This window comes from Sminthopsis crassicaudata, chromosome 1, assembly GCF_048593235.1.
Source record: "Sminthopsis crassicaudata isolate SCR6 chromosome 1, ASM4859323v1, whole genome shotgun sequence".
Taxonomy (NCBI): Eukaryota; Metazoa; Chordata; class Mammalia; order Dasyuromorphia; family Dasyuridae; genus Sminthopsis; species Sminthopsis crassicaudata.
The window spans coordinates 737,392,290-737,463,881 of record NC_133617.1 but is presented as its reverse complement, the minus strand read 5'-3'; the positions used below and the strand labels follow the sequence as shown (position 1 = coordinate 737,463,881).

At 43.4% G+C, this 71,592-nt stretch overlaps 2 protein-coding genes across 4 annotated transcripts in view; both read right to left on the bottom strand.

Moving 5' to 3' along the window:
- Window positions 1-12,003, bottom strand: part of FAM107A (family with sequence similarity 107 member A) — a 132,805-nt gene extending 120,802 nt beyond the window's left edge. Inside the window, exon 1 of the mRNA XM_074284248.1 lies at window positions 11,493-12,003. Coding sequence (XP_074140349.1) covers window positions 11,493-11,516 — 24 coding nt within the window. The 5' untranslated portion in view covers window positions 11,517-12,003. The remainder of the gene's footprint in view (window positions 1-11,492) is intronic.
- An 8,629-nt stretch (window positions 12,004-20,632) lies between these two features.
- On the bottom strand, window positions 20,633-69,380 carry FAM3D (FAM3 metabolism regulating signaling molecule D). Of its 3 annotated transcripts, none has more exons than XM_074284243.1 (10): window positions 69,242-69,380; window positions 52,448-52,506; window positions 47,908-48,015; window positions 45,648-45,674; window positions 39,129-39,246; window positions 37,207-37,265; window positions 29,043-29,093; window positions 24,863-24,947; window positions 24,071-24,197; window positions 20,633-21,113 (listed from the first exon to the last, which is right to left on the bottom strand). In XM_074284243.1, exons 2-10 carry the CDS (start codon window positions 52,458-52,460, stop codon window positions 21,024-21,026), a joined length of 678 nt encoding a protein of 225 aa, XP_074140344.1. In that variant the 5' UTR covers window positions 52,461-52,506; window positions 69,242-69,380; the 3' UTR covers window positions 20,633-21,023. The 3 variants fall into 3 exon arrangements, with proteins under 3 accessions (XP_074140344.1, XP_074140346.1, XP_074140345.1); XM_074284245.1 differs by lacking the exon at window positions 69,242-69,380 and adding an exon at window positions 67,153-67,174; XM_074284244.1 differs by lacking the exon at window positions 69,242-69,380 and adding an exon at window positions 56,581-56,917.
- Window positions 69,381-71,592: the final 2,212 nt, after the last annotated feature.

The following is a 71,592-nucleotide window of genomic DNA, read 5'->3' as shown; positions in this document are numbered from 1 at the left end:
GAGGAGTAGTTACTTGTTGGCCAGAGGTCCCCACCCATCATCCCTGTTGAACTCATATACAGTTTGCAGAGATAAAGCAGTTTCATTCTTTATTTCTATTGGTTTTAGACCTTTCTATCTATCACCAATGTATCTACCCATCCATCTGTCCATCTATTTATTTATCCACCCATCCATCCATCTATCTATTTATCTATCTATCCATCTATCTATCTGTCTGTGTATCCATCTGTCTGTCTATGTATCTATCATCCATCCATCCATCTATCTATCTGTCTGTCTCTGTCTGTCCATCCATCTGTCCATCTGTCTCTCTATATATCTATTTATCCATCCACCCATCTATTTATCTATCTATATGTCTATCTATCTATCATCTACTTTCCTATAAAAATCTGTAGGAATATAATATATAATAATATAAAGTTACCTCAGCTCTATTTTGTATGCTATCATCTTCGTGTGTTTGGAATTGCATGTTTCTTCTTCAGAATTCAAGATCTTTGAAAAGATTTTGAAAAGAATTCGTGTCCTCTCGACTCCAGGGCCAATGCTCTATCTACTGTGCCCACCTGTGTGCCCAACTACTGGTTGTATTTAACAGTTTTAGGAACAAGGGCCCCAATTTTTTTTACCATCTTCCATATTTCTCATATGTTCTTCCCATGTCTTCCAAACCCAATGACATCATACAGACAGATAATGTTACCAAGTGCTTCACGTCACCCTTGCTCATCTGTCCATCATTACAAAAGGCTCCTCTGTACAAGGCCCCCTGTGTCCTATGTCCGGCTTCCCCAACCAACCTTCACACACTTTCCAAGCTAGCCTTTCTTACAACTGAACATGAGCACATCTGTCCTCTGCTCAGAATACTTCAAGGGCTCCCCAGAGCCCACAGAAAAAAATCCAGAAACACCGAAATTCTGTGAATTGGGCAAGAATTGCAGCAGTACAAATAGAAAGAACAAATAGAAAATCTGAACTGAGTGATAATAAAATTATTTCAATAATAGTAATTAACATTTATCAAGCATTTAAAGGTTATGTAAGATTGCTAGGTAGCACAGTAGATAGAGCACCAGCCTTGAATTCAGGAGGATCTGAGTTCAAATCTGGTCTCAGACACTTAATACTTCCTAGCTGTGTGACCCTGGGCAAGTCACTTAACCCCAGCCTCAGGGAAAAAAAAAGGTTATATAAGATTGATGTACTTTAATCTCATTTTATTCCCCCCCCCCAGAATTAGGTGCTATCATAATCCCAATTTTACAGATGAGTAAACCAAGGCAGAGAGATTCTGTGATTTATACAGGGTCACTTAGAAAGTGTCTGGAGCAGGATTTGAATTCATAACTCTCTTTCCTGTACCTCCTCACTGACTCAAGTTTGTTTCTTGAAAAAGAAAGATGAAAATGTATCCCTTTTCCTTCTTTGTGGGATAAGGAACATGGCATCGACTGACTGGCTCCATTGATGTGATGACTTGGATTTGCTGAACTTTAAAAAAAATTAATCTTTTTATCCTTCATTATAAAGGATGACTGCCTAGGTAGGAAAGAGGGCAGAATATACTGGGAAATGAAGGTGATATAAAAACAAAAGATATTAGATTCTCTTTGGCCCGACATTGAAGGTCTTGCCCACTCTTGCCCCATTGGGCTTTATTTGACACTTTCCCCTTTATGTATTTTGTATTCTGGTTCATCTGAAAAATTCAATTACTCCTTCCATTCAATACTCCATCGTCTACTTTCCTGTTTTCATATCGGCTTATTCCCTGAGCCTGGAATGCACTGTGTCCTTGTCTCTGACCATTAGATTCCTTAGCTTTCCTTAACTCTCAATTTAGTTGCCCCTCTTCCATGAAGTCTTCCTTGATTGAATTAAATAAAGGCATGCTCTTTCTTCTGAAATGTTGTTAGATTGTTGTGTTTGTGCCTCTCTTTTGCATCCCTTAAGCCCTACCTTGTCATAGATCTATTTGTATATAAATTCTATCCCTGTTTGGACTGTAACTTTGGTAAGGACATGAACTTTATCCCTTGAAAATTCTCAGTCCAGTGTTATACAGTGGGGAGGGGCAGATGTTTACCACTTGTTTCTTGATTTGAATTAAATCTTATAGAAATTAGTTCCAGGCAATGGGAGCAGTCATCTGGGTACTGACTGGTACAATGCCCACTCTGTGTTCTTAGAAGCCTTAGACATGACAGCAAAAATCTACTGTTTTGATGTGTTTGGGAATTTTAGAAGTGCCTGCAGTGAATGAAAAAGGGAGTCTTGGATTCTAGAAAGACTTAATGGATAATGGACTATGAATTGCTGGATGAATGGGCTCCATCCACTGGAGATGGCTGGACAAATCGCAGCACATGAGTGCAACAGAATATTGTGCAAAAAGAAGTGACCAGCATGAGAAATTCATAGAAACTTGGGAAAACCTCTATGAACTTGATGCAGAATGAAATGAGCAGAGCCAGGACTCAGCATACACAAGAGTCATGATAACATAAATGAAAAGAATGCAAGAAGAATGGCCAGAAGAAAACTGGCTCTAGAACCGGAGGTCCTGGACGCAAAACCCAATCCCATTTGAGTGAATTTGAGCAATTTACTTAACCTCCAAAGCCCTTAGTCTCCTCATCTGTGAAATGGAAGGCTGGACCAGATGCCTTCCAGTTCTAAGTTATGAGCTAATAAATTGTAATGATCAGCCTTGGTTCTGGAAGTCAGGTAATGGAGAGATGAGAGAGAATGAGGGGCAGAAGGCTGTACATGGTGTCAGATGAGGTCATTGGATGGCTTATTTTTTGGTTTGTTTGTTTTTCCTTATTATGAGGAAGGGTTCACTGCCAATGCGCTGGAGATGAGGCGCTACTCCTATGTCTGGAAATAATGATGCTGTAAAAACCAATGGCATCAATGGAGCTTATTATAGAAAAACAAACGGATGGTCCATTAGCGTCATTAAGATCAAATCAATGTTTGGCCTGGATGGAGACAGGCCATTCGCTCAGTTGTTTGTCCCTAGACGTCACAAAGAAATCAGTTTATGTTGCTGATTTTGGAAAGAACAGACGTCCAAAGGAGAAATTGAATTAAATTCAAGGACACAGGCTATTTCCCTCTGCCCTTTTAACTAGGCAATATAATGTTCTTCCAGGACAGATAAATCCTTAGGAAGTTTGGAGTCTGAAGACCTGGCTTGTGGCTATTGTTGTTCAGTTACTCTTCCTGACTTTTCCTGATCCCATTTGGGATTTTCTTTTTCTTTTCTTTTTTTTTTTTCTCCATTTGGGATTTTCTTGACAAAGGTATTAGAATGATTTGCTATTTCCTTCTCCAGTTCATTTTGCAGATGAGGAAACTGAGGCACACAGGGTAAAGTGACCAGCCCAGGGTTATATAGCTAGGAAGTGTCTAACGCCTCATGTGAACTCACAATTTGAACTTCCTGACTTTGGCTCCAGCTTTGTCATGAGCTTCTCTCCTTGCTCTGCTTAGCTGAATAACACCGGGAAAGTCACATAACTTCTGACTGTGCATCTTCATTTGGATCACTGGACATGAGCTGAAAGGACCCTCAGACATCATGTCATCCAACTTTCCCATTTTGCCAAGAAGGGGGGCGGAATCAAGTTTCAATGATTTTTCTCGAGGTTCCACCAGCGTTGAGTAGCAGACTTGCAATTTGGAATGCAAGCCTCCGAGCTCCAAATCTAGTCTTCCTAAAGCACAAGTCTGATGCTATCACTCCCCTACTCAACAAGTTACAGTGGCTCCCTAGTGCCTCTAGGATCAACTATAAAGTTCTCTCCTCAATATTTAAAGCCTCCCTAGTATAGCTCCAGTCTACCATTCCCATACTGTACAGGCTCATCCAAGAGTCTTAGTGCTTAAGGAAAGTAAAGCTGAAAACTTTCACCAAAACTCTGGCTATTCCAACAAAATTGGTTTCTCTCTTTTTCTTACTTGTTCACTCATTTCCTAACTTCTGGCTGTCCCCTATGACTGAGAGACACCTCCTTCTTCCTTCCTCCAAAACTCAACTGAAGTTCTGTGTTCCACATCTTTATTCCTTCTCCCTTGGCCCCAGCTGACAGTGTGTCCACCCCAGCTCCAATTCCCTTGCATTTGTTATATGTTTGCTTATTGAATGTAAGTTTCTTGAGGGCAAGTGTTTCTTTTGTCCCCATATTCCCATATTGGTGTCTCATACACTTAGGTGCTTCCTATAATACTTGTTGATTGCTTATTCTATCCCACTGCAGCCTCTGCTTTTTCTTTTATAGTATACAGATCCACTTTTTTTTTATTTCATCAATGTGGGGAAGGAGCTGTGTATAGGGGAGTTCCCAGTTTAATCTATTATTTAATAGACACATCCTAAAGAATCATCTGGGATTTCAAGAGGCATATTGCCATTGTGCGTTAGAAAGAAGATTTGAATCCAGTCTTCCTGGCTCTATTTCCAGCCTTCTATCCGTTATTGCCATTATATAACACTGCATTCATGCTAATATGTGAAATTGGTAAAAATTGTGAAACTGATAAAATATTTTAAATTAGTAAAATGTGAAATTGGTAAAATTGTGAAACTGGTCGAAATTGTGAAATTGATAAAAATTGTGGAATTGGTGAAAATTGTGACACCAATAAAATTGGGAAATTGGTAACAATTGTGAAACTGGTAAAACTGTGAAATTGGTCAAATTATGAAATTGGTCAAAATTATGAAACTGTTACCAATCCCTCTATTTTTTGTCCACCTGCATTTTTGATTTCCTTCACAGTTAATTGGCCACTATTTCAAAGTCTAGTTCTTTTTATACAGCAAAATAACTGTATGGACATGTATACATATACTGTATTTAACATATACTTTAACATATTTAACATGCATTGGTCAACTTGCCATCTGGGGGGAAGGAGGGGAAAAATTGGAATAAAAGGTTTTGCAATTGTCAATGCTGAAAAATTACCCATGCATATATCTTGTAAATAAAAAGCTATAATAAAATTATGAAATTGGTCAAAAATATGAAATTGATAAAATGTGGAATTGGTGAAAATTGTGAAACCAATAAAATTGGAAAATTGGTAATCAGTGAAACTGGTCAAATTGTGAAACTGGTCAAAATTGCGAAATTGGTCAAAACAATGAAATTGACAAAACTGTGAAATTGATAAAAATTGTGGAATTGGTGAAAATTGTGAAACCAATAAAATTGGGAAATTGGTAACAATTGTGAAACTGGTCAAAAGATGAAATTGATAAAAACCATGCTATTGATAAAAATTGTGGAATTGGTGAAAATTGTGAGACCAATAAAATTGGGAAATTGGTAACAATTGTGAAACTGGTCAAATTGTGAAACTGGTCAAAAAGATGAAATTGATAAAACTGCTATTGATAAAAATTGTGAAATTGGTCAAATTATGAAATTGACTGACATCTGCTTAGTACTTTGAGGTTCACAAACATTCTCATTTGCTCTTCATGATCTCTGTTTTATAGCAGCTGGGAAGTTACTGAGGAGGAGAAAGTGATTTGCCCAGGATGATACAGCTAGTCAGTGACTAAGCGTCTAGGTCTGCTATACTCACGTATCTCTCAGGGATGGGCTTTGGAAAGCATAAACCAGAAAATCCGAGGTAGGCTGTTTCAAGATTTGGGTGGTTCCCTCTCCCTTCCTAAGAAGTCACAAATTCTCTTAAATCTGCCCTTTAGAAAATGGTGTAGGGAGTCCCTGCCTACGACTTGCAGAATCCTGAGCTTTGCACATACATAGTCTGGCATTCCATAAACGCAGGCAATGGTCCATTGTTCCCAGTGGTGTGTCTCAGCAGTAGTGTGTCTAGTGAGTCTGGGGATTGGGAAGGATAAGTGGTTTTGAGACTGTTAATAGATCCAAAAGAAGAAAGGCATGCGGAATGTCTGATGGGGGAGAATGTCCCTGGCTAGTCATATTTCCTGGCAAAAAGCTTGCTGCCAGTAACTTGTTCAGGGTTTCCTTCATCATCTGCCCCACCCCACTCTAGCCTCCACTTCTCCAGCTGCTTGTTCTTTCCCCCCTCTCTCAATCGGTCTGGACATTTCTCTTTGAGAATGAGAATGGACATTAGGAGACATGGGGAATAGCTGGAGATGCTGCTTCAAGAGAATGTGAAAGAAGTAGTGCATTCAGCTTGGGGGGAAGCAGAAAAAGTCCATGGGGTTTTATCTAAGCAACAGCTCATTTCTATAAGCTCTTTAGAGTTTAGGATTATAGGTGAAACTAGAGTTAGAATGGACCTTCAAGGTTATTTCTTCAACCTACTTAGTTTACAGATGAGGAAACTGAGGACGAATGAAATGATTTATGCAAAGTCCCACATGGTAAATGACAGCTGCAAATGCATCGAACTCTGACCCAGATTCCCAGCTCTTCTCACCTGCACTTCAAAGCATCCCTTTGCACCTCACTTCCCTGTACAAAATCTTTTCCTCAAGGCAACTTGGAGGTATATATCAGAAGTGTTAGTCTTGCCCCCATTATACAGTTAAGGAGGCTAAGGCACAGTGGAATTGAGTTACTAGAGATCCTTTCAGACAGGCATAGTGCTCCCTCCACATGTTACTTCTCAAAGGTAAACATTTTCTTTTTGTGTTACCCCCTCCCACTTCTGATTGGATGACCACCCCAGATCCCAGTTAGAGAAATAATGTGGTAGATGGAGACAATGCTTTGGAGGCAAAAGATCTGGATTTGAATCTTTGCTCTGGAATAGCTGATAAATCTTTTTTTTTTTCATTTCAGTTTTAGGCTTCTGGGGTCTTAGGAAGTCACCTCACTTTCTGAGTCTCAGGTCTCTTTAAGACTCTCTTATTTGCTAAGTGGGAAGATTTCCCACAGCCAGGAAATTTCCTTCAAGAGATGCTGTGAGTTCCCAACAAGATGCAGTGAGATGAAAATCCTTTTGAAAGGATTCTCTTTAAAGGGAGATGTGATTTATTGGAAGGAGCAGTCCTGGATCTGGCGAGATCCTGAAGCATGGCCAGGACGAGCTGTTCTGACTTTGAACTTGGGCTTTGGATGGCTTCTCTCCCTTCTCCTTTGCCCTTACTGCCTGGTACATGAGACCTTCCGGGATGTAGCTGCAGCCTTTCTCTCCAGCCTTATCTTTCATTACCCCCTTCCCCACAGAGGTTTCCTTCCCACACTGGATTACAAGTAACTCCTTAAACTTGGCCCCTATCTCCAGCACTCCCTGTAGGCTGTGCTTTGGACTAGATATGCACCTCAGTCTTTTTAGCTTTCTTTTAGGCTCAGCTCAGGTGCTTTCTATAGGAAACGTTTCCATTTACTTTGGATTTCTCTCTTCTCAAATGACTAAGCCTTCACTTCTCTGTGTCTATGCTGTGACCATCAGGCTCCTTGGAGGCAGAAAACTCTTCTTCATTGGATATCCCCTCCAAACTGCCTTGTAGTCAATGTATATATTATACATATACCTTAATAGTACAAATTATCTTCTTTATCAGAATGTAAGCTTCTTGAGGGCAGAGACTGCCTCACTTTTGTCTCCATTTCCCATGTCTCCTTACTCAGTATTCTCTGAATTTGCAGATGGAATGGAGATGATCTAATGGCTTCCCTATGTGAAGAGGGATGCAGATGGTGCTTGGGGTGAAAAAGGAGACTTGGGTTAATGGTGGGGGGAGCCATGAAAGAAGATCATAGGATCTTAGTTTTAGAGATGGAAGGAAGCTTGGAGATAACTTAATGGATTTCACAAATTCTTTTTTTTACAGATGAGGAAACTGAGACATAGAGAAGTTAGTCCACCTTCCCAAGATCACAAGCCATTACCCAAGCCAGATATTGAGAGGAGATTAATTTTTTTCTCTCATTTCATTCACTTGAAGCTGTCTTGAGAATCTGGCTTGGGGCCACTGGGTGCCCTCATTTATTCTCCACAAGCCTGAATCCTTCAGGGAGACAGAGCCCAGAGAGTTTGACTTGAAAGGCTGAAAGTGTTCCCTGCGTGGGAGGGGGAAGTTTCTCCTCCCCACAGGAGGCCTTTTCACCCTTGAGTTGAAAAGGAAGCTGGAGGATGGGATGGCATGCAGGCCGGGGTCCCAGGAATTCCATTCTCTGGGCCAGCATGGCTGGCTCCTTGTTCCCTTCGCAGCATGAAACAGGAGGGACAGTGCCAGCAGCCCCAGGAGCCAGTAAGCTGGTGATCAGGGTTTAAGGAAGGAGCTGGCCTGAGGATTTCAGCAATAATCCCAAGTGTCTGCATTATCCCTGCCCCCTCTGCTTGCCCCTTTAGCCCAAGGACTGGCTCTCTGCTTGGATCCTTCAGCCTCCAGAACCTCAGGGGACAACCAACAATTGAGTCCTTAAAGTTAACTGCCCTTGACCCACCGTCAAGGTGAGAGTCTGGCCCTTCTGAGCAAACCCATGGAGCTCGTGGGCTAGAGGAACAGAAGGCTGGACCTGGAGGAGACCATCTGGTCCAGCTGCTTCACTTTCCAGAAGAGGAAAGTTTGTACCAGAAAAGGGTAAGTGACAGAAGTATCAGAGCAGGGACCAGAGGAAGTTCTGAACTTGGATGACTCAACATACTAGTTTTTTGTGACCTTGAACAAATTACTTAATCTCTCCCAGCCTTAATTTCTTTATCTGTAAAATGGGAATAATAATAGCATCTACTTCATAAAAGTGTCATGAGGAACTAATGAGTTAGCCTATATAAAGAATTTATAACCTTTAAAAATATATATTTGCTAATTATCACCTCCACAGTCATCATGGTTATCATCATCATCACCATCATCATCAATAATAATGATAAACTAGATTTTAAAAAACTTCTCATCCACTGTTTTTTCCATTGTGAGTGCCTTCCCTCTGAAATAATCCCCATTTACTGTGAATGTATACATGTCTATCTGTCTCTATCCATCTATCTATCCATCCTTCCACTTCCATCCATCCATTTATCTATTCATCTGTCCATATACCATCTGCCTATCCACCTCTCTCTCTCTCTCTCTCTGTCTGTCTCTGTCTCTCTGTCTCTCTTTCTCTCTCTCTCTCTCTCTCTCTCTCTCTCTCTCTCTCTCTCTCTCTCTCTCTCTCTGTCTCTCTCTGTCTCTCTCTCTCTCTCTCCATCTCTCTCTCTCTCTCTCTCTCTCTCTCTCTCTCTCTCTCTCTCTCTCTCTCTCTCTCTCTCTCTCTCCATCTCTGTCTCTCTATCTCTGTCTCTGTCTCTCCCTCTCTTCCTCCCCCCCTCTCTCTGTCTCTCTCTCCCTTTCTCCATCCATAGGTTCATATGTCTATTCATCAACCCATCCATCTATTCATCTATTTATCCAAATCTCTTTCCAATTGTCTAATTTGAACAACAAATAGGCTATTGGGCATGATGACAGAAAGACCTGAGCCTCAGATACTTACTAGATGTGTGATCTTAGGCAAGTCACTTAACCTCTATTTGCCTGTAAAATGGGATTAACAACACAATCAACCTTGCAGGATTGTTGTGAGGATCAAATGAGATAATATTTGTAAAGTACTTAGAACTGTATCTGGCACACAGTAGGTGCTAAATAAATGTTCTCTTTCTTATCCATCTCTATAGATAGATAATTTACATGCATATATATATATATATATGTATATGTAAATTGTCTCTCCCATTAGAGAGGGAAACTGAGGCATATAGAAGAAAGGGAAAGGAAGGGATAACATTTATATGGTGCCTACTAAATGCCAGGCTCTATGCTAAGTGCTTTTCACAAATATCTCGTTTGGTCCTCACAATAATCCCAGGAATTAGGTGCTATTAATCTCCCCATTTACAGTTGAGGAAACTGAGGCAAACAGAGGTATGATGAGAGTCACACTGTTAGTAGGTGTCTGAGGCCAAATTTGACCTCACATCTTTCTGTCTTTAAGTGTAGCCCCTGAAACAGCACACCATGTTGCTTCACTCTACCCTATCAAAAGAAGCTGCCCGGCATCTGCTTTGGATGCCAAGGAACAAAGCAGCTCCAAGCCTCTAATACTCCCAATAATAGCTAACATTTGTATGTGCCAGGCACTTACTATGTGCCAGGCACTGTGCTGAACATTCATTGCTCCTCACAACAATCCTGGGAATGAAGTGCTATAATTATCCCCAATTTACTGATATGGCAGAGGCTAAGGGACTTTTGCAAGTCACAGATGGTAAGTGTCTGAGGCTGGATTTGAATTCAGATCTTCTTGGCTCCCAGACCCAGCACTCTCTTCACTGTGTCACCTTCCTTTGCTTCCCGAGTCCCCAGCTAATTCATGGCAAGGCATTTCTGACAACATCAGCCCCACAGTGGTTTCCTCATCGACTCCAGACAATCTGGAGAAAGTTCTGGATGAGTACAAACAGAGGAAATTACTGATCCTGGACAGCCTCCCAATGTCCTGCCCATGGCTCCATATTATCAATTGCCTCCAGCATTCCCCCAGGTCGAGGCTAACTGAAAAGTGCCCAGGATAATAATGAGCATTTGTGTAGTGCTAGAAAGCTTTATGAATCACTTTGCATATGATCTTTACAACAATCCTCTGAGGTAGGTTTTAATATCATCCCCATTTTACAGATGGGACTAAGGTAGAAACAGGACAAGTGATTTTCACTGAAGAATACAACTAACGAGTATCTGAGCTGGAATTGGAACTCGGAACTTCTTGATCCAACACTCTTTATCTACTATACCAACCAGCTAAGAGGGGGAAAAGAAATCTGGGTCTCTTACCCAATATTTACAATAGCACATAATTACAATAATACAAAAATTACAATTTACATGGGACTTGAAGATTTGCACCTTGAATAGGTTATCTTATTGGATATCTTGGACATTACAAGTTTTATGGCGACCCTGATCAAATTACTTAATCTCTCCCAGCCTTAGTTTCTTTATCTGTAAAATGGGAATAATAATAGCATCTACTTGATATTAGAGTCCTCATTTTACAGATGTGGAAACTGAGACTTGGGGAAAGTTACAAACTGATAAATGTCTGAGTAGGAATTTGAATCTCCCTAATTCTGCATCCTCGTTGCTGACGTCCCTCCCTCCTGGGAGACCAGAAGGTCTATTCCAACATGTCCCTTATCCCCTCACCCCCCTCCCATCAAAACTCCCCAGATTTGGATCCTAAGACCAAAGGAGTCCTTTGCATGTTCCAAGGATTCAGAGACCCTCTGCTTCCACCCCCACTTTGTAAAGGAGAAAGCTGGTCAAGAGCTGAGAAATGACTCTGCCAGAATCACAGAGCCCGCTCCGGGATGGTTTCAATCACACAGTCAGGTGGTAGGGGAGTGGGGAGATGCGAGGGAGAGGGAGATGCGAGGGAGCAGGGAAATGAGAGGGAGAGGGAGATAAGAGGGAGGGGGAGATGAGAGGGAGAGGGAGATGCGAGGGAGAGGGAGATGCAAGGGAGCAGGCTGCCTACCTTTTTCCCATGAGTTGCTCCCATGGCATGGGGGCTGGCCCACCCGCGCACCGGCGTCCCCCCCAGGCTTCTCCTTCTGCTCCTGCGGGAGGAAGGGGGCTCCGGACGGGCCTCTGGCTGGAGGCAGCTGGGGTCCACTGGAGCCTTCGAGGCGGAGGCTGCATCCACGGCCAGGAGAGCCGGGTCCCGGGGACAGGCTGGCTGCCAGCCCTGACCTCCCGCAGCCAGGCTTTCAGAGGCGAGCAGCAGGAACTTTTCCTGGGATTGAGCTGACCACTGAACACTCGCTCATCTCCCTCTCCCCGGGTCCGCCTCCAATGGGGCTCAGCCTCGGCTCAGCCCAGACGCGGCTTTCCGAGATGCTCTAACCTTTAAGCCCATCTCCCCGCTGCGAAGGGACTTAGGATAATTGCTCTTGACAAAGCGGGACGCCAGAGGCGGCTGGGCCGGCCCCGGAGAAATCCCCCAAGCCGCCTCGGACCCTGAGCCGATTTCCGCCTCTGGAATGTCTTGGCTCAGGCCCAGCGGCATTCCTGGATGGGGAGTGGGGGGGGAGGAGGGAGGACTGTTAGCACTTGGTCTATTGAGGTTATTTCTCTGGTCCTAGAGAGGGCCCAGGATGAGCACCTGGGGGAAAACAAGTCAGCCCGGAGCCAGAAAGCTCAGGCTTTGGGCCGGTGACCTCAGAGACTGGCCAGCCCACAGACTTCTGGGCGGCCTCGTCACTGCCCAACAGACACCGTCCTGAACAATGAGGTTACATAACGGGCTGCTTGTGGTGGGGCTCCCACCGGGAACCAGCCCGCTCGGGAGGAGATGGGGAGGAGAAGGGAGGGGGGGAAGAAGAGGAGGAGGGGGGGGAGAAGAGAAAAGGGAGAAAGAGAAGGAGGAAGAAGAGGAGGAAAAGGAAGGGGGAACAGGAGGAGAAGAAAGAGAAAGAGGAGGGGGGAAGAGGAGGAAGGGGAGAAAGAGGAAGAGAAGGAGGAGGAGGGAAGAGGAGGAAGGGGGAGAAGAGGATGGGGGAGAAAAGAGGAGGAGGAGAAGGAAGGGGGAATAGGAGGAGGAGGAAGAAGAGATGGAGGAAGAGGAGGGGAAAAGAGGAAGAGGAAGAAGAGGAGCATGGGGAAGAAGAGGTGGGGGAGAAAGAGGAGGAAGAGAAGGAAGTGGGGCACAGGAGGAGGAGGAAGAAGAGAAAGAGGAGGGAGGAAGAGTAGGAGAGAGGAGAAAAAGGAAGAGGAAGAGAAGGAGAAGGAAGGGGGAATAGGAAGAGAGAAGCAAGAGGAGGGGGAAGAGGAAGAAGAGGGGGAAGAGGAGGAGGAGGAAGAGAAGGAGGAGAAAGAAAAGGGAAAAGGAGGAGGAGGAAAAGTGAAGAGGAGGAAGGAGGAAAGAGGAGGAGGGGGAGAGGGAGGGGGAGAAGAGCGACTGTTTAAGGCCTCTGGGGCAGCATGGCCATTCAGGAATGCAAGACCCAGTCAAGAAGGCCTCATTAATAATTGATCCTTTAAGATCATCCACTTCTCAGAGTGTAGAAACCTAATGCATCTCTAATCACTAATTCAAAGGGCAATGGGGGTGGGGCCCTGGGCTGGAGAGGCCCAGATTCATAAATCCCTTCTCTTCAGTCCTGCCAAGTCCTCGGTCCTCCGCCCACCCTTCCTCATATCACCAGCCCTTGTCACGCCCTCCTGAGTCCGGCTCTGCTCCAGCTGTGGCTAACCTGCTGGCCATTTTCTGAATGGGACTCCTGCTCCCCAGGCTGGGGAAGCTCTGCCTCTCCTAGCCTCCCATTCACACATGGCCCCCCTCTCTCCTAGCAAGCTTTCCCTGATTTTCTTAACCCTCCATCTTTCTGATCTCACTGACACCAGTTCTCTTCCTTCAACTTGCTTTGCATTTCCCCCTCCTGATTCATTGACATCAACAGCTCAATTCTCACAGATTTGGGATGGAAGGAACCTCAGTTCAGGGCCAGTTCAGCCCTTTCTTTACAGAGGAGGAAACTGAGGCTCACAGATGGAAAGTGTCTTATTTTAGGTCACATGGGAAATATGTGGCAGAGAGGATATTTGAACCCAGATCCACTGAGCCCAGCACCAGGATGCTTCCTCTATGGGAGCGCTTTCTTGAAATGATCACTGAACTAGGATTATAGAAATGGAGATGTTTAGTCTTGGCTCTGTCACTGAATTTGGGCCATCATTTAATTTTTCTAATCTTAATTTTTCTCTCTATAAAATAAAAGATCTGGGGGAGGTGGCCAATGAGATTCATTCCAGCGTGAAATCTGGGGTTCTGGGATGCTGTTGGGAGTCAGTGCAAAGTCTGGTCTCACACGGAGTTTGGATAGTTGGGGGAAGAAGGGATCATGGGATTAGGGGGGAAGGCAGGAAAAGTATGGGGATCTTCTCCTTGGGAAATCCTACGTTCAGAGCCATTTCTGGGCTTTGTGAATTGCATTGCTGGGAGAGCTTACAGGGGAACTCCTTCTGCCAATCCATATATGGTTGCAGAAATTGGGCAACTATAGAATTTCCTCTTAGGCTCATGGGTGTAGAGCTGAAAGGAATCTTAGAGGTCCTGAAGTCTGACCCCTTCATCTTACAGATGAGGAAACTGAGGCACAGAGAATTTAAGTGACATGCTCAAGATCACATAACTAGTAACTAGACACTGAGTCTGCAAACTAACATTTCTTAAATATCTACTATGTGTCAGAGAGTGTGCTGAGCTTTAGGTAGGATTTGAATCCTGGACTCGTAGACTCCAAGTTGTAATGAGTATCCCACAGAGAAGATGCAGGGAGATAGTAAGACAGAAGGGTGAGATACTTGGGAAAACACTGGAATAAAAGCCCTGCATATAAAGAGCCCCTCTCTTGTCCCAACCATGCTCCCTTTCTGCCCCTTCAGTATATGATGATTCACTTTGGGCACAAGTTTCTGCTTCCCTTGAATGATAACAATAATGATAATGCAGATGGTTATGATGATGTCTCAGCAGTCGCCATAAAAATGCCATATGTTGATGGGGAAGATCTAAGTCCTTTGGGCATCTCCTCTAATTGTGGCCTTGGCTTAAATTGGGTGGTTAGGGTGGGGAGGAGGGAGGTTAGTAAGAGAGACTTGAATTTTTTGCATTTATAAATCACTTGGACTCCAAGTTTGAGACCTAGAATTTGGTCAGGAACCGTAGAGAAAGAGCTGAAAGGGACACAGAATCTAACTCCACTATTTTATAGCTAAGGAAGCTGAAATTCAGAGAGGTGAATCATAGTAAAAGCTAGTCTTTATATGGTACTTTACAAATAATTGTCTCATTTCATCCTCGTGACAACCCTGGAAAGTAGGTGCTCTCTCTCTCTCTCTCTCTCTCTCTCTCTCTCTCTCTCTCTCTCTCTCTCTCACATTCTCTCTCTCTCTCTCTCTCTCTCTCTCTGTCTCTCTCTCTCTCTCTCACATTCTCTCTCTCTCTCTCTGTCTCTCTCTGTCTCTCTCTCCTCTATCTGTCTATCTGTCTGTCTGTCTCTATCTGTCTGTCTGTCTGTCTCTCCATCTCCTCCTCCTCTCTCTCTCCCCTCCCCTCTCTGTCTCTCTGTCTCTGTCTCTCTCTGTCTCTCTGTCTCTCTGTCTCTGTCTGTCTCTGTCTCTGTCTGTCTCTGTCTGTCTCTGTCTGTCTCTGTCTCTGTCTCTCTCTCTGTCTCTCTCTCTCTCTCTCTGTCTCTCTCTCTCTCTCTCACATTCTCTCTCTCTCTCTGTCTCTCTCTGTCTCTCTCTCCTCTATCTGTCTATCTGTCTGTCTGTCTGTCTCTGTCTGTCTGTCTCTCTCTCCATCTCCTCCTCCTCTCTCTCTCCCCTCCCCTCTCTGTCTCTCTGTCTCTGTCTCTCTCTGTCTCTCTGTCTCTCTCTGTCTCTCTGTCTCTCTGTCTCTGTCTGTCTCTGTCTCTGTCTGTCTCTGTCTGTCTCTGTCTGTCTCTGTCTCTGTCTCTCTCTCTGTCTCTCTCTTTCTGTCTCTCTGTCTCTCTCTGTCTCTGTCTCTGCCTCTCTGTCTCTCTCTCTCCTCTCTCTGTCTATCTGTCTGTCTGTCTGTCTCTCTCTATATACATATCCATATATATATAATAATAATATGCCTCTTCCAGTAGCAATGGTAGTGGTGATTTGAATATTGTTCTCAGAGCAAGAACAAGTTAGAAAGGTTGGGTGGGGCTATGAGGTAGGCAGAGGGGAAGATGGTGTCCTGTTGGGTAGCTGAATGGGAAGTGACAAAAATGAAGAACTAGCAGCCAATAGAAAGTGTAGGATTTGGAGTCCAGGTTTGAGTTATGACTTTCTCCCTCAATTTTCATGTGACCTTGAACAAATCTTTGTTTTTTATTAGGATAAAAATAATGAGGACAATGGTAACTCTTGTTTCTATAATTCCCTTTCCTTTTCCCTTTTCTTTCCCTTTCTCTTTCCTCTTCTCTCCCTTCTCTTTTCCTCTCGTCTCTTCTTTTTTCCTTTCCTCATCCCTCTCTTCCTTCCCCTCCCTCCTTTTTTCTCCTCCTCCATCTGTCTCTCTATCTGTCTATCTCTGTCTCTCTCCTCTCCTATCATTGTTTCTTTTTCTCTATTTCTGTTTATCTTCTGATCTGGGTTTGCATCTCTCTCCTACTTTCATGTTTCTCTATGCTTCTATCTTCTTCCATTTCTTCTGCATCTCTTCTTCCATTTAAATAAAATTTGTGTTTCAAACAATGTCAGGGAAAGTTTACACAACTTTAGCTGTCCTGGTTTATACATTAAGATAAGATAATGTAGAGCCACAGAATGCTGGAGAGGGAAGAAGAAGGGAGGGGAATTCCATCACTCTCCCCTCCCCCCCTTTTTTTCTTTTTTTTCTTTTTTTTTTTTTTTTTTTTATGATTGAGGTGTTGGAGCTTGGGAGGACTGAAGCAGTCTGGTCTGGGTTATTTATTGTTTTCCGGAGGCTCTTTTTCTAATGCATGGGTGTGGCCTGGAGTGCTGAGAAGGTCCTCCAGGGCCTCCAGTAGCCCCCTTCTCCCCTCTCTATTAATAATGATTTTATTGACTAAACTAACTTTGAAATGCCCCAGACTTGAAGGGATTGAGGGATAGGTTAGGAAGGAGAAGAGAAATTAGCTATGGGAGATCTAGGAAGGAAATGGGATGGCCATAAATAAGGAGAAGGGGTCTCAGTAGAGACTTCTTGCTTTCAGTGTGGGGATCCTACATGTACATACATGTAGAAGCTCCAGTATAGACAGAATAAACACCAGGGAGTTTAAGGGGTGGCGCTGGCAGTTGGGGGAAGGCAGTAAGAAGATGGAAAAATGGGGCAAGGCGAAAACCTCCCAGAAATGGGAGACGGAGCCCCATATATAAGGATCAGAGAAGAGGCCCCTTTGGCTGGACTATAGAAGGTCAGAAAGCTAGTTTGAAGCTAGCTTGTGAAAGACTCTAAAGGTCAAACAAGCTATTTTATCTTAGAGGCAATAGGGAGCCACTGGAGATAATTAAGTAGGAAGTGATCTAGTCAAATCTCTGCTTAAGGAAAATCACTGGGGCAGCTGAGGAGAGAATGGAGTAGAGTGGGAGATGTTGGAGGTACAGAGACCAACGAGGAAACCATCATAATAGTCAAATTAAGAGATATAAGGACCTGAATTAAGAGGGTGACTATGGGTAGGCTTATGAGGGATGGAGGCATGAGGGAGATTAACATTTATTAACCTCTTACTGTATACCAAACATGATACTGAGTGCTGGGGATGCAAATGCAAAAGCAAGGCCATATTTGCTCCCTTAAAGAGTTTTAGATTCTGATGGAAAAATCATCCAAAAAGGAGGGGTCAGAGGTAGAAATTGGGTATGGGCAAGTGGAGGACACAGGCCCATGTTATGGTTAAGAAATGACCTTGAAGAGGCAGAATGACTTGGTTCCAGAGAAAATAAGGTAAGAACTCAACGACAAAAGCCCAGGGTCTCAGGGACAAGGATGGCCACATTGAAGAGTCCAGGGTGATACCAGAGTTTTGAGCTGGAGGTGACTGGAAGAATGGTGGTTCTTTCAACAGAAATAGAGAAATCTGGAAGATGGGTGTGTTTGAGGGGAAAGAGAATAAATCCTGTTAGGAGTCCATGTGGTATTGCTGGGAATCACTCCTGAACCCTGTTTTCCTCATCAGATAAAAATAAAGCTTTAGAACCAGAGAGGCATCTTTGTTTACCTAGAAACCTACAGCTATTTGGTAAGATGGCTGGGACAAGGGACCCAGGTGTCCTGGCGCCCAGTCTAGTGCACTACCCCCCACTGCAGGCTGTTGGCTCAGCAGGGGATCCTGGGTAATTGGCATATTTTTCCCAGGCTCTGCAAGCTCAGGAATTATCCAAGAAGCATGAAGTTACACTGAACATGGTTTGAGCACAAAATGTAGTCTATCATATTTGGGTTTGGCTTTTGATTAATCAGAATCTTCAATTCACTGGAGCCCTCCAGTCATACTGGAGTTAGACAGTCTCATCTTTTCCCAATTGATCTTGGGCTCCACCTACTGATCGGAACACAACTGACAACTTCTTGGAAGATTTTTCTTCACTTTCTCCATCTCTTTCCATGTCTAGGGAATGGAACCCCCGGCAGACTCATCCCAAGGGCCCCACCTGCTCAGCTGCTCTCTAGGACCAGCCAGCCAGACCTGGGCTGGCATTCAAGTACCTCTATCTACCCTTTCTTCCATATTCCTTTACTGTGGCAAGTACTTCCAGTGGCTAGCCCTGCCATCTTCTCACTGTTGGGCTTGGGCCAGACCAGGGGCTAGGCCTTGAGGATTTAACCTTTTCAGATCCAGAATTCCCAGCCTGAGCCTGCTGATTGATCCATCCATTCATCAGTAAACATTTATTTTTTCTTTTTAAGTTTCATTTTAATTAATCAATCAATCACTCAATGAATTAATTTTATCCCAAACTTTAGAACTAAAACATGTATTTCCATAGCATGGTAGAATAAGGAAAAAAAAGATGGCTTAACACAAAACTGCAAATCTATTCTGTATAACTTGCTGTCATTAGATGATAACTATGTGCCAGGCAAGGTGCTGAGCACTGGCTCAGTTTTGTAGGCGGGTACCCGTCATGTTTCCCTTTGTTTTTTTCTCTCCATCCCACCTCATTCCTCTGCTGTCCAGATTTCCATTTCTGCAACCTTAAACAAATGAATTCTGTTGTTACTAGTGGCAATGTATCAATCCAATCCTGCAGGACTCAGTATTCATCCATGGAACTCTCCAATGTACCCACCCGTGGCTGCCCCTCTGTTTTTGATTATGTACTATCTTGTTATGAACTCCCTTCTTAAGCTCCTTGAAAGCAGGCCCAGTTTCTGTTTTTCTCATATCAGTCATGATTGAACCACAATAACTATGTAGGTATTATGTTTTTATAGATAATATTTCAGTTGCTCCTCAAAACAACCCTATGAAGTAGGTGCTGTAGTGATCCTCATTATACATTTGAGGAAACTGAGGCCAGAGAGGTCGTCCCACAAACCCATCCCCAGTTGATGGTGCCCTCTCCTTCAAATAATCATGTATATAAGTACATATAGCCTGGCTTATGGTGTCCATTCCATAATTGGAAAGATGAAAGGAAGAAAACTGTTTTTTAACAAAACATAATCTCCTGCTCCCAGGTAGAGTTCCTAAAAACACACATTTTTTCTTTCACATTTGGGAAATAAAAAGCAGAGGCTGTAAATCCATCTCTTTTCATGGTTCTCTTGCCATCAAACCAGGTAATAGAGCTCTCCCGAAGAGCATCCTCTTGGACTCATTACTGAGAGAGAATTCAAAGATTTTGAATCTCAAACATGCATGCCCCCTCCCCTCACAAACACTTACAAAGATTCAAACAAAGGAACCCACAACCAAACGAGGAAACGGAGTCACTGAGTCCTTTTATTCTATCTGAGTTTAGTGGGAAATGCATGGCCCCACTGTTGATCCTTTTCATCCCTTTGTCCTTTTCCTGGTGTAGGATAATCTGACCTGCATCCATTGGACAGCCATATTGGGCTATGCCATCTTTTTTTATCTGACGCCATTATTTGTCCACTGTTTCAGCATGTCTACAATGTGGGATCCCAGCTCTGATGGGGGCTCCCTTTTGGATGGGGCTGAGGACTTTTATTACAGCAATTTCCCTAAAGGTGTGTGGATATTTAATTTTGGACATGTTCACAAAAGAGGCAAGTTACTGAGTATGGTAGATTATTTGGTCAGTCTGGATCCCTGAATCCCTGCAATGATCTTTCCCACATCCCCAAACCACAACTAATCAACAACCTAGAAAATGCTCAAGGGACCGCAGAGATCCATGGCAATGAGATCAGAGAGATGACCACAGTTTGGTGCTGTTAGTGCCTGAGACCAACCAAACCAAGAACTGCATGGATTCCAGACCCTTCAGCATTTCACTCCCTTTACTTTTTAAGTCCTTCTGAACACAGTGCATTAGAAGGGATGTTTCCCCCTTATACATTACATACATTAGAATGTAAACTTCTTGAGGACAGCAGCAGCACCCACTCTTGTACAAATATAGATTTGATTTTGCTGAAGAGTTGAAATTCATTAGTGGCTTTCATCCTTAAAGGATAAATCTATGCTCTATCCAGCTGAAATTGTGTCCTTTGCATGGGAAGTATCCTTGGGAATAGGAGCTGGAGACTGGACCTATGATTTCAGTGATGTAGGGAACTACCAGGTGAGAAAAACAGTGAACTTGGGCAGGTTAATCTTCATCAATCCTGGGACTGGTCACTGCTAAGTTGTCATTGCTCTTCCAGAAGGGCAAGATGGAGATACCCGATTGCAAACAAACAAAAAGCAAAAAAAGGAAACAAACTCCCCCCCACAAAATAAAACAGAAGGAACAACTAGACTTTGCATCTTTTTCCATCCCAAAATGGTCTAAAGCTTGGTGGTAAGACAGTTCTGTAGAAATGAATGATTCAGACAAGATTTCTGGGTCACTTTGAGAAGTCTCTGGTCCTAGAAAAATGAAAACCAAAGACATCTTTTCAAAAGGTTTCTCATCCCCCCCAAAAAAAAGATTAGACAATTGGTAGGAAGTCACATCGATAGTAAACAAAATAGAATTTAATTTTGCTTCTGTATTCACCAGTCCTCTTTGATATGGAGACAGAGAGCCTCTTGCCAATGGAAACTTCAGGAGGCTACAGAATCATGAATAAACCTCAGCTTTAAGTTCATCTGACAGAGAGGGGAGGCTTGAAACTCTCTCTACCCAGTGGCTGATGACACTGAGGGAAGGGAAAAGCATCTGAGGTGCTTCTGATGATCAAGTGGAGAAGTCTTTTCTAGATGATTGCTTCTATTCCCTCCCTTGCCCTCCAGCCCTGGGCACAGGCATCCTCCTGCTGAGCCAAGCTTGGCTGCTTCTTGGAGGTGGCTCATAGCTTCTCGAAGTTGGAGGCTTTGTCTGGAGATCCTGAGCTGTCGTGGTGACCCTATACCATTTTGCGGGGGACACAGCCCTCTAGTTTCAATGCTTCCGGCCAGCCTTCATATTTATTCTTTTCTGGCTTATTCTTTAAGAACTGTAAGAGAGGATGGAGAAACTGGTCAACACTGTGTGAAGTGAGATTATCCAAGGGAAATAAGAAGAACTAGTTCTTCTCAGCTATACAACAATTCAAAATTCTAAAACACGTGATGGAAAATGCTGTCCACATCCAGAAAAAGAACTATGGAGTCTGAATGCAGATTGGAGCATATTATTTTCACTTTAAAAATTGTTTTGTTGTCTTTTCTTTCTTGTGATTTTTCTCTTTTGTTCTGATTCTTTTTTCACAACATGACAAATGTGGAAATATGTTTGATATGGCTGTACGTGCACAACCTATATGCTTTTTATCCTGGGGAAGAGGGAGGAAAGGGAGAAAAATTTGGAACTCAAAATCTTACAAAAATGAATTCTGAAAACTGTCTTTATATGTAAGTGGAAAAAATAAAGTACTATTAAGTGCAAAAAAAGCCTTTATATAGCACCTACTATGTGCCAAGCACTATACTAAGCATTTTACAAATATTATCTCATTTCATTCTCACAACAACCTTGGTGTTATCATTATTTATGTTTTATAGTTGAGGAAACTGAGGCTAAGTGACTTGTCTAGGGATATCTAGCTAGCATGTCTCTGAGACTGGATTTGGAGTCAGGTTTCCCTGCTGCCCTGCTGCCCATTCTGCTTATGAAGAACTAAGTCATACCTCCCTGACCCTATGATCATAGACTGAGACCAGGAAGGTAGCTCAGAGGCCATCAAGTACAACCCCTTTATTTTATAGATAACCAAATGGAGGCTTAGAAAGCTGATGTCTTGTTCAAGGTCACTCAGGTAGCATATAATATGTGCAATAACTCTTATTATTCTTGAAAGAGCCTTCACACACATTTTCTTGATAGGTTTTGGCACATAGGATCTGGAACAGGTCTTTCAGACACTCTCTAGCCATATGACTCTAAACACCCCTTCATCCCTCTGTGCCTCAGTTTCCTCAGCTGTAAAAACAAGATAATATTATACACCTATCTTCCAGGGCTGCTATAAAGATCAAATGAGATAATATATGGCAACACTTCAGAATCCCTACTGTATTATATAAGTTCTAGGTATTATCTTTCAGCACCTCATTCTTCCAGCCTTGAATCCCCAACGCCCCTCCTGCTGCCTTTATTATTCTCAGGACCCTCCATTAAATTGACTCATCTTCTTATCACTCTCTTTGGGGACTTGCTAAGTGATTGTAGCTAAGCCACAAACTAATTCACTTTGGTGCTAATTTCTTAGTGAGTCACTCTTCCAGATAACAGATTTCCATTTAAACAGAGATCTTCAAAGCTATCAGCCAAAGAAAGGACTAATGGGAAAATTTAGTACATTTAGGCTGGTCTAATGTGGGAAAGATTTTAGGGCCCAAAAAAGGCTCCTTCAGGATCTTATAAACCACACCTAAGAGGCACTATTGACCTCCAAGTAAGGTCAGCCCCAGTCAGAGGAACAATTTCATGGAAATGCCTGAATTGTCCACAGACAAGATTTCTAAAGGAGGTCAGCATTTGGAGATTTGACTAGAAAGTCTTTAACATTTCACTCAGAAAAACATTTGCAACTGGCAGAAACTTAGACCCCAGAGGACAGGAACAAAGTCCAATCCCGTGGCCGACTAGGAAGGCCAAATGTGAAATGAAAATCAAAGAAGAAATTTATTTACTAGTCCTTGCCTATATTCTTGCCATGAATGTGATTTTTTAAAAAATCTTTAATCATTTAAAAAGATTTTTAAAAATTTTCCCTCCGTTATATTTAAAATAATTTTTTTACATTTATTTTTTAAAACTTTGAGTTTTAGCTCGTCTCTCTTATCTTCATGCCTAGCTCCCATTAAGAAAGCACATATAAAATTATGCAAAACATTTCTATAAAAGTCATGCTGTGAAAGAAAACATAGATCCCCCCCCCAAAAAAACCCCCTCAAGAAAAATAAAGTAAAAAAAAAAAGAGAGAGAGATAAAGTATGCTTCAATCTATATTCAGACACAATCAGTTCTTTCTCTGGGTTTAGATAGGATTTTCCATTATTTTCAGAGTAGTCGTGGATCATGGTATTGCTGAGAATAGCAAAACCTGCCATGAAGGTAGTTCATTTATTTGTTTAACAGTCAATCTCGTCAATCTGCAATACCCCCAGCAATGCATTGGGTTGCCAACTGTCTATGATTTTATTGGTATTTCTAGGCCTGAATAACAGAACTTCATACTTCACAGGTATAGTTTGGATTCTATTTTAAAAGAGGCCTTTGTGCATTCTGATACATAACACAAGGTCAGACACATGGTGAGCATCTCATAAATCTCATAAGGAACATGGTGTTGGCTAAATTAGTAAAAACAGCTCTGGAGACGGGCCTCCAATGAGTTTCCCAACTGTGCCTCCTGACTCCAGGTATTAGTTAAGCATTCTTCCTTCTCCTGACTTATTCCTTATCCAATTTTTGAGATGAAAACTCTTGATCAGGGGAGTCAAACTCGTGGTCTTCCTGAATCAGATAAGAATGGACTTTGGGAAGCACTTAATAAAATGATAAAATATGATGCAAATCAGATTATGTAAATTTGTGATTTTATCCCACCATGTGTTCTATTCTTTGAGTTTGACACTACTGCTCTTAAGGATCTAATATAAATGTAAAACTCAGGAGGTCGCCTACTTTGGGTTCTTTGTTATTTGGCTGTTAGGGATCGGATCAGAGAACCCCCAAAATGAAGCTAGCAGGGATCTTGGAGGTCCTTCCAAGTCCAGCCTCTCTATGTTATACATGAGGAAACCCAGGCATAAAAGTCATTTTGACTTGCCCTATGTCACACATATTGTAAGTATCCCCTGAATCCAGGGTTCTCCCCATTGTCCTGTCCTGCTTCTCTGCTCCTGCCTCCCAGAATGCCTCAAACTAATTGGGTTCCTATTGTAGATAAGCTATATGAGATGGTACCTCTTCAAAGGGGCTTTTCCCCTTGATGCCTTTGGCACCTAAGAAGACCCAGCTGTCCCGAAAGCTGATGTTTTGTGCATGGATACTTCCCAAGTCAGTGAACAATTGTCGAGCTTCTGGGTTCAACCTGAAAAGTGAAAAGAGAAGACAACAGAACTCTGTCATCATACAGGTACGGGGGATTTTGTGTCTCCAGATAGAACACAACTGTACTAAGGATGGCATCAAGAACTCCTACCCATCTGGAAATCCTCCTCAGGCCCTACGATGAGTTACAACTGCCATCTGCCCTATGACAGAAGGGACAGGTCCTAAAGGGATGTCTGAAGCTCAAGGAAAGTAAAGAAGAGGGGAGGGGAGGAAGGGAAGGGAAGAAGGAATGAAGAGTGGGAAGGGGAAAGGAAAAAAGAGGAGAAGAAAGAGAAAGAAAAGGGAGGGAAAAGGAGGAAGGAGAAGAGAGAAGAAGAAAAGGGGAGAAGAAAGAAAAGAAGGGAAGGGAAAGGGAAAAAGGAAAGGGAATAGGCAGGGAGAGGAGAGGAGGGAAGGGAGGGAAAAGGAAGAGATGAAAGGAAGTAAGAGAAAGGGAGGAGAGGAAAGAGAAGAGAAGGGAAAGGAAAAGAAAAGGGAAGGGAAAGAGAGGGAGCTTCCTGACTTAGGGCTCTCTGTTCAAAGGGTGAGGCAGCAAGGCAGTATATTTTGTAGGGACAACCCCAAAAGGGGACCAAAGAGGCCCCCAAAGCTGCTTTTTTGGATTGGATAATCTGGTGGAATGCTCAGTGATTTTGTACTTACTTTGTGCCTGGGTCATCAAATGAGGCTACCAGTACTAGGGTGCTCTCTGGAATTTCTTTTAGAAATGTCAGTAATGCCTCAATATCTATTGGAGAGAAAAATAATCACAAGAAACTAGAAGTTAGGCACAAATTCTATATACCAAAATCACTTGCTCTTTCCCCCATCTCTGGGTCCTCTTCTCTCCATCCTTTTTTGACAGAAAAATCTTCGATTTTCTATTCTAGGGTTTCATTAGAAATACAAGTTTCCCAGACAGGAAATCCCCCCATATTGGGGTCCCATTCAGTAACAATAGTTTTCTGGCAGAGACCTCTCAGTTTCTTCAAATGTCTTCCTAGGTTTAGAAACCAAACCAAGCAAGTTGGGTATAGTGCAAAGGGACTGAGTTCAGTATCGGAAGTTGCAAGTTCAAATCCTGATGCTGTGATTTAGCTTATCAGAATGACCTCAGGCCTCAGTTTCTCCATTTTCAAAATGGGGATGGGTTGGGATAGATAAGTTCTAAGGCTGCTTCCCCCTTGAGATGTAATAAAACTGATGGTTCTTCTAGGGAGCCTTTCTAGAACCATCCCATGCCTCCTAGGGAGGAGGAAGAAAATAAATGATTCTCCATCCATTGGGGGATGTCATGGCCATTCTAGTCCTTGCCCCTTCCCAGGGTCATTGTCTTGAGGGTGTGTCTTAGTATTGTAGAATTATAAGCATGTGTGGCAATCCCCCACAGCATCACTAGGCTTTCCCTCCATCTCTGGGCAGAAGTAGGGCTGTAGGATCATGGGACTGTTAGAAATGGACGGGACCATGGAAAACTTTGAACCTCAGCCCCCTCTTTCTTCCTCCTCTGGTACTCTACTTGTCCTCAGATCAAGCAAAAGAAAATCTGAAATCTTCATAGACCCTTGATCCCATTTTCCCCATGAGGGGAAGAATTCACAGCAACTGTACCTGTCAGGCAGCATGACTGAGGTCTCCAACTTCTTCTCCCTTTCCAAGGGAGTTTTGGGGACTTTCCCATTGCTTCCCCAGTCCCTGTCTATGCCCCACCTTTTGACTACAGCTATTCATCCCCTGATTACCCTTTCTCCACTCCAAATCTCTAATCTCTGAAAGTCTCTTTGGGGGGCCATTTTGTTGAACCCTTTCATTTTGCACATGAGGAAACTGAGGCTCACCCAGGTAGTAAGTGTAAGAGTTGGGATTTGAACTTAACTAGTTCAATAGGCTAGAGCCAACTATTTGGAGTGAAAGTTTTTCTTCTCTCAGAGCCCTCACTATCATACAGGATAGCTGGGCACTTTTCCGGGTGTGGGTATCTGGAGGGCTTGGCCACATTTTAGAAAAGGGGCTGGCAGCAAGAAATCCTTGAGCATACCAATGAATTTTTATTTGTAGACAACTACCACGGGGTCTTAGGATACTGGTTTTTGGAGTCCAACCTTCTTATTTACATATGAGGAAACTGAGTCTTGGAGAGGTCAAGTGATTTCCCTCAAGATCACACAAGTAGTAGTAGTAGAGCCAGGTCCTTGGACTCCAAATGAAGAACAATCTGGAGGCCCCGAATGTTTTCCAAAAAATGGTTGGATATTTCTATCTTCCACTTGCCAAGTGAGGTCACATGGATACACTGTGCAAACTTTAAGGAGCTGTCCACATGTTAGCACATTATTATTTTTTTATCTTAAACTTCAAACCAAGCAGATCAGAAAGAGCTTTTTTTTTTTTTTATCACAATAAAAGGTTCATCTTTGTGGGTCCACAGCTCTACACAGTGATGCTTGTTTGTTCTCTCTCTCAAGGGAAACTTTTCCCTACAACTGGTCAGAGGTGGTTGGGATAGAAATGGTGAGTCCAAAGGATAATGCAGGCCCTTCCTGGGGTACCCAGGTCCTCCTATGGGAGCAAAAGCAGGGCCAATTCTTGTAAGAGACGAGCAAGAAAAAGAAAGCTTGGCAGGCAGAGTTGTTTTGTTCTTCTCCACAGGGAACTGTTCCCCAGGATCAATGGACTGTATTTGTTCTGCAAAACTTGAGTGCAGTCCACGAAGGGAGCCAGCTAAGGTTAATTAATGTTGCTCTTCAGCCCCTGGGAGCAGCACAGTGCCCCCTCCCACCTCCTCTCTCCCACTCTCGACCAACTTGGGAATGCAGAACATGAAGGATGCTGAGAGAGTCAAAGCCACGTTCAACAGCTCTGAGGGAAGGAAACATTTCTGCATCCACAGAAGGAAGGCCAAGGGCTTCCTGTGTGCCAAGTAATTTCTCTTTTCTGGGGCGTATATTCCTTATATCTGGTAGCCCAGCTTACCGATGCCCCATGGCCTGTTCACAGCCACCATTCCCACATGCATCCTGAGCTTCAGCCTGTGCTTCTCTCTTCACTTAAGCAATCACTCAATCAGAATTCATTGAACACCTACTATGTGCCAGGCACTGTGCTAAGCACTGGGGATATAAAAAGAGGCAAGGGAGGAGAGGGACTTCCAGTTCCCCAGAAAATCAATCTGCCAGGCTGAGGGGGAAGTTGGTTTGGTGGCTGATGGTTTATAATGCCCTTTGTCCCCAACGCATTCTAGGGATATGGCTGATGTGTCGACTTCTATAAGAAACTATGTTTTTGGTGTTTTTTTTTTAAATGATATCTCCATTTCCAAATATAATCTTCCCATGGGTTATTCTTTAATTTCTAAAAAGTTGAATTTATGATTTTATTGGCATAGGGAATTATTAGTTAGGAAACTTCCTCTACTATTGAAAATTGCAGATTATCAGTTTATTGTCTTAAAGAACTAGCCAGCACACTCTGAGATTAAATGTCACTAAACCTGTATGGTTCCTCCCAATTCTAAGGTGGCTCTCTGTCCACTACCCACACGTGCCCCTTCCTTTCTTCCTTTGTTGTCCTTCTCAGACACTTTTATTTTTAATGAGTTGCTTCTCCTTCAGGAGGAAAGTGAGGGCTGGCCTTTTTTTATTTTTGTATTTCTGTTATCCAGTAGGTGCTTAATAAGTGCTAGGTTGGATTATATCGGTTACAAGTGGGAAGGCCAAAGAGGAGGACAGCTGCTGTTGTTATTTTTGATCTGCCAACTGAAAGATCGAGCCAACCTTGGATCTTTCTGAAGACCAGGAATGGGATGGGAACCACCGATGAACTCATCATCAGCGTGCAAGAGGGACCTCAGAACTCTACAATTCTCTCTTTTTGGAGAATCGTCATTAAGGAGAAGGTCTTTGATTATAATGTGGGGGAGGGATAAATTTCAAATGTTAGAGCAGGGGTTCTCAAACTATGGCCCATGGGCCACATGCAACCGCTGAGGACGTTTATGTGGCCCACCGGGTTATGGCAAATGGGCTGAGAGGCTGAGACAGAGTGTGAGCTTTTGTTTTTACTATGGTCTGGCCCTCCCACAGTTTAAGGGACAGTGAACTGGCCCCTATTTAAAAAGTTTGAGGACCCCTGTTTAGAGTATGAACTGAATTTAATTTTCTGATAGAAAGAACTAAAGCTAGTACTGTGATGACAGCCTGATTCTAGTCAATAACTTCATTTCTTCTGATGAGACAGAGAAATGTCAGCTCTTACCATCCACCCTGCTGCAGCCTCCTAAGATCCTTAAGGTCTTACTCTCTATTCTGTCTCTTTACCTTTAGGCCTCTGGAACTTTTAATTAATAAATAAACATTTTAAAAATACCTACTATATAATAGGTACTGTCCTAAGTACTGGGGATACCAACAGAGGGAAAAGACAGTTCCTGCTCTCATTGATCTCACAGGAAAGGTGCTGGCATTTAAGTGGAGGGGAGTGGAGGGGAAAGGCTTCTCCTATAAATTAAAAAAAAAATTTTGTTCCACTAAGTGGCAATGGAACATAGTGGTTAGAGTGATGGATTTGGATACAGGAAGACTTGCATTCAGATCCTGCCAGATCTCAAATTTATGAGCTGAATCTTTTAACTCTTAAAGTTATTTAACCCTTAAGCCTTAATTTCCTTATCTGTAAAAGGGGATAATCTCCATTGGTAGTATTAGATGGATAGAGAAATAGTCTCTACTTAAGAAGTGTTTTGCAAACTTGAAAGTGCTAAGGAAATACCAGTTATCACTGTTCTGCTCTCCCTGCCCATATCCCTGGCAACAGCTGGACTTTCAATATGAAAGGGTATCCTTACCTCCGGAGAACATATCAAAGGATTGGTGCTTCTTGAGAATTCCTCTTGTTCCTAAGGGTTGGAATGAAAATATAATCATTATTATCTACGATAACTCATGATAGTGAAAACAGCTTTTAATGACTCAATAACCTGGCCCTCTAAAGCACCCCTCCAAAATGACCCCTCACTCTAGCAGAGACCTTGCAATGCTCTCTCTCCCATTCCTAGGCAGCTGAAGAAGAAGGGATTGTGAGCTCAGGGCAGCCTAGAACTGGGGCTGGAAGGGACCCAAGAGGCTGCCCAGCTGCCTCTCTTCCCATTTTATAGATAAGGGAACTGAAGCCTAGAGAGAGAAGGCTCAAGAAGCCGGAAGTGCAAGAGCCAGGATTCTAATCTGGATCCTCTGACTCCAAAGACAGGAGGCCGTGTCCTTGGGAGACCAGAAATATCAGGAATGATGTTGGTTTCTTCCCCAGTTCTGACTGTCTTTCTCCCCAGCCCCTTCTCTCTATCTCTTTCTCTACTCCCTCTTTCCCTTCCTTCCTTCCTTCCTTCCTTCCTTCCTTCCTTCCTTCCTTCCTTCCTTCCTTCCTTCCTTCCTTCCTTCCTTCCTTCCTTCCTTCCTTCCTTCCTTCCTTCCTTCCTTCCTTCCTTCCTTCTTTCCTTCCTTCCTTCCTTCTTTCCTTCCTTCTTTCCCTCCCTCTCTCTGTTCATCTCTCATTTTATCTCTCTCTGCATTTGTCTTTCTCTGTCTCTCTTTTTCTCTGTCTGTCTCTCTCCCTCTCTCCCTCCCTCTCCTTCCCTCCAACATACTTCTCCCCTGTTTTTCTTTCTGGCTCCCAGCTAGGTGGCCATGAATGGTTCTTGCCTTCTTTGTTAGAATTTCAGTCGAAGCAGCTGCCTTTCCCCCCCCCTCTTTCTCCCTCTCTTGATACCCTCCCTTTTTCTCAAGCTAGTGACCTGGCCATATCTTAATTTGTTTTTCCCTTCTCCTTTTTTTTCATCTTGAGTTTAAGATTTAAGCTGATAGCCTGTTTAATCTTGTGTCAAATTAGCCCACTGGACCCTAGGAGACCCCTACCCATTTATAACCCAGCCTCATCTTTGTGAAAATGCTTTCTTTGTGTGATTCTGTAGATCCTCAAGTTAGAGGTGCCATTTTGGATGGATTTACATGTGTCTGTTGAGATCAGAATTTCCTAGGAGTCTTTGTATTTACAAGGGCTCATTAAAATTCCCTCCGAAAGTTTCACCTGAGGGAGACATAGAACTACAGACAGTTCATAGCAATGTTCAATCTGTCTTTTGCTCTGAGATAGGGAAACTTGCTAAGAGGGAAGGGAATTCTTTTGAGATGCAAAAGATGAAACCCAAAATGATACAGATTCTGTCCTCAATGAGTTTATGTCCAGATAACACACCCCTTTCTTATTCTTTTCTTTAATTTTTTTTTTAACAACCAATCAACATGTATTTTCTCTGCCTCCATCTCTCCTGGGACAAAAAAAATTACAAACCTTGAAACTAATCTACATCATCAAGCAACGCAAATTCTTAGTGGATAGAGTGCTGGCCATAGACATCACCTCTATTAACCCGAGCAAGTCTGGTATTCTCTCTGAGCCTCAGTTTCCTCATCTGGAAAATGGGGATAATAATAATGTTAGCCAACAGGATTGTTGGGAAGACCAAATGAGTCTTTGCAAACCTTAATGATCCACGTGATGTCAGTTATCATAATTATTCCTAGACAGCATTCGTAATAGATTCAGAGAGTGGAGGGAAGCATGTTGGCATGTGGGAAAGAGCAGTGGGTTGAAATCTCTTCTCCGGTGCTCATTATCTGCTTAAGCTTGGGTAAGGTCCTGTCCTGCTATTTAATGTTATTTCCTGTCTGATGCCTGGCAGACCTAGCAGGGGTTCTCAAACTATGGCTGGGGGGCCAAATGCGGCTGCTGAGGACGTCATGGCAAGTGGGCCGAGGGGCGGAGACAGAGTGTGGGTTTTTGTTTTTACTAGAGTCCAGCCCTCCAACAGTCTAAGGGACAGTGAACTGGGCCCCTATTTAAAAAGTTTGAGGACCACTGGATAAAAAGATAAAGACCAAATCTACAAGCATTCTTAATAATTTCCCTTGGCCTCAGTTTCCTGATCTGTAAAATGTGAGGTCATTTCCAGCTCCAGATGGATAATTCCCAGTTCTATAGCAAGTCACCTCTGCAAAGACAAAGAAATTTACTATAGACAGAATACCTGTCTCATATATCCTTACTCAAGAACCTGATGGTGTCTGAGTTTGGAATACAAAGACAATCAGGTATCTAACCTAACTGGAGGGAGCTCCTTGAGGGCAGGAGTTGTCTCCTTTGTGATTTTATATCCTCTGAGCCCAACCCAGGATCTAGCACATAGTAGGCTCTTCAAAAGTGTTTGTGGATTGACCAGTCTTTCCTTTTTTGTAATCTTGGGTTTCTTTCAAGACTTAGATGCTTCATGAATTCTTTTCAGATGCCTTTAGTTGCAGTGTACTTCTTCCTAAAATTACCCAGCATTCATTTGGTAGATATGTGATATCCATTTATATTTATATTGTTTCCACATAAGAATGGGAGCTCCTTGAGGGCAGAGAGTTGGTTTTTCTTTATTTGGTATCAGTGGTGCTTAGCACAGTATCTGGCATACAGTAGGGGCTTAATAAATGCTTTCTGATGAAGTGGAAAAAAGCATCGAAACACTTATATTTATATTGTTTCCACATAAGAATGGGAGCTCCTTGAGGGCAGAGACTTAGTTTTTCTTTATTAGTTATCAATGGCGCTTAGCACAGTGCCTGGCACACAGTAGGGGCTTAATAGATGTTTTCTGCTGAACTGAAAAAAGCCTTGAGCGTGGAGCCAGAGCTTTACTTTTGGCTTGGCCACTTACTACCAGTCCTTTCGTGTCTCCGTCCATGATTTTCCTCATCTATAAAGCGAGGGGAAGTTGGAATGATCCCCACAGCTCTAAATCTCCAAAGTCCTGGGAAAGGCGCACTGGAGTATGGGGCTACCCTGAGCATCCTCCTCGATGCAGGCCGTTGTTCCTCCCCGCTCCCACTAGATGGCGGTGTTGTAGAGGGGATGGGAGGGAAGTTTCCAATTTGTAGAAACTTTCAGGTGGGGCTGGAAGCAGGGTCCAGGGAGCTCTTTGTGCCTTTGTGGTGATTGGCAGAGACTCCCCCACCTCCGAGGAGTGGCCAGTCCTAGCCCTTGGGGGTCCACAAGGGTCTCAGCAATCAGAACCCTGTAAATCCTAGTACTCACAAACTCCCCGGACTTGGGATTTCATAGACATTTCCTCCCAGATGCAGCCTGGAACCTGCCCCCCTCCCCACCGCTGGCCCATCCATTCCCGGGGGGCGTCCCCCCCAGGGAGCCCTACTGTGTGCTATGTGGATGCTCCTGATGGCTCTATCCCTTACTGTCCCTGAGAGTCAGAATGATGTCCTTCAGCTCATCTTGGAGGCCCAGGGGCGCTGTCCAACGCGTGATGTTCTCTCATGTTTGATTTTTGGCATATCAGCAAATAAAATGATGAGCAAATCAAGAAGCATTTATTAAGTTCTTACTGTGTGCCAGATGCTGAAGACACAAAGGGAAGGAGTAAGCATTTATGTAGCAGCTAAATGAGCCAAACATGGTCAATGACTCTTGACAAATATCTCATTCCACAGCTGGCTCCGGAGATAGGGGATCCTGTTATGCCCATTTTACAGCTGAGGAGCCTGAGGCAAACAGGTTGGATGAATTGCCCAGAATAATGTCATTACTAAGTGTCTGAGGGTGGATTTGAACTCTGGGTTTCCTGATACCACATGGAACACTGCTCCATCCATTGCATCAGTGGCCCTTGATACAAAATATAAAGATGACGAAATAATCCCTGCCCTCATTGTGGGGGTGGGCGACAGTGCACAGAGAACTCGGCCTGGAGTCAAAAAGACCTGAGTTGAAATCTGGCCTCAAGCACTAGCTAAGTGATCCTGGGTAAGGCACCCTCTGTTTGCCTCAATTTCTTCATCTGTAAAGTGGGGATAAGAACAACTACTTCCCAGGGCTGTTATGAGGATTAAATGAGATAATAATTATAAAATGCTTAGTTCAGGGCCTGGCACACAGTAGGTACTATATAAGTGTGAACTATGATTATTCATCTAGCCTGATGTTTTGAGCTTTTCCCAGGACCATGGGACCTTGTACACAGTGCAGAGGGGTTCTGTGAGAAAATGTAACTCAGCCACATTTCCCTTTAGCATCTGATGCCAGATTGGCATCTAGGACTTCCTGATGCCAAGGAAGTGCTCCCTATGTAGCCTGCATTGAAGAAGAGGAGTCTCACATCTTAAAGAACAGATTCTATCTTGTGGCCTTGGGAAATCCAGTAAGTTTCAGAAGGCTAAGGAAGCTATCTATCTATCTATCTATCTATCTATCTATCTATCTATCTATCTATCTATCTATCCATCCATCCATCCATCCATCCATCCATCCATTCTATCTGTCTGTCCGTCCGTCCATCCATCCCTCTGTCTATCTATCTATCTATCTATCTATCTATCTATCTATCTATCTATCTATCTATCTATCTATCCATGCATCCATTCATCTATCCATCCATCCATCCATCTATTCTGTCTGTCTGTCTGTCCGTCCATCCATCCATCCCTCTGTCTATCCATCTATCTATCTATCTATCTATCTATCTATCTATCTATCTATCTATCTATCTATCTATCTATCTATTTATCTATCTATCCATCCATCCATCCATCCATCCATCCATCCATCTATTCTATCTGTTTGTCCATCCATCCGTCCATCCCTCTGTCTATCCATCCATCTATCTATCTATCTATCTATCTATCTATCTATCTATCCACCTATATCTAGGTATTTATGCAATCTATCATCAGCAGCCTGTTTATCATCCATTCAGCTATCCATCTACCTGTGTATTATCTGTCAGCTTATCTATCATCTGTCAATCAATCTATATCATCTATCTATTCATCTAACACTTTTCTATCATTTACTCATCTATCTACCATCTATCTTTCATCTACAATACATTGATCTATTTATATATTAGCTATCACTTTATCTATTTATCTATGCTATTTACCATGTATCCACCTATTTATAATCTATCCATCATCTATCTATCCTCTATTTGTCCATCTGTCTATTACTTATCTACATCATCTGAGCATCCATTTTTCTATCTACTCTATCATCTATATAGTCTTCTATTTATCTAATTTATAATCTATTAAATTTATCATCTATTAATATATTTATCCTTTATCCATCTATCATTTACTGTCTATCCATCCATCTGTCATCCATCTATCTTCTATTTGTCCATCTATCTATTATTTATCTACATCATCTGAGCATCCATTTTCTATCCTCCATCTATTTATCTAATTTATCATCTACTAATCTACCTATCTTTTATCCATCTATCATTTATTGTCTATCCATCCACCTGTCACCTATCCATCTATCTATTCTTCTGTATTAAGAATGTTGAGAGAAATTCAGTATAACCCAGTGTTCTTCCAACCTTTGGGGATTTTTTGAATTTACAAAAACACGAGGGAAGGCTGGAGCCTGGTATTAACTCACTTTAACAGAAGGAAATCATTAGGAGAATGCCAATACCTTTCTAAAAAAATGGAGCATTTCCCCAGAAAGAGACAGGTATAAGAGCAGGGCTTATACCTCCAGGGTGAGCTAGAAATCTGATTTCAGGCCTTGCTTCTCTAGTAACCTGCTTCCAGAGGGAGACTCAGAGAACCAAAGGGAGACTCGGAGAAGAAAGAGGAGCAGGAAAAGGAGGAGAACAAAAAGAAGAGGAAAGATGGCAAGGAGAAAGACAAAGATAAAAGAAAAGGTGATTAAAAAAAAGAAGAGAAAAAGGAAAAACAACAAAACTTTGCTTGTTCTGAGACAGAAATCTGGGATGGACATTCTCTACTAGAACATCTTTCTGGGACTTGGAGGCCTGGACCTAGAGGGCAAGGTTAGGGACTAGTGCTGATTGGCAACTTATTGGGTAAATGGAATGAGGGAGAGTGTGGAGTCCAAGATGAAATCCTGACCAGACATGGGATGTTGGGAATTAGGGTGAATTTGGGGCAAGGCATTTGGCATGTGGGACTCACTGTGTCCCCCCCAAACTACAAAGTTGGGGCAGATGGCTCTTATTCTTGTGTTCCCCATGAGGTGACAGGGGAAGTGGGAGGGGGAATGAGTCTTGGGGTGGGGGAAAAATCAGGTGTTTCCTAAGTGTCCTAGTGTGGTGGCAGCTGTGGGTTACATATGGTAGTGAGATCATAATTCCTCTGAGGGGCAAAACTGGCTTAGAGGGATGAAAGTGGAAGCTTGCCCAACGAGAGAGAGAGAGAGAGAGAGAGAGAGAGAGAGAGAGAGAGAGAGAGAGAGAGAGTGGTAGAATACTACCATTAGTAGTATTATTACTTACTATTAGTAGTATTATAATAGTGCATTAGGGCAAATGTATTGAGATTATCCCCTTGATTTGTGGAGAGGTTGAGACATAATCCATTTTCCCACCCCCTGGCTGACATTACCCACTCCTGGGGATCCAGACGGCTCACACTCTGGAAACCACTCTCTAGGGTGATAGCATTACTTATTTTATTTTTTAATTTTCAGATGTGTGAAGTAGTTAGGGTTAAATGACTTGCCTGGGATCACATAGATCTTATTTTTCTCTCTCTCCTTCTTCCCCTCCCCAATCTCCACCGAACAACAACAACAATAAGAAATAAGTTAAAATTTATCAAGCATCCATGCACCAGGCAAATATTATCTTCACACCAACCCGGGGAAGTAGGGACTGTTAATACCCTCATTTGCAGATCAGGAAACTGAGGCACACAGAGATTCAGGACTTGCCGAGGCTCATACAGTTAGCACGGAGCCTGCCAGGATCGTGAGGGTCCTGTGCTCCCAGCTGTTTCTACAAAAGAAGCTTCCTCCTGGATTCTCTCCAACTTCCTTTTTCCCCATATAGATTCATCCTAATCCCCCCTCAGAGTTAATGCCTTACAAGTCCTTGAAAGTCATTTCCCTGAGTTTTTTAGAGAAATGCTGGTCTTCTTTTCTCCTTCCCTTCCTTCCTCTCTTCCTGCCTCCTCTCTGACGGACCTAGCATGATGCTCTCGGCTCTCTCCTTGAGTGCGGCTGCCTCTAAGCAGGAGAGGAGGCCGAGGATGGCTTTGCATCCTTTTGCACGCACTCAGATAAGACTACAATGACTTCCCTTAAAAGGAGATGGTTAGGGCTCCCTTTCCCTCTCTTCCCCCTTCATATCAATTAGTCAGTGACATCTTCCAGCCTCTGGATCTCAGACCTATAGCTGTGAAAGACCCCAGAGGCCTCCTCGTCCAACATAGCCCTGGATTTGCCCATGATCCCACAGGGAGTAAGAGAAGGGAGATGGGAGTGATTGAAGAGGAAAGGGTGGGAGGATATTTCTTTGGAAAGGGAAGCAGTCAAGAAACGAAGATAATTTCTGGGAAGTTCTAATGGGAGAATGAGAAAGGCTCTGAACCTCAGTTTCCTTGTCTGTCAGATGGGAGAGTTGCATTTAATGACCACGAAGGTCCCTTTTGGCAAAACTACAGTCTTATGATTCCCTCCTCCCCAGAGCAGTTTAAAGAGTTGGGGGTGATAATAATGCACTTCTCTGAGACTCAGTATAGTAGAATAATACTGAGCAATCCTAGAGCAAGTCCAGCATGGTGAGGGCCTGGGTGTGGAGCCAAGAAGACACAGATTAAAATCCAACCACCAGCACTTAGAGCATTTGCGTCTATTCAACGGCAGAGTCACAAACTCTCTGAGCCTCAGTTCCCTCATCTGGAAAAGGGGGACAATAATGGCACCTACCTCCCAGAGTGGTTGAGAGGATCAAGCAGGAAGTTATTTGTAAAGCACCTGGCCAATCTCTAAGAGTTCTATAAAAGCTAGCCTTGGGTCTAGCTTCAAATCTACTTGGTGGTATGGACCCCTTCTTACCCTTGTAATGGCCTTCCCTCCCACTCTGCCCTTGCCTCTCTCAGCCTTGAGTACACAGGAGGTGCTTAATCAACACCTGCTGAACAGTCACTCACCATCCACGAGTGCAATGTTGAGTCCTCTGCCAACGTTATTTTTCACAGCACTCATGAGTCTAGATAAAAGAAGAAAAGGTAGAGCCGGAAGCCTTAGCATAGATCTAAGAGCAGCCCCGGAGATTCCCAGGAGGGCCAGATAATAGAGAGCAAGGCAGATGGAGCTTGACCATGGGTGACCATGGCCATCCAAGGAGCACCAGGAGAAGCTCATTAAGAAGCTTCGTCCCCAGTCCATCCTGCCCAGAGATTGCCAGTGATAGAGATGATGGACTTGCTTTCCACCTCCATGGTGTATGGGATAGAGAGCTGACTTGGGAGCTAGCCAGACCTGGATTCTATTTCTGCTTCTAACGTCAGTCACCTACCCTTTCTGTGCTCCAGGCAACTCTCTAAGACTGACTGGGTTGCTGGAGGGATGCTGGTCTGTACTGGTAAAAAGGGAACACCCTCATCCAGGAGTTCCCCAAACTAGAAAAATCATAGATCTGGGCCCCATCTGGGACCATTCCAGGTGAGATGGCTTTGGGGCTCTAGGTACCATTTTCTGTGAAAAGACGAAGACTGCGATTCTTTTTGAACAGCAAAATAACTACTTGGACATGTATACTAATATTGTATTTAATTTATACTTTAACATATTTAATATGTAATGGTCAACCTGCCATATGGGGGGGGGGAAGGAGGGGAAAAATCGGAACAAAAGGTTTGGCAATTGTCAATGTTGTAAAATCACCCATGCATATAACTTGTAAATAAAAAGCTATAATAAAAAAAAGAAAAGAAAAAGAAAAGAAAAGAAAAGAAAAGAAGAGAAGAGAAAAGAAAAGAAAAGAAAAGAAAGGAAAAGAAAAGAAAAGAAAGGAAAAGAAAAGAAAAGAAAGGAAAAGAAAAGACAAAGACTGAAAACAAAGACAAAGACTGAAAACAAGTGGGTAACCAAGCCCTCTGGGGGAATGTGTCTTCGTCCTCCCAGATCTTTGTTTTCATTTATAAGATAAAAGTCCTGGTTAGGACGTCATTCTTCAAAATGAATGCTTGTACTTCACCTTGATCATGTTTGAGCTGCGTTTTATTTTGTTTTTGTTTTTGTTTTTACTTTTTGCTGAGACAATTGGGGTTAAGTGACTTGTCCAGGGTCACACAGCAAGGAAGTGTTAAGTGTCTGAGGCCAGATTTGAACTCGGACTTCAGGGCTGGTGCCATCTAGCTGCCCCTGAGCTGCATTTTTTAAAAATTTCAGTCCTTGTCTGATAGAATGAGTGCATGCGATTTTGGGGGTATATGTATGGGGAGATTTTCTTAGCATCTCTTTTCTAGTTTTAGGCGTGTAACCCAAGGACTATTTGTTCAACTCAATCACTCTAAGATTACCAAGAGGGACAGCCTGGCATATGTGAGCAGGAAGCAGGGAGATCAGAGTTCAGATCTTCCCTCGGACTCTTCCTACCTGAGTGATCCTGAGTGAGTCACTGACCTCCTTCTGCCTCGGTACAATGAGGGGATTGGATCTGATGATCTTTGAGGTCTCTTCTAGCTCTTGATCCATGATCCTATGTACTATTACCCGACTGGCCAGCACCCAAGAATGAGTGATCCCTTATAGGTATGACAGACGGTCCTCAACTCTGGTAAACTGGGACATCATTCTGGGGAACCCTCCTCCCCCCCGGGAATCTATATTGGTGGAAAATCAAGCTCACCCTATAATTCCTGCCCACCCACCTTCTCCACTCCCTTGCCAAAATCTTCCCAAGCTATTTGGTGACTGGAAATCTAAATTCTCCAATGAGTGCATAAAGAATGACAATAACAGAATGTTCAAACAGCCCCGGGGGGACATATGAGTCTAGCCACGGAGAGAGAGGAGGGAGACCAGCTCTCTGGCTCAAGGATGGGGAAGGGGTTACTCAGACACTTACATCTTGTCTTCAAAACAGATGGAGGGTCCCACAACATTGGCCGCTCCGCTCGTGATCTTGAAGGCGAAGAAATCTCGATGACATTTGTTACTGTTGTCACACTTATTTCTTGGTTGCTCTGTGGGGAGAACAGACCATTGTTAGGGATCCCAAAGGAGCAAGCCGCGTGAGGACAGAGAAGGGGGGGGGACTGACTGGAGTTTTCTCTACTCCCAAACTGAGGCCATGTTCCACAGATATCTGCTGAGTGAACAAATTGAGAAATGTAAAGTTTTGGTCTAATAGCTTTTTTCTTTATTTTATGGAACACATTTTGGGGTGGTAGATGGAGAACAGGTCTTGTGAAGTGGGTAGCCCCAAATTTGTTTTGTTTGTTTGTTTGTTTGTTTGTTTTTTAAGTGACTTGCTTAAGGTCACACAGCCAAATATCTGAGGCTGGATTTGAACTCACTGGAATTCACTAACTCTCTCAACTCCAGGAAATAGGAATGACCCAATTCCTTTTCCTAATAAGGACCTCGACCATCTCAAGAGCCCTTCGGGACAAAATCTGACTTTCTTATTGGACCACAGGAAACGTCTTGCATGTTTAATTGTTAAAATTACCCTAAAACCTCACCTCTGTAAATGTCGCTCTTTAGTGCCAGATCCGCCATCTCTCCCCCCTTCCCCCTTTAATGAGAGCATATAAAGAAAAATAGCTCTTTGAACAGTTGTCCCCCAGGGCTGTTTGCATGCAGGGGATGAAACTGTGGCTTTCTGCCTGACAGGTTATAATTTATATTAATGTGTGTTTTTAACACTACCTGACAGTTCAGAAGGCACCATTAGGGAGAAGTGGATAAACGCAGAATTAGGGAATTTTGGGCTGTAGGGGAAAGGGAGCATTAAACAGTCAAAATATCTACCAGAACAGGATGAGAGTCGGTCTGGTTTGCACTCTGCCAGAGGTGGAGGAGATAGTACTGCTGGCCTCCGGAGGGGGAGGCTGGCGATGTCCCACATGATGCTAGGGCACCTGGGAGGTCATCAGCAAAGCCTCTGGGAAGCTCCGGAGAGTTCTCCCCTTCCAGAGAGCTCTGTAGTCTGGACAGACCCCTGGCCTGGGATTTTGGGATAACCCTGGGGAAGTAGCTCTATGAGAGGGATCCAAGAGAGGGATCCAAGAGAGGGATCCCTTCTCTTCCCAGGATCTCGGAAAAGGAAAGGGAAGCTGGTCTTTCTGGTAGTCTTGGGAGAAGGGAAAAGAGGAGGAGGAGAAGGAAGAGAAGGGGAAGAAGAAATAGGAGGATGAGGGAGGAAAAGGGGGAAGAGAAAGAGGAGATGAGTAAGGGGAGGAGAAGGGGAAGGAGATATAAAAAGCAGAAGAGAAGGAGGAGAAGAAAAGGGGAGGAGGAGGAAAAGGAGAGGGAAGAGATAGGAAAGAAGGAGAAAGGGGAGGAGGAAGAGAGGGAAAATAATCTTACTAACTACCTAAGGAAAAGTTAATTTTGAATTGATGAAGGATATATTTATATATTGTATATGTACACGTGTGTAGGGAAAGAAGAGATAGAGGAACACACAAAAGGAAGAGAGACCAGGAAGGGATAATTTATATAATGACATGACTTGTAAACACACCTATTTACACTTATATGTACACACCCATACTCATATATAAATACATATAAAAAGGCTCATTGACTCCCAAAGACTGGGAGAAGGCACAAGCTCCCGGAATCTTGAGCTTTCTGACCGAGTTCCCATCAAGGGCTGCGTGAGTCAAAGCCAGCAGGATCCCATGCCCGACACCCTGAGCTTGGTTGTTTAAGGTTAATTGTTAACAGGGCCTGACATTTATCGGTTCCTGGTTCCTGGTGATGTGTTTTCTTTACATGTTCAGGAGGGAAAGGGAACAGGAGCTGGGGCAGTCCTTGGATGCAGCTGCCCTTGAGCCTAAGAAATGGTGTGACAAGGACAACTCTTCCCAGACTTCCCCTCTGGAAAGATGAAAATCTCTCTATGGCAAACTCGAGGCAACTGAAGATCCTGCCCCTTGGTACCTGGCTCCGCTCTATGCTTAGCCCCTCTGCCCATTTCTTGAGGCTGCCTCCTCGTACCCATCTGGTGAGGAAGGCCAAAATCAAGGCCTTCTTAGAATCACCCCGCCTGCTGATTGTCTGATTTGCCGATGGACTTTTCTGGATTAAAAATTGGGCTGAATATCCAAGAACGGTAAATGCACAGGAAGAGTCAATGGTGATGACAATTGGCTCTTTCTCCTGGTCTAGTGACTTAGAGAACCTGCTGGAGCTAGAAGCCCTGGGGCTAAGTCCTCCCTCTGACCCATCCTGACACCCAAGAAGTCTCACCTGTCAGTACCCTGGGCACGCTAGCTCACAGAGGAGGTGCCGCCTGCTTTGGTAGAGGGCGTTCCCTCATCTGGCACTTCCCTGAAGCACTGATATCCTAGTTATTAGATAACTAATCTGCTAACTAATAATATCTAATAATAACTAATATAACTAATAATTATCTAATCTGCTACAGGGGTGGCTTAGATTCCTTCCTCTCCCCTCTTTGAAAAATGGTATTTACTAAACTGTCCCTCCCCTCTGCCCGGAGCCACACTGAGCACAGGGACCAGAAGGCCCTTTGCCAAATACAGTGTCAGGACTAATTAACCTCAGTCGCAGGCCCCTCATCAGTGACACTTCCCAGGAGCCCCCTTGACTTTGCTGCTCTCAGTCACCATAGTTACACACACAAAGCATCTTGGTTGCCCCAGCCTAACGGCCTGAAAACCCTCTGCCCAGAGTAGCCTCAAGCAGTCTTTGCCATGGAAAGTGTTCAGGTCACCACATCCAGAGGACACACAATGGCCTGGTTCCAATTTGCCTGGTTTGACTTTATACAGAGAAGGGAGGAAGGTGGGAAGGAAAGAAAGAAAGCAGGAAAGAAGTGAGGGAGGAAGGAAAAAAGGAAAGAATGGAAGAAGGAAAACAGGAAAGAAGGGAGAAAGAAAGGGGAGGGAAGGAAGGAAAGCCACAAGGGAGGGAGGGAAGGAGGAAGGAATGAAGGAAAGGGGAGGAAAGAATGGAAAGTAGGAAGGAAGGGAGGGAGAAAGGAAGGAAAAATGAAGGAAGAGAGAATGGCAGGAAGGGGCAAGAGAGGAAGTAAGAAGGGAAAGGAAAGAAGGAGAAAAGGAAAAAAGGAAGAAGGAAAGGGGAGGGAAAAGAAAAGTTAGAAGGAAGGAAGGAAAAGAAGGAAAGAAAGAGAGAAGGGAGGAAGGCAGGTATGTAGGAAGGAAAGAAAGAAGGAAGTGAGAGGAAAAAAATGGAAGTTAAGGAAGTAGAAAGGAAAGGAAGAAGGGAAGGAGGAAGAGAGGAGGGAGGAAGGATGGAAGTGAGGGAGAATATTACACTTGATATCAGGAAGAAGTGCTTAAGAGTTGATGGTTCCCCAAAGACAGGAGTGGACTGTGTTGGGAGGACAGAGGTTCCTTCTCATTTCTAATCCCTGATGCTCAACATCTGATAGAGGACCAGTTTTGGAATCAGGAAGCTTTGGGTATAAATCCAGGCTCAGGAGCATGTTCATTGGCTGTATGGCCAATGATTTCTAGCTTTTTCTGGCATCGGGCATGGTGACCCCGAGATCCACCTCAGCCCTCAATGGGATCTCCATGCTGTTTCCTGCCTAAACCTCCTGGCCCTGATAATTTCTGGAACAGATCTTGGACTCACTCCTCGCCTACCATTTTTTTCAGAGTGCTCCTGCCTTCCCTTTCTTTTTCCTCTTCAGGAGGGGTGGAAATTAAAGGAACAAAAAGGACGTGTTTCAGGATTAATCCTGGGCCGGGGGTCGGGCTGCAGAGACTCCTCTTTTCTGATTTTCTGACTGCTTCGGTTGCTGGGACCCAGTATAGCAGCACATGTGCTCCCAACATGTAGGCTTCCATCCGATTATGGGAAGAACATCACATTGATACCGGAAAAGGGATTACTCTGGGACTGCAGGGAGAACGTGGAGTTTGCCCAGAGCCTAATCATCTGCAAGCTGGGCCTTATAAATCCTGTGTCAATGTGCCCGCTTAAACAGTCTTTGCCAGAATTGATTTTCTGACCTTTGTGTTCCGACGCTGCCGGTGCTGGCTCCGGCTCCGCAGCCGAGAAGAATTGGGGCCGGTGCTTGTTGCAGCTGGGCTCTCCCCACGAGGGAGGGAAGCTTAGAATCCTGTTTAGTGAATTCTCAGTCTGCATTTCTCTCAGACCTGCTGCATCAAGTATGGGCCCAGGGAGGCAAAGGCACCTGGGAGCATCCCCAGGGCCAGCATCCCTTCAGGGAACGTGGGAAGCAGGAGGATCTGAGCAGGGGTCAGCCTTCTGGCTCCCCACCCAGACTCATTCTTCATAATTGGCTTTGATCACTGGACTGTGGTGGGTGCGTAGGAGGAGGTCTCCCTTGGCCAACTTCTCTTCTGCTCTTTAGACTTTGGTCTGGTTTTTTCAAAGGGGCCTTTACCGAGAAGAGGTACAGAACTGAGGATCAAAGGGCCTCAACTTGAATCATGGCGGGTTCCCTTTGGGCCACCCCCCAAATGTGAGCTGTGGGGAAGAGTGCCTCTGGGCAGTTTTCGGCATTTCCTAAAGGGCTTTCAGCAATGCTCCCCTGTCTGTCTGCCACAGAGCCTGTAATTTCTACCATTAAGTCTTCTTCTGAGTCGTTTTAGCACAGAGCTAGATCAGGAAGGGGTCTTAGAAGTCAGCAGTCCAAGCTCCTCATTTGACGCGTGAGGAAACTGAGACTCAGGAAGCTGAAGTAACTTGTTTAAAATCACACAGATTGGGAGTACAAGAGCCATGATTGAACAAGGCTCTGTGACTTCAAGTTCAACAGCTTTTCCAGGGATTGTGTGGCAAGCAGGGACAACAAGTCAGGAAGGGAGAAAGGAAGAGAAGCAGGGAAGAAGAAAGGAGGAAGGGAGGAAGGAAGGAAGGCAAGAAGGAAAGAAGGGAGAAAGGAAGGAAGGATAGAAGGGAGAGGAAGAGAAGGAGGAAGGGAGAAAGGAAGACAGGAGGTAAGGGAGGAAGCTATGGAAGGAGCGAGGGAGGGAAGGAAAGAAGGGAAGGAGAGAAGGAGGTATGGAGATATGGAAAGAGAGAAGGAGGGAAAGATGGAAGGGAAGGAAGGAAGGAGGTATGGAAAGAGAGAAGGAGGGAAAGAAGGAAGGGAAGGAGGGAAGGAGGTATGGAAAGAGAGGAGGGAAGGAAGGGAGGGAGGGAGGGAAGAAGAGAAGGAGGGAAGGAGAAAAGAAGATAGGAGGGAGGAAGGTATAGAAGGAGAGAAGGAAGGAAGGAAGAAAGGGAGGAAGGAAGGAAAGGAGATATTTCAAAATGAAGGTGCTATGAAAATGAAAGATATCAATAAAGTTTTTAAAAAAGATATAGTATTAAGCACCTACTATTCCCAAAGCGTGGTGCTAGGCTCCAGAGACAGAGCTAAAGCCTACAGACTCCCTTCTCACAAGGAGTTTCCGTTTCATATCCAGTAGCTTGAGAGGGTCCTGCCAGAGGTCCTTTTGCTCAGTTATGCAGCCCCTTTTTGCTGCTAATTCAGCCTCTACTATACTACTATACTACTACTATTACTCCTACTCCTACTACTAATGATACTACTATTAATACACTACCATACTATACTACTACTATAACTACCACTACTCCTATTACTCTTACTACTACCACTACTTCTACTACTGATACTACTATTACTACTACTACCACCATTCCTATTATTACTACTACTGCTGCTGCTACTATACTACTACTATCACCACCACTACTGCTATTACTGCTACAACTATTATTACTACTAGTATCATCATTAGGGCCACTATTACTACTACTACTACTGCTTTTCCTACTACCATTAATACTACTACTATTGGCACTACTACTACTAGCTGACATTTATATAACATTATGAGCCAGACACTGTAATAAACATTCTACAGTCATTATCTCTTTTGGTCTTCACAATAACCCCTAGAGGTAGGTGCTATTATACCCATTTTAAAGATGACTAAGCTGAGGCAGATAGAGATGAAATGACTTGCTCAAGATCAAATAGCTAGTAAGTGTTTGAGGTTTTCTGACTCTAGACCGAGCCTTCTATCCACTGCACCATCTGGCTAAATGTATATATATGTACACACACATTCCTCCATATTTTTATGCGTGTTGTTTCTCTCTTTAGAACATAAGCTTCCTGAGAGAAACAATAGTCTAATTTTTAGGGACAGCAAGGGGGGAGCACCAGCCCTGAAGTCAGGAGGATCTGAGTTCAAATCTGGTCTCAGACACTTAACACTTCTTAGTTATGTGACCCTGGGCAAGTCAATTTAACCCCAATTACCTCAGCAAAATAATAATAATAATCTTTGTCTCCTCTGTATTTAGTAAATCTGTTAGGTGATTAATAATGTTTGTTGGGTAGTTGATTGATATTGATACAGAAAAATAAAGTTCTACTCACTCTCACTGGTTATCTTTGAGGAAGAACCTGTGTGGAGAGAGAAAGAAGACATGGCTTAGAATTTATCTCACAGGAAAGAGAGCTCCAGAGCTGAGGGGAAGAAGGAAGAAAGTTTGAAGGGAAAAAACACAATTTTGTGCCTCTGGGCAGTCTAAACACAGCTCTGGTCATTACAGGATTTCATGAAAGGTGATTAAAAAAATCTCAAATGCTGCCTCCTCCATGAAGCCATCCCTAATCACCCCGGGGAACCTTGAGCTTTTCTCCTGAGCCCCAAAGGGGCTTCCTGTTAGCACTGTGCACTTGGCATTTCTTTGGGATGGTCAGTTCCTGAATGTGCTTCCTAATTGTGTCCGCTTCCCCATCTCACTTTCATGCATAATAAATATTCTAATTTCCCTGAGGTCAGAAAACCAGTCAGAAACTCCTTCATTCTCTGCCTTTCACCTGAAGCTCTGGGAGAAATGGAGTTCCAGTCAAACTCAGAGGTGAAAATCAGTGTTGATCTGACTTGATGTCCTAGCAATGGGAGGAATCTCAAACTGATGAGTTTCTCCATTGGCCACGAGATGTGTCTCACATTTGTTTGAAGGAAGTGATGGTGACTGAGCAAGTATAATGCTATGTGGGGGATGGACTGTGAATGACCAACCAATGGTGGCTACTCCTAATGAGCTGAGATTTGGACTGGATTTTTTTTTTCTGAGGCAATTGGGGTAAAGTGACTTGCCCAAGGTCACACAGTCAGGAAGTTCTAAGTGTCTGAGGCCAGATTTGAACTCAGGTCCTCCTGACTTCAGGGCTATATCACTTAGCTGCCCCATGGATTGGATTTTTAAAAGAACCAATTTAAAGGGGGGAAAGAGATGCAAAGAGTAATTTAGAAGATGAAAAAAAAAGGAGAAGTATCAATATATATATAAAGATATATACATAAAACTGTTGATCTGAGCCAATGTGCTCAAAGTTCAATAGACAGATCTAAATTTCTCAGTGATGTAGCGGGAGAACAAGGGGCAATGATTCTTCGAGGAAGAATGTAAGCTTGATCTATAGCCTGAGAAGTCAAGGGTTTGCAGAAGGATTTTGAAGCATCATCCCATGTTTCCTTCCTTTTGTGGATTTATTCTATCATTCTCAGGACCAGAAGGGCGCCCCGGAGCCATTTTATTCCACATGTACCTCATCAACGACCAAGAACTCTGCCTCACCCCCACTGCCACATGCAATACTCGGTAGGGAAGTAGGGCATAAAGGAACTTTCTATTCAAATAAATATAACCTTTGCACATCATCTAAACAATGTTTTTGTCTACATATATCAAGGAAAGAATGAATCAAATCACCAGCCGTTGGGTAGTGTTTGGGAGACTGGGCTGATCTTGTAATGTAGCCATGTAAAACAGCTAAGCAAAGAAAGTGGCTAATACATTTAGGAATTGTTAAGGGGAGTTTTATATTCACAAGGGGATGGGTTTCAGGGTCCTGCAATTAAGCTGAAATTCACCTGGGGCAGATAGTAGTGATATTTGGGGTTTGCTGGATTACTGGCCCTGTATCGGATACAGTGTGAGCCAGTCATGGCAGAATACAGGGAGAGTGCTGGTTGCTCAGGGAGAGATTCACAAGGACCCATAAGGGAGTTTTCAGGAGGTTGGAAGATGGTGATTCCATAAGAGGAGTTCTGTGTAGATGGAACCATGGGGGGAATGTTGGAAAAAGGAGAAAGGTGGAGATCCAGACACCCCAAGTACTCTGTTACAGCTCTGACTTAATGAGGGATAATGAAATGAGGGAGAAAGAAAATGGAAGAAGAAAGGAAACCAGCCTCTGGCTTAAGCTGGTTTCCTTTCTTCTTCCATTTTCTTTCTCCCTCATTTTTTCTTCTCTCATACTTTCTCTCCCTTTCCCTCTTTCCTTTCACTTCCAGAAAGTAAAACATCCCCTAAATCCATGGCATTTCCCCAAACCTTTCTCCATTTCCTGTTAACTAACTTTCCTCTGAGGTTTATTATAACTTTTTGCCTTTGGGAGAAAGAAGAGTTTGGGTTTATTGAGAAGGAAAGTGGAGACTGCAGCTTTGGTCCTGATGGACAGCGGCAGCCCAAGAAATCTCTCCAGGGGCCTTTGTCAGACATGTCAGTGATGGAGTAGAGCCTTGAATGAACAGCACAAGTCACCTCATCAAATGCTAGTTCTTTTAGATTTTCAGTCCCGGCCCTGAGGGCCCTGCTAATAAAATGATGATGAAATAACTTACCCAGAAAGTCCCGTAAACTAATGATTTTACCAGTCTTCTTGAAATAGGTGTGAGTAAAGAACCATGTGGCCAGCAGGGTAAAAACGATGGCCCCCAAACGGATTAAGGCTGAGGAAAGGGATAGAGACCAGGTGACATTAGATCAGAGTGAAAAAAGCAGCTCTTCGTTGGTTGGTTCTCAATTTTCTCATCTGTAAATTGAACAACTTGGACTTGACCTTTGTCCCCTCTTGCTCCAGAGCTATGACCTGTGATCAGCAACACTGTGAAGTGGATTTTTGGGGAGAGGGACCCTCTTTTTCTCCTTTGGTATTTTTCTCTTGAGATCCATAAATTGTACAGGATTCCCCAAAGTAGGGCCTTTCTTGGGCCTTCCTTTTTCATTTCTAGTCCTAACCCATAATCCAGAATTTTCCCTTCCAAGCCAATGGCACCATCAAAATTTGTTTATTTTGAGTCTTATTCTCTATGGATCGTGATACCTCACTGGATGAACGGAGAAACTCATTTATGCTAAGATGCTGATGACTTACTTAATACCTACATTTATTAGGACTCTAATTCTTAATTAATTAATTAATTCTTTTTTCATTTATGAGCATTTATTGTTTTCTCTCTCCTCCAAATTAAGGATAACATAGGGTAACAAAAACAAAACCTTTTTTTTGAGCAAAATTTTGGCAACAGAACCTTGGATAATATTTGTAAAGAACTTAGCACACCGTCTGGCACATAGTAGGTATTTAATAAATCAAGCAAATTTCCCGTATTGGTCACACGTCTCATTCTGAAGATTTAGTCCATCATCTCTCTGTCAGGAGAGGGGGGGTGGGGAATATTTTTGCTCACCAGCTCTCTGGAATTGTGGCTGGTTATTCTTTATTATCTTAATATTAAGGAGTCACAAAAATGAGAATTTTAGAAGCTTCTAGAGAATCTGTGACTCAATTTCCCTCCTAAGTGTAGAAAATAGCTTTTTCTCCTGACTTCCCCCCTTGCAAGAATATTTGTAATGACACCATCCCGTTCTCTGTGGCTCATTAAACCCAGCTCTCCCATTCAGAGTACTTATAAGTAGGCAAATAGATATAGACTCTTGAATTTCTAGCCACTCGGTGCTGATTGGGTCACAATCCTTGCTATCTTGGATCTTAACTTGACTGTTCTAAAGCAATCGCTTAGATTAGAAATGGAATGGATTTGACCTGGACTCCTTTTAGTGACTTTTCCACTCATTTTCCCAGCATTGATTCCATTTCTATTCCAGTGTATATCAGGCACTGAGCTAGGGTGGGGTGATACCAGGACAAAAGAGAAAGCGTTGTTCTCAAAGAGATTATATTCTATTGGGGGAGAAGGAGCAATATATGTGGAGAAAAAGAAAGTATAAAATATATGCAAGGTGATCTTTGTACTTGTATCCCCAGGGTCCGGCACATAGTAGGCTCTTAATAAATGCTAGCTGATTGATTGATAGGAAGCCTTTGAAAAGGCAGAGAGGAGGGAAGTGGAATCTCACGCATGAGGAGGGAAATTTGGATGAGTTTGGTTAATTGGGTAATTTCTGGCACATAATAAGTGCTTCAGATAGTTTATCGATTGATTAATGGATTGATAGGCTATCTTGTGACAAGATGGAAAGGAAAATAAACTGGAGTCAGGAACGGTCAATCTGCCAAGAGCTATCCTTGCATGGGGACCGAGGCTGGGTTTACTTGAAGCTGTTTGGAGTGGAGGCCTGGTGGATTTGGCCAAACAGGCTCTGGGATAGAATGGCTGAGGAGGGGACCCAGAGAATGTGATACTCCAGGAAGTCACTAGTCATAGAAGGAGGTGTCCCGAATGGCGGTCACTCTCCCTGACCCAGCTGCAAGAGGATTGGGAGCGGGGAGAATAGGTGGGACATGAAACCAGGTGTAGCCAGAGGTCCCTGATGGGAGAGTGGTCAGAAACAGAATCAACAGGAAAAGAGGAATATCATAGAGGAGGGAAGGGAAAACACGGTCCATCCGGTGGTAGCCAGCAAGGAAGGAACAAAGGGGCAGGCAGGCAGAAGCTGCAATCAGTCAATCAATCAAAAAACAAATATATATTAAATATACAAATATACATTACTACGCGCAAGGTGGAGAAAAGTCATGTTGCAAGGATTTTAAATGTCAAACAGGATTTACAGTTCAGGCAAAAGCTCTGGAGAGTCGTACCCTGTGTTTGGCTGCCTAGAGTGAGCTCACGAAACAGGGGCAAGGTGGGTATCTCCATCTGATGTGTAGAAGCTTCTTGGGCAGAACTCAGGTAGTTCTTAGAGGAAAGGGAGAGCCGGGATGCCAGAGTAGGTCTACGGGGTAGTCACCCCCAAGAATTTTCCCATTATATCTATGGGGATGTTTCCCTTGTGCTCTTGATGTTGTGGGAGAGGGAGAGGAAAGGGAGGGTTGGGTTCCGAGCTGGGCTGACAAGTTCCCCAAGGTCTTGGGCACTAAGAACCTCCCATGGGCCACCAGTTCAACAGAGACCACATTCTTGGGCTTTGTGTTCCCTTGCCTTTTAGGTGGCACAGTGAGTATTCCATGGGGACCTGGAATCAGAAAGGCCTTCAAATATGACCTCCGACACTAGACACTGTAACATGCTGGACAAGTCTTATAATCTTAGTCTGCCTCAGTTTCTTCCTTCTTAAAATGGGGATAATAATAGCATTCACCTTCCAAAGTTGTTCTGAGGATGGAATAAGATAATATTTGTAAAGAACTTAGCACTGTGTCTGGCACATAGTAGGTATTTAATAAATACTTCCCCCCCCTCCACTTCCTTCCTGTAGGGTGTGTTGTTTCAAAAGTCAAAGGTCAGTATTGACAATATTGCTTAAAATGAGCTAATCAAGGCTCCCACCTTTTCCTCTACCAGCCGCCTACAAAGGACCCACGACTGGGGCTTGAAGCTGGAGGTCTGACCTAGTTGCTCACACACTCCCACCAGGCAAGTTATGACTTGTGAGATTTGGAGACTCCTCCAGATAACTGCCTTCAACTCCAGATGAGCCAGGGCTCTCTCTGCCCAGAAAGTTGGGTGACTTCCCAGTCCTTTCCATGAGAGCTCCCATAGACCCTCACCCCTTGGCTTTGTATCCCAAGAAAGCCGCCATGTCTCTGCATTTTTCTGGGATCTTGATTATGTCTTGTTTTGAGGGGGTCTTCTTATGTGCAATTGAAAGGAGCTGGGACTTATCAGGTTCAGATTAGGGAAAGTAGCTGCTGCTAAGGAATCCCTCCCTCCCTTCCCCTCTGCCTTCTACCCAGTGCTTTGGTTTGAAGGACAGCAACAAAAATCAGCAACAGGGCAGTGGTAGTGCCTGCTTGTGAGGGCTCTTGAGAACTGATCGTTAAATTTTGAATATTTACCCTTGAAAAAAGGGCAAATTCTACAGGTCAGGTATTGGGTTGTTGCTCTGTTGATTTCTTAGACTGAAGAAAATGATGGAAAGGGGGTTAATAATGAAGATTAAATTTAAAAGTGTGAGAAATGCAAATTAAGACAACTCTGAGGTATCATTACACACCTGTCAGATTGGCTAAAATGACAGGAACAAATAACGATGAATGTTGGAGGGGCTGTGGGAAAACTGGGACACTGATGCATTGTTGGTGGAGTTGTGAAAGAATCCAACCATTCTGGAGAGCAATCTGGAATTATGCCCAAAAAGTTATCAAAATGTGCATACCCTTTGACCCAGCCATACTACTACTGGGCTTATACCCCAAGGAACTACTAGAGAAGGGAAAGGGTCCTGTATGTGCCAAAATGTTTGTGGCAGCCCTTTTCATAGTGGCTAGAAGCTGGAAGACGAATGGATGTCCATCAATTGGAGAATGGTTGGGTAAACTATGGTATATGAATGTTATGGAATATTACTGTTCTATAAGAAATGACCAACAGGAGAAATACAGAGAGGCTTGGAGAGACTTACATCAACTGATGCTGAGTGAAACGAGCAGAACCAGAAGATCATTATACACTTCAACAATGATACTGTACGAGGATGTATGCTGATGGAAGTGGATTTCTTCAACATAGAGAAGAGCTAATCCAATTCCAATTGATTAATGATGGACAGAACCAGCTACATCCAGAAAAGGACTGGGAAATGAATGTAAACTGTTATTTTTACCTTCTGAATCCAATTCTTCCTGTGCAACAAAAAATTCGGTTCTACACACATATATTGTATCTAAATTATACTGTAATATATTTAACATATATAAGACTGCTTGCCATCAGGGGGAGGGGGTTGGGGGAGGAAGGGAAAAAATCTGAATAGAAGTAAGTGCAAGGGATAATGTTGTAAAAAATTACCCATGCATATGTACTGTCAAAAAATGTTATAATTATAAAATAAAATAAAAAATTAAAAAAAAAAAATTTAAAAGTGTGTTATGTGCATATCTTCCCACAGAGAGCCGGTTGTTAAACATTTACCAGCATACCCCCAGCAGCAATTTTACAACATCAGTTTATTTAATGAATGCGAATCTCAGCTTACCTGACAGTCTCATCCTGTCTGAATAGGGGACACTTTGGCTGACTGTGAGCAGTGCTGGCCTGTGGAAACAAAAGCGGAATGAGAATTTGAAACCAGTCCCTGAAAACAACAGCAAAAATGACCATAGCCAAAACCAGGACATTGGATGATGGTTACTTTCTAAAGGGAAAGAATCCACTCCTAATCACAGGTTCCTGGGCTTTTAAGATCCACTGAGAGGTGGAAGAGATCTCAGAGGACAAGTCCAACCCTCTTATTTTCAGGCAGAGGGTGGTTAAGTGACTTGTCTGGGAATTCACAGCTACCGCCTGAGGTACTGAGGTAGGACTTCACTGACTCCATCAAATACAGCTCAGTAATCCATTTTTCTCTAAACACTCTTCTCCCCTTCCTCAACTCCCTCCACCATCTTCCTCTCCAACACCCATCTAGATTTAACAATTATTTACAAGGCATTTAGGCACTTTGCAATTCAGCCCCGGGACTCAAAGGGAAAATGGAGCCATAATCTAGTTGAAGACGCTAGACTTTTATATGGGGAAACTAGAGAAATTAAAGGGGTCTGTTTGGAAGTGAGTAAAAGCTAGACACAAAGGAGATCCATGGGATTTCTTGGGAGAGAGAAAGAATAAGGTGGAACTGACTGGCATTTAGATCACTGAGTTCAAAAATCTCAATCTCTTCTGATGAATGATTTTCTTTAAGAAATTTTATTTTACTTTTATTTATTTATTTCTTTCCTGAAGTTGGGGTTAAGTGACTTGTCCAGGGTCACACAGCTAGGAAGTGGTAAGTGTCTAAGACCACATTTGAACTCGGGTCCTCCTGAATTCAGGGCTGGTGCTCTATCCACTGCACCACCTAGCTGTCCCTCTTTAAGAGATTTTAAAAGGAGAATGTCTCTAGTTTGTTTCACACATAAGGAAACTGAGGCAAACAGGATTAAGTGACTTTCCCAGAGTCACACCCAAGTAAATGTCTGAGGCTAGATTTGAACTCAAATTCTCCTGACTCCTGAATCAGCATCCTATCCACTGAGTCACCGAGCTGCCCATGCTCTAGGAGTTCTGAACTTTTTTTTTTTTTGTATATGGGATCCTTTTGGTACTCTGGTGAAAGCTAAGGATCTTTTGTAGAATAAGGTTTTTGTCTTTATAATTGAAGGAAATGCTCAATTTCAGTTAGAGGTGAATGAAAATGAAGATGGAATATTTTCCTTTTTTCAAGTTTACCCAAGATCTCCAGAAATCTATCCATGTACTGCCCCAGGGAGGAGGGAGAGTATTCATGTCTCCAGTTAAGAACCCCTTAGTTACTCAATACTTTGGGTGGGATAGGGGATGGAGCACGTCCTGGAGTCAGGAAGACCTGATTTTAAATCTTCCCTGCCACATTTAGTAGCTGTGTGACCCCAGGCAAATCCCACAACCTCTTTTATCCTCAGTTTCCTCATCTGTAGAATGGGAACAATAATGCCTATAACACTGACTTCCAGAGTTGTTTTTCCTTTTAATCTGAACCAAATAATACAAGCATTTCCACCCCCAAGTATCCTCATCAGGAATATGAAGGTAATATTTTCATAGCCTACCTGAAGATTTATCGTTCTGAGGCCCAAATAAATAATAACAATGACAAAATCAAATGGTATTGATTGAGCATGTTAAAGTTTGCAAAGTGCATCAGCTACAGTAGCTTATTTGAGCCCACAACAAAAAGAAAACAGCCTGTAGTTCTTGGAAAAAGAGCCGTATTCTTGAAGGGGGAACAGAGAAAGGAGAGGAAGGATCTGCCCCACCTGCAAGGCTTCCTTCTTCCTCTCAAAGGTGCAAACTTTAAGGTGCTCAATCAATACTGTTTGCTTTTTAGGGCTATTATGAGTTCTTTGGGCCTTAGAACAATAAATCTTCTGAGAGACTATGAAGATATTATCTAGTGAGATTCAGGAAGAATAAGGTAGTTGGAACACATCACTTCAGCTCTCTGAACCTGAGAAAGTTGGGCCAAGTGACTACTAAGGTACTTTCTTGTTCTCTATCCTTTCATCCTTCACATTATCCAAGGTCACATGGCTCAAATATCAGGGTGATCTCTGCTCTATCCTGTACAAATACCCTGTCATACATATTGATTTGCAATGGTGAGCATCTTCCTATTGTATCTCCAGAGCCACACATAGTACCTGACACATAGTAGGCCAAATAAATGTTTATTGGCTTGACTTGACTTCTCAATCCAGTTCTGTAACTGGTAAACCGTGCAGAAATCCAGGTATGGAGTGTCATTTGTCTAAGTCTACTTTCTGAATTAGCCCACACCCCCCATAGCTGCTCTTAAAAGCCTTTGGAGGACAGAGAGTAGAGGAGCCCAATTTGCCCTGGAAAAAATTTAAAACTACGGTGAGGAATGAACCCCGAAGGGTCAAATAAACAGCCACGACACACACTCAGCCAGTTGGAACCTAGTAACATTATTGGTTTTGTCCTGTTCTCCCACTCTTTGATTTGGCCAAGTGGAGGCTACCTGCTAAGCTATGTTCCCAACTCCACTGAAGCCTGACGAACTAATTAAAGTTTCTCTCCAAAAAGGCCCAAGGGCTATCATGTTTTGATATTTCTACTCCCAAGTCACTAGAATTCTAAAATAATTCAGGACCCATGAGAGGGGAGTGACCAAAATTGGGTAAGACATAAGGAGAAAATGGGAGGCCTAAATCTGGCCTCCTGGAGACAGGATTTTCTTGGTAGCTATTATATTATCCCTCCATCCACATCTTAGATGGATTTTGCAATTAGGTGACAAGCTCAAGCAACCTCACGAGGATTCGAACAGCCGCTCCTTGGGGAGTTGAGTACATTCAAAGAACCACAAAGATCCTTTTCTCAACCTTGTGTTATATGGTAAGACTGAATCCTTATCTATTCCCACTAGGCTAATTAAAAAAGATAGAGTTGAGTTGAAAAATGAGAAGCAAGTTCTGAAATCTCTTCTTTCTAAGGTAAGAAAAATAATTTCCAAGGTTTGTGAAAGGATGAAGTAGGGAGTGAAATAGTGATGAAATAATAATAATGGTACCCATTGTACAGATGAAGGAATCAAGGCTTAGTGAGAATCATAGGATTATACATTTGACCTGAAAGAAAATCTAGAGCCCACCGATTCCATCCCAGAGAAGGTAAGAGATCTGGCCAAGATTTCACACCTAATGGACGGCAGAAATAAGGTTCTTATTTCAAAATCTGGTGTTTTCTTCATTGCTTTACCATCGACCTCCCAGTTAATAAGGGACACCAAAGAACCCTCATTTTCTTTCTCCAGGCTCATTAGGTTTACTTTGGATTTATTTGATACTATATATTTACTTTATATATAAAGTATACCTTGTATAGACTATATACACACTTTATTCATGTATATCTTGGCTTTAGAAGATATTTCAAGCTTAGCAAAGAGTGCTACATCAGGTTCTGAGGTCCTTGAGGGCAAGGATGCTCTCAGGACTTAGCAGAGCGCCATTGCTTATTGGCTGACCCAACTATACTCACAGGCCATTGCATCTTTTCCTCTTAGTTAATATTTGGGCAAAGCTTTGGGGACATAGACTGTCTTAAAGGAGCCTAGTGGGTTGGACTTGGGGAGATATACAGCATGCAGACAAGGAAGTAAAGACAAAGCAAACACAAATTAGGACTTCAGTGTCCCAGAGCTGGAAGGGCTCACTGAAGCCCCCTTACTGCCTTGGTGATGTTGGGCAAGTGATCTCTCTGGGCCTCAGTTTTCCTTAGCTGAAGAAATCCCTTGCCCAACAATCCCCGGTTAGTGTCAGATTCATATGAATAAATTAATAATAATATAAATAATTTCAAGAGGTAGAGAGTGCTAATAAACAGATGGAAGCAGGGAGCAGTCAGAAAAGGCCAAAAAGGACACAGCTGAGTTGTTCTTTAGAGGAAGCAGGGACTTCTCTGAGGCAGTGAAAAGCAGGGCATCATGGGACTAACATCAAGCATTTGCCTTTTCAGATAGGTGTCAGATAAAGCAGTGGTGATGGGGAAGGGGAGTCAGACAAATATGGAGGGCCAGAGCCGGAGAGACAGAGACAGAGGAGCCATTTAAATTGGCTAGTGCCTCACCTTTTGGTCCCGCTGAAGATCAGGGTTTAGAGAGATGTCCAGCTCTCACTAGAGGGGGATACAGCCACAGAACAGTCCGGAAAGCCCTTCCAACAGCTCAGCCCTTCCCTTCCTCTCTCCCTCTCTTCCTCCTCCACCAACCAGTCCAAATAAGTACATGCACACCAAGTCCTGAGAGAGGGAGGCCCTTATCGTCGGGAGCTCAGCCATCCAGCCTAATGAGTCTTGATCAGAAGCATGACGGCCCCAACCCAGTTCCCCCGTCCTTCCACCAAGGCAGCTTTAGACTGGGGGTAAGACCTGTGGCAAGCATCCTCTAGGCAGCGCCACCAAACCTGTCCCCTGCCCCCCCCCATACTCTTTCCCCCAGTTGTTTTCCACAACCTGTTATACAAGTTGGGTAATCATTAGGTAAAGAACCCAGCAAGAATTGTCATACTTCCTTTGGGCGGGGACCAAAGCTCCGTTTTGTCAGCCCAGACTCAGCCCCAATTCCCAAGGTCTCTGCTGGATGCGGGCTGGGCCAGCTTGGGCCAGCTTGGACTCCAGTGGGCACGGCCAATGACACCTGGAAGGGGCTTGGCCCTGGGGAATGGGGTCCCTGCCCCCAAGGAACTTGTGATTGCACAGGGGGATGCAACCTCCCTCTGTATAACAGCTCCCGTAGAAGGGGTGAGATTGGCCTGGACCCATCTAGACTTCTACAATTTGGAATTTTTTTTCACTCATCTCTTAAGGTAGTAGATCAAAAGAGAGCTTGGAGGTACAGCCATATCCTCCTCCCTCTCCTCCTAGATGTCTATCTCCCTGTCATGGGGCAGTGTTGCTGAAATCTACTCTTCCAACAACTAATTCTATCTTAAAGGGTCTATTTGATGAGACCTCTCTTAGCCTCTGTTTTGTCATCTGTAAAATGGGCAAAAATTCTGCTTCACAGAGCCACTGAAAGACATGAAATAAGTGCTTTGCAAACTTTAAAAAATCTCTATCTCTGTCTCTCTCTTGCTCTCTATCTCTCTCTCTTTCTCTGTTTCTCTCTGTGTATTTCTCTCTCTCTCTCTGAGTGTTTCTTCCACCCTCTCCATGCCTCTGTGTATGTGTGTGTGTGTGTAAATAGAGGGAAGGAAAGGAGAAGGGAACATGCATTTATTAAGCAGCTACTGTAGTAGGTGCCAGGCTTCGAGGTAAGCACATAATTATTGTCTCTTTTGATTCTCACAACAATCCTTGGAAGGAGGTGCGATTATTAGCTACATTTTCCAACTGAAGAAACTGAGGCAGCCAAACTTGCCTATGGTCACAAAGTATCATATCTGAGGTTAGATTTTCACTTGGTTTTCCTGTATTCCATCTACTGAACCCCCTAGCTGCCACTTTGGCAGATCATAATGACTTGTCCAAGGTCAAACAAACAGTCAATATCTGAGACAGAATTTGGACCAGATCTTCCTGACTCCAAGTCTAGGAGGCTGGCCATTGCACTAAGTTCCCTTTCTTGTTTCGGTGCTGATGCCTTCACTGGATTGTGACCTCTTTGAGAGCAGGAACCATGACTTAGTCAACTTTGTATTGATCTCTGTGCTTAGCAGAGAAAGTGCCTTCACATGCAGTAGGTGTTCTATAAGTGTTTGCTGAATGAAAGAATACAGGGCACTCCATAAGTGCTTCTCATTGTTTGGACAGAATAGCCTCGGTCTCTGCAAAGAGACCAAATGCCTGCTCACAATCTTTTTCACCTGCCAATATGATTGCATTTCCCAGAACGAAGCCTGATGTGGAGGAGGCTAAATCATGGACCAATGTAAGGAGCTCTCATTGGGCCGTGGGCAAGATGAAGGCTCTAGTTAGCTAGTATGTGATGTTGGGTAGGTCATTTCCTCCCACTCCTGCCTACTTCTGAGTCTTGGTTTACTTATCTATTTTATATATATATATATATATATTTATATATATATTTGCATTTATATATAAATATATATTTATATATTATATATACATATACATGCATTTATATATAAATATACATTTATATATTTTATATATATACATATATATGCATTTACATATGCATTTATATATAAATATATATGTAGTTAAATTAAATAGTGAGAGAGGCACTGAATATAGGGAAACCCCTATATATTATATATACATATACATATAGGGAAACTCCTATATATTATATATATGTATATATAATATATATAGGGAGTTAAATTGTGAGAGAGGCACTGAATATAGGGGAAACCCCTATATATTACATATACATATACATATAGGGAAACCTCTATATATCATATATACATATATATGTATATATAATATATATATATGGAATTGAATTAAATGGTGGGAGAAGTACTGAATATAGGGAAAACCCCATGGAAAAATGGCATCGATGGGACTAGCAGTTCCTTTTTCAACTCAACAAACATTGAGTATCTGCTATATAAAATCTTCGTGCTAAATCCGGGGCAGAGAAAGATATATAGTCCATAAATCTGATCTCTAGGAGCTAGCAATCTAAATGGGGCGAAGATTAAGTACATAAATAATTCTGATAAGGGAGCGAGTGATTAATATAAGTGTGCCAGAGGGATGCAGGCCAGGTGTCATGAGATAACTTCTGGGTAGAGGACAGAATGAGAGGTTGCAGGAGAGTCTAATTCAGCAACATCCCCCCTCAGACATTGTGAGGGAAATGCCAGGGAGGGAATAAAGCTCCGGGAAATCCTCCAGAAGGAACTGGTTTCATAAGGGACATACACACTCAGAGAACTGAACAAAGAAAAGAAGTCACGGCATGTTGAAAAAAAGAAAGGTTAAGAACTAAAAGAAAACGGAGGTCAGAATAACTGGAGAAAAATATATTCCCACAGAGGTGGAAGCTACAAGACCCAACAAAATAGACGACAATCATACTTCAAGAATGAAATAGATACAAGAAAATAAAATACAAATAAAATAAAACAAATACAAAAATAAAATAAATACAAGAAAAAATAAAGTATCATTTGTGAGGAAATGTTGAAGGAACCCAGAGAGACTTGAGGAATGTCAAAACAAGATGGCGATAGGACTCAGCAGTTCAGAAACATACTTGGAGAATATAGACAAAGCAATAGGCTTAAAGAACTAACAAACAAGCAAGCAAATAATATAAGAGGTAAGGGAAATGCCCAGATAATTACCCAACTAGAAAAGGATATTAAATATACCCAACGGCAAACTGATGGGGCTAGAGGATACAGTAGGAGAGAACTTGGAGTATTATCGGAATTCCCCAGAAGAGCGGAGATGGAAATAACCTGACTGTAACTGACTGAATGTTAGAGCTGGATGGAATCTCAGTACCCGACCTGTTTAGCCCATAACTAACCAGGAATCTGACTTCTCAAAAAAAGTGAATTTTTAGCCTTTGCCTGAAAAATCTCCCAGGAGGGAAAGCCCCCTCCCTACCTTCTTTATAGCTGATTCCATTTTGGAATAGCTTTAACTGCTCAGAACCTAAATTGATTTCTTTGTGACTTCTCCTCAGGGGCCTTGGAGAACTTTCTTCCACATTTATAATTTATAATGTGATGACAACTTTTAGACTTTATTTGGCTTGACAATGAGGATCCAAGGGATGCAGTTGGAAAAAAGATGGAGTGATGTAATCCCTATCTCATTTCTATCTCAATATGCTTCAGATTATTATTCTTAATGATCATCACTAATATTAATTTACCATATTTTATTATATTATGGGTTATTTATTATTGTGTAATAATAGCAATAAATAGTCAGAAGCAAATAGGTGGTACAAGGTATAGAGTACTGGACCTGAAGGTAAGAAGAGCTGAGTTCAAATTCTGCCTTGGACACTAGCTAAGTGCCTCTGGGTGAGTCATCTAAATTCTTTTTGTTTTAGTTTCCTCATCTGTAAAAATGGTGATAATAACAGCACCTGTCCTCCAGGGTCATTGAGAGACTCAAATGAAATAATCTGCCTGACATCAATTTTTTTTTTCTGGGGCAATTGGGGTTAAGTAAAGAGTAAGAGTAAACATAAAGAGCTTCCAGTGGGGAAGTGCCCCAGAACCTACTTCTGCAGAGGGCATGGAGCCCTGCTTAAGGACACCGTCCTTCTCCCAAGATACATAGCCCTTTGACTCGGTGTGCTTTCCCATCTAGACCGAGCAGACTCATGGGAACCCAGAGGTTGAGCCTATGTTGGCTTATTCTGCTTAAGGCTCTAGATTTTGTCTGGCTCTTAGCCTGGAGTATCTTGGAGCAAGAGATTGAAGAGTAGGAAGGACAAGACCTTAACAAGGACGCCGTGTAATCGGGCTATGATGTTTTAAACTGTCCCAGAATCCCAAGTGACTCATTCAGCAGCTATTGTGAGATAATCAAAGGAATGGGGTCCCCTAAACATTCTCCCTTGTAAACTCTGAATAATTCTAAGTCATAATTGATGGTGTTGCCCAACATACAGATAGATAAACCACCAATAAACCAATACTCAATAAGGCTGGACCTCCAACGCTGGGTTAAGCTGGCATTTATTTCTGAATTAGCCCCAAATAAAGCCCATTATTTGGCTGATACCTACATTTAATTTTATTTCTAGGACTTCTTGTGCTTCTTAGGCTTGGGGCACTAGATGAATTATTGGGCACTATTACAGGCCCGTGGATGGGAAAGGTGTGGCTCAGCTTAGCGGAGATCTAGGAAGCTGAGGGTGGCTACCCCAAGAAAGCCCCTCACAAAACCACAGAGTCTTGTAGATGAAAGGGACCTTGGACGCTGTCTAGTCAAAAACCATAGAGAAGGGAGGATGAAGGGGCACATGATAATCAGTAATTCCAAAGGCTGCGGAGATATCGGGAAGGAAGAAGGCTGAGAAAAGGCTGTTGGATTTGACAACTTGGAAAATGTTGGGAAGGAGAGAAAAATGTCAGTGGAAGGATAAGGTCTGGAGGCAGATTATAAGGGGGCAAAAGAAATTAGAAGCGTCTATTGGACAAGGCTTTCAATGAGTAGATGTCTGAGGTAGAATTTGAAGTCAGGTCTTCCTGACTCCAGCCTCAGTGCCCCATCTGTTCTACCATGTGAAGATCCAGGTTCCCACCTATATTTTTAGCCCCTGAGTTGTTATATTGGTCACTGTTTGGGAGTTGATGTATCAGTCCTGAGGTGAGAGTGGGAGCATACTGGATAATCTGCTCCTTCCCAGCTCCTTTCCATTTGAATAACAGAGTATAATAAAAGGGTAAGTGCAAAAGAAGGTCATGGTGTTGGGTGCATGGGACCGATAGTTAGGGAGAAACAGATCCCTGATGGATCATAGTAGGGGCTTAATAAATTACTATTGATTGGTTAAAAAGGAGGAGACAGGAGGACCTGAATTCAAATCTGGTTTTACTATGGATACTTTCTAATTGTGTGACCCTGGGCAAGTCACTTAAGCTTGATTGTTTCATCCTCTTTCCCCCCCAAAAAGAGGAAAAATGGGGAGTGGCAGCCGAGAGAAAAGAGGAAAGTCAATAGCACTTGTTGTGGCTTGGGGATATGGTACTGAAAACTGAGGATTTTTTACAATCAGTTGACCAGAAAATCAAGGGATGAAGACAGACTGGCTAAACATGGAATCATGAGGTAAGGCAAGAAGGAAGAGATGAAGAAAGCTAGAAATCCCACTCTTGTTTCTCATCTGCCTTGGGGAGCAGCTGGCCAAGGCAGCCCTGGCAAGGAAGGACTTCCCTTCGACTCTCTCTCCCACTGGCCTGGTAGTGACCTCTCAGATTTTCAGCCCTCTTTGGCAGATAGAAGATAAGTGTTCTGAGGGCAGGGACGATTTCAGCTTGGTTGATGTAGCCACAGGGGCCGGTACAGAATAAAGGAACTAGATTTGTGATTATTATATTACGAACTGGAAGAGGAAGATGCTTTCTGCTAAGGCAGATGGACATTTCTGAAACATGGTCTTACAGAATTATCTAGAGACCTGAAAAGTCAAGTGTGTGTCACAGGTACAACTGGAACCTCGGTCTTAAGTGTAATAATTTTATACACACACACGTGTTATATATATAATTGTTATAATTATATGGTTTCTTTATATAATTATATATAATTGCTATAAAATATTCATGTACATATATATACTTATACATGCATTATATGCAATATTGTATATTATACAATTATATTGGCTATATAATATAAATGCATTTTAGATATAATGCAAATATATTATATATATCGACTATAATAAATATTGCATATAATACAATTATGTATTAGATACATATATTTGCAAATAACAATTATATAAACATAAGCACATATATACAATTTATATGTGTGTGTGTGTGTTTTATACACATTTTTACTTTAATGTTTTCCAAGTTCTCATATTTAATATATATTGTCAATCTGCCATCTGGGGCAGGGGGAGGAGGGAAAAAATTAGAACAAAAGGTTTGGCCATTGTCAATGCTATAAAATTATCCATGCACATATCTGGTAAATAAAAACTATATAAAAAAAAAAAGTTTTCCAAGTTCTCATATTATCTCATTTGAGAAGTCAGGTGACTCACTTAAGGTCACACAGCTAAAAAATGGCCTATAATGCCATGGAATCTGTAGGGTCTGGGAGTCCAGGTTCAAACAATGAACAAACCCAGGAGAACTGCAGGGATTATCTGTCAGTTAAGAGACACAAGGTAGGGGCACCGAGACAGCTCCTTCCTCACTCCCCCACTATCATAATAACTTAGCACTGTATCCCCCCATGTTCTAGTCTCCATTATAGCCTGACCACATAGGAATTTATCTAAATTTTCTTTTTTCAAGCTACTTCTAATTGAAGCACATGCTGAAATTGGGGGCCATTGGCTTCTCTCTAATGTATCTCTGGGCCGTGGAATGAGCTTGGGACTGGGAATCAGAGGACATGGGTTCAAATTCTGCCCCTGCTATTTACTCCTTGTGTAAGCTTGGGCAAATAAGGGTTAAGCCAATGGAAAGAGCAGCCTGGATCAGAAGTCAGAAGACCTGGGTTTGAAAACTGATTAGATCACTTGTAAATTGGGTCAGAATCGGGTCACTTCACCTCACTGGGTCTCAGTTTCCTCACGTGTAATATGAGGAAGTTGGCTAGAATTAGGGTTGGGCTATCTAAAGTCTCCTCCCATTCTACATCTGAAGCTCTAAGTCACTTATTCTCTCTCTCTGACTCTGTTTCCTCATCTGCAAAGTGAAGGTGTTGGGATTTCCTCATATATAAAGAGAAAACATTGGCTTGGGTGACCTCTCTGCCCTTTCTGGATCTAAATCGATGCCCTTTTGCCTCCTACTATTTGTCTTCCATTTCCCGGTTTCCTGGGAGACCACACTGTTCAGGTGTGCTGATGCTAGGGATGCAAATTCACTTCTGGGGTAAGCTGTGGGATTTTCTAGACTGATCTTATCTGCTCCGCCCGGGTCAGCACCTTGCCCTTTTACTTTTGTGATCAGTGGGCAGATTCATAATCTCTATCTCTCTTGGAAGCTCTCAGAACTTCAGCCTTAATGTCTCAACCTGTCTTCCCTTTACTCTTCAGGAAGGAGGCAAGGTACATGGGCAGTATGCTTTGAGCAAAGCAGTGGAGCAAAACCAGGAAGAAGAAAGGGAAAATCTAAATAACCAAATAAACAACTCTCCAGAAAACATCTCCTCCTCCCTTCCTTCCCTCCCTCTTCCCCTACCCCTTCCCTCCCAGTTTATATTTTTGGAAGTCCATTCCTGGAGTTTGTTGCAGCCAGAAGATTAACCCAAAGGATGCTTTAGGACACAAATCATTTCTGTCTGACCAGGGATTAGTTGCACTTAATTATGGATCAATAGTTTTGAAGCTTGAGAAGGACTGAGTCTAAACTGATTAATGAGCCCATCCCCGGTGACTCCTGGTTGTCTGGACTGATCAGCTCAGAAAAGGTTGGACCGGCCTTCCCCGTGAAATCATTCACCGTGTGCCAGGTTAAATGATAAAGAAACACACTCCAGATCGAGCCAGAGGGGGATTTCTTTCCACCACACAGAGCTAAGTTTTAGGCCCCTCTGATTAACCAAGATGGCCATGTCCATCATTATGTCAGCAGTGTGTTGAGGATAAACAGCTAGTCTTAAGGAGAAAGGTACCTGCTCTGGAGGGAGCCCTTATTAAAGAGAGAATTTCCATCATTGACAACAGTATCCCATTTTCAGCTAGCTTGTAACTGAGCAAAGACTTTTGGGATACTCTGTGTCTGACAAGAACTCTCACCTCCTGCCCCTTCCTCATCTTCTTTTCTCATACTAAATACAACAATTTTCATTCTATCATTCAATCAATAGTTAATCAACAAACATTTCTTAAGGTCTACTATGTGCCAGGTACACTGAGGATACATAAGGAGGCAAAAGACAGCACCTTCCTCAAGGACTTTAAAACCTCCTTCACCATGAACTCAAGGCCCTTCTCCATCCAGCTTATGAAATGATGATAAAAGATTGAAATGTTTTCTTTGGGCCGAGTCTTGGAGATAAAAATACCAGCCAAGTTGTATTCTGGGAAGGAGAGACAACATAGAGAAGACAGATGGGAAAGAGGGCAAGGGGTGTCCTTATTAGGCTGTAGAGACGGCCGGGCCTGGGTTAAGAGAAGGCCAGAGCCGATCCCTTAAGAACTTGGGGCAGGTCTGAGTAGTAAGGGGGAGAATGGCTGGAGAGGAGGCAGCTTGATCTGAACTCAGCACCCTGGTTATGGGCTGTCCAGCTCAGATTTCAGAGGAACAAATTCCCTGTGTAACCCAAGATTTCCTTGGCTTTGGGGGCTGCTGTCCCAGTGCTGACTCCTACTGCGATTACAACCCCTTGTTGGGTCCCTTGATTGCATCTCCCTGTGGAGGAATCATGGCCCACGGACACCTTGCTGGGAGGATGAAGTACATGCACTGGGCCTGGAGACTTCTCTGGTCCAGGGACCCACAACATTAAGGAGGAGTGATGGGATCCCATAATTGGGGATGGGTGGGAATAATCTGGCTGGCTTGAGTTGTTGGGTTGTGATGTACCCCTTTCCATGGAATACTTGGACGTCTAGGTGGCTCAATCTATCGGGCGCTGGGTTGCCATCAAAAAGAACTGAGTTCAAATCTAGCCTCAGACACAATGAGCCAAGTCACTTAACCTCCATTTGCCTCAGTTTACTCAAATATAAGATGGAGATGATAATAGTACCTTCTTCCCAGGGTGGTTGTGAGGGTCAAATGAGGTCATATTCAAAGTGCCCCATAGGCACTCCTATATAACTACTTGGCTGTTATCATTACTCATTATTATTTTTATCACTGCTACCAGTGTAAACAATGTCTTGGTCCTGGGAGGATGGAAGTAGGTCCGAACAGCCCAGGAATAAGAGAGAATAACAGGTTACTGAGTCTGAGATGGGACCTGTGATTTCATTAGAAAACACCCAGGTGAGGAAACTCCGTTCTACTGAGTCAAGTCCACACATAGTTGTTTTTTTTTTTTCTTTTTTTTTCCTGAGGCAATTGGGGAGAAGTGACTTGCCCAGAGTCACACAGATAGGAAGTATTAAATGTCCGAGGTCAGATTTGAACTCAGGTCCTCCTGACTTCAGGGCTGGTGCTACAATGTAGTTTTAAGGAGCTGCTGGGAGCATTGAATGAATGATTTGACCAGAGTGTGTTGTCGTATGTGTCCAAATGAGCATTCAAATTCAAGTTTTTCTGCCACTGAAGGTTCTATTGTCTCTCTTGATGCCCAGTTTGACCAAAATACATGACCAGAAGGTCCCCCTGCTCAGGGATGTCCTTACTGACTTACCAGCCAATAGTCTCTGGTGTTGAGGATCCTGCCAGGACAACCTCTGATTAATGCCCGGAAGGATATCCAAGCTCAATCCCAGAGCCCAGAGGAGTGGCTGCCTCATGAGAAAGTCATTCACCCAGCCTGGAGCTCAAGCTTCATCCCTCCACTTGATTGGAGGATTGACGGGATTCAGATTCTCGTCTGCTTTGACCTTGGTCACCTACACCCTCTCTGGGCTTCCCTCAGTTTCTTCATCTGTAAAAGGAGTCAGTGGCTTTTTATGTCCCCTTCAGCTAGGTGCCAATGCTAAGAAACTGGCTGGCCTAGAGCCTGGACACTCACCTTAAAGGGCTGGCCTTGGGCCACTTGGCCCCAGTAACTCCTAAAGAACCCAGCCCTGGAGGGCTTGGGAGCCAGAGAAGTAGCAGCTGCCTGAGAGGGAGCAGCAGCTGGTGCTGAGTAAGCCCAGGACTGAACACAGTGCCTGGCACATAGTGGGTGCTTAATAAAACTTTTTATTGGCTCTGATTCCACAGAGAGACAGACTACTGGGCTCAGGAAGCTCAGGAAAGCTTGGATCGGCCTTCCTCATGAAATCATTCATTAGGTGCCAGCTTAAATGATAAAAAAACACACGCCAGATCAATCTGACAGATTCAGTTATTCACCCTAGGGAAAGCTACTAGATCTCTCAGAGCCCCAAACCCCTCGCGAGGACTGACTTACCTACTTAACCAGAGCCTGGGAAGGAGTTGCTGAAATCCCAGTTCACTTGGCCAGCACTACCTAGGAAAGGCGAGGATTTTGGCTGGGAAAATGTATAGTAAATTTGCCATTTGCCACGGAACAGCCGGGCGAGGCTGACTTACAATGAATTATGGCCTCCCTGTGCAATTAGTTCCTTCCTGTGATTTACTCCTATCAGGATTTGAAGGGGAAGAAACTATTCAGTTCAGTGAGGTTCAAAAAGAGGAAAGGAATGAGGTACGGCACTGGCGGCTGAGTCACAGGACCTGGGACTCAAATCCCTACTAGCCCACTTTCCACGTGTCTTTGGAAGGTTATTTCACGACCCTTTGCCTCAGTTTCCTCAACTGTGAAGCAAGAGAGTTGGACTCAGTGACCACCATAGTCCCTTCTAGCCCCGGCTCTATCGGTTTATGAATCTCTCTGGGTCTCAATTTCCTTTCCTGGAAAATGAAGGGGGCAGACCAGGAGAAGCCTTTCCTTCCATTTTTTTCATCTGTCTATATTCACCCTATTGTCTATCTTCACCCATCTATCTCCATATCTATCTTTTTCCATATTTATGGATATATCTATCTCCATTCACCCATCCATTCTTCTATCTCCATCCTATCCATCTTATTTTATCTTATCTCCATTCTGTTTCTGCCTATCTATCTCCATCCTGTCTATTTAATCTTATTCTCTCAATCTAATTTTATCTATTTCTAGCCATTCCTCTATCTCTCCATTTATCCATCCATTTATACATCCATCTCTCCATCTATCTAACCATTTGTGAAGCACTTTACAAATAATGTCAACAACAGGTAGGTGCTTTCATTATCCCCGTTTCACAGATGAAAAAACTGAGGTAGGCAGTGAGTTAACAGAGACTCACCTGGGGGTCACACAGCTAGTGAGTATCTGAAGCTAGATCTGCGTTCAGATCTTCCCAACTCCACTCCTAGGACTCTATCCTTGTACTAATGAGCTTGTTGATGGTTTGAGGCACTATCTGGGGGCAGATTTGATACCAACTGTGTGTAATCCAAATACACTGGGGCTTTAAGATAAAAACACTATAGACAGACAAGCGCTGGGCTGAAAGAAGCTAGGTTAACTTGGGCTCCAGTTCCCCTCCCCGCCTCACTGCTAATTAACCATAAGGAATGTGAGAGATGTGGTACAGTGGTTAGAGAGAAAGCCAGAAAACCAGGAAGATCTGGGTTCAAGCCCTGCTTGTTCATGGGACAGTATGGGGATCATTCTAATCCTAGAGAGAACATTAAATCCCTTGAGTTGAATCCAAGTCAACAAATGCCAGTCATTGGGCCAATGCATCCTGAACTTGTGCCAGCAATTAGGGCAATCTGGGCCCAAAGGGGAATCTCTCCTGACAGAACAATGGACAGTGAGCCAAAATTTGGTCCAATTCAATCCAACTGAGCATTAATTAGGCCCCTCTTGTATGCAAGGTGCTGTGACTGGGATAGCCCTGGTCTCTCCAGAGGAGACAGCACGATCTCTATGTCATGAACGGTGTTAGCCTTGGATTCGAGAGCCTTGGTTCCTTCCAATCCTGCGTGTGAGAGCTGACCAGCTGTGTGACCTTGGGCCTCCCTTCCTCAGCCTCCTTTTCTTCATCTGCAATATATTGAGGTTGGACTAAATGCCTTTTGTCATAAAATTACTCTGGGCAGATGGGAGAGTAAGAGTGTCACCCCTAAGAATCCTTCATCTGGGAAGTCTCCCCTATGTTTTTTTCTCATTCTTCTTTCTGAGTTTCTGTCTCTTCTGCCTTCTCCTTGTCTGTCTGTCTCTCTATCCTTCTCTCCCCAGCACGGGTCACTTTTCCTTCTTTCTCACTAGGACCAGGGCCTATAAGAACCACCAATGCACGCCAAATAGAAAATCTCCTGGGAGTGCAGCCCAATGATCTTCTTTTTCCCTGACCAATCCAGAGAAGGTGCTTTGGGGCCCTTGGTCTTGACAACAGAACAGTCAAAGACCCCTATTAAATGGCAGTTCCCCAGGGGAAGAAAGGCCTAAATTCCCCCCCCCCACCCTGGGGGGTACCCCCACTTACCTTTCAGGCTGGTCTCTTGCCGAGCTCCCCGGGCTCTGAGCTCATGCCTCAGCCTGGACTCCCGGCCAGCAGCAGGTTGGGGAGGCTCCAGCCCTGGGTGCTTTAAAGACATTCCAGTACTTTGCTCTGCAACATCCCCTCCCACTGCTGACATACATGGCCAGAACAGCCAAGAGGCAGGCACAAGGAACAAGGAAGTGGGATCTGGGTGTCTCCCAAGAGAAAAGCTGCTAGGCGGGCAGAAATCCTCATCTGCTGGGGATGCCGGAGCCCATGCTTGGAGAGCCAGCCCTTGGCAGCTGCAGAGTTTTTCTGGGTAAAATCCCCCTGAGGAATCAAAGGGGATCCTCACTTCCTGTCTGGCCAGCTGAGAGCAAGGGGAATGACCTTGGCTTAGACTGCTTCCTCCCCACCTAGAACATAAGCTCCTGGAGGGCAGGCCGGGCCTTGGTTTGTTGCCAGACCCCCTGGCTCCTCATACACACACTTAAGGGATAAGGGCACTCATAAGATCCTAGTAAGTGGTTTTTGAATTGAATTCCCATTTTCCCTCCCTTTGGGAAAGCTCCTCTCCCTGACCCAACACCCCTCTTCTCAGGGGAAGCCTAACCTTTGTCAAGACTAATTGGGGGCCCAGAAGAAGATGGAACAGTTGTAGACTCTCCTTCTCCCCTCCCCATTTAATTGCTGTTTCCATCCTGGGATGGGTTCTTCTAGGTGTGGTGTCTGTAAACAATCCAGGTGGAGGAGCTTTGCCCTCCTGGGTGATTGCAGAGCAATGCTGGGTGAGCTTCCCCACTGGAAGGAAGTAGGGAGGTTGCTATGCCTCTGGCACCCCAGAGAAAACCCCAATGCACTGAAGGGGACATAGTCACATAGTTCTCCTAAAAAATGAATCGTTTAGGGGGCAGCTCAGTGGCGCAGTGGACAGAGCACCAGCCCTGAAGTCAGGAGGACCTGAGTTCAAATCTAGTCTCAGACACTTAATATTTCCTAGTGGGGTGATCCTGGGCAAGTCACTTAATCCCAATTGCTTTGAAAAAAGAACCATTTAATTAACCCATGGTTCATAAGGGATATGGAGAAAGGCCTTCCCTGGTGCGGGCACTTCCATTAGTGTACATTGCATGTGCCCTGAGGGGTTGAGGTGGTGATAGTCACTTGGGCAGTATGCTCCAAAGGTGGTTCTTGAACCCAGGCCTTCAAGGCCTGCTTCTAGGTACTCCCCTTTCTAATTAATCAGGGCAGAGGGCAGGAAAAAAAGCAAGATTTAGAGTTGGCTGAGAGCTAAGAGGCTGCTCTCCATCGGTCCACCCTGCCTTCCCTCCTGTGTCCCCTCCATCTCATTTTGTAGATGGGAAGATATTGGTCAAACGACCTGCCCAAGACATAAATGCAAATTTCAGCAAAATGGGGATGATAATCGCCCTTGCCTCCCAGAGTTGTTGTACAGATTAAAACGACATGTTTGTAAGGGGACAGCAATGCTTGCTATTATTGGTAGAGCAAAATTTGACCCCAGACTCTCCTTCTAAATCTAGTGGTCTTTTCATTATGCATGGCCATCCAAAGAGCCCTGGGTCGCTCTGCTGACTTGGAGTCAAGTCCCAGCCCCACTTTCTGCTGTCTCAATGGCTAGGGTTGAATCAAGCCATTGATCCCTAGGTCTCATCTATAAGATGAAGAACTCTTACAGTTAAAAATCTATAATCCTAAATACTAACATCGACATCATCCTAACAAGCGTCATCTCCCTTCTTCTGCCTCAGTATCCCATTTCCCCCTTTTGAGGCTTTCTGTTTTATTTAGACCCCTTTCCCTCTTCTCATCCGCCATCTTCCCTAACCACATGGAGGGGCTCTTTGCTCCCTGCCATCTCCTTTTGGAGGGGGATCTTTCCTGGTGGGAGGCTAGGCACTCTACCAACCCCCCTCCTCTGCTTCAGTCTCCTTTCTTAAACCTACTTATGGGCATTCACACCTCAATCCTGAGTACCTGGTTAAACATTTTTTTTTTTTAATGGCCAATTATAAAATTTTAAAGTTAAAACTTTTTACAGACAATTTACCACACCTGCCAACCTAGTCTACTAGTTTACGAGACCAACCTTTGGTTTGTTCCACCTCACCTGCCTCACCTGTCTCACCTGCCTTGCCTGCCTCGTCTTGCCTTTTTGCTTTTTTTCTTTGCCTTTAAGTTCACCTTTCTGGGCTCCAGGTTCTAGATCTCCTTTATCCTCTTAATCTTTGTAAAGCTTTTTTGACTTCTATCTCTTATGTAGATTCCGACACAATATCTAGGTCTGGTGAGTGTTCTCCTTCCCATTTTCTTCATTTTCTCAGTCAATGAGC

What these genes read in the sequence shown, in the direction of transcription:
- FAM3D (XM_074284243.1), bottom strand. An exon ending in TTTGATGACCCAGGCACAAA is followed by an intron (nt 24,198 to 24,862) that starts GTAAGTACAAAA and finishes TTCACTTTTCAG; the next exon opens with GTTGAACCCAGAAGCTCGAC. An exon ending in GGAAAAGCCCCTTTGAAGAG is followed by an intron (nt 21,114 to 24,070) that starts GTACCATCTCAT and finishes CCTCTCTTACAG; the next exon opens with TTCTTAAAGAATAAGCCAGA.